Source organism: Muscardinus avellanarius (assembly GCF_963383645.1).
Source record: "Muscardinus avellanarius genome assembly, chromosome: 18".
In the NCBI taxonomy this organism is placed as follows: Eukaryota; Metazoa; Chordata; class Mammalia; order Rodentia; family Gliridae; genus Muscardinus; species Muscardinus avellanarius.
Window position 1 is genome coordinate 43,980,761 of NC_137804.1, and position 67,815 is coordinate 44,048,575.

General features: G+C 61.6%; 3 protein-coding genes across 8 annotated transcripts in view; all 3 read left to right on the top strand.

Annotated features, from left to right (window-relative positions):
• Positions 1 to 8,746: 8,746 nt before the first annotated feature.
• Positions 8,747 to 37,412, top strand: EVI5L (ecotropic viral integration site 5 like; the record flags this gene model as incomplete). Of its 4 annotated transcripts, XM_080715052.1 has the most annotated exons (20): positions 8,747 to 8,811; positions 20,611 to 20,790; positions 22,971 to 23,160; positions 23,409 to 23,633; positions 23,703 to 23,777; positions 24,281 to 24,406; positions 25,549 to 25,692; positions 25,785 to 25,874; positions 26,559 to 26,656; positions 26,745 to 26,805; positions 31,246 to 31,299; positions 32,776 to 32,808; positions 33,609 to 33,749; positions 33,947 to 34,075; positions 36,074 to 36,298; positions 36,370 to 36,525; positions 36,596 to 36,742; positions 36,810 to 36,905; positions 36,976 to 37,071; positions 37,140 to 37,412. In XM_080715052.1, the coding sequence occupies 20 exons, from the start codon at positions 8,747 to 8,749 to the stop codon at positions 37,410 to 37,412; spliced, it is 2,604 nt and encodes an 867-aa protein (XP_080571178.1). The 4 variants fall into 4 exon arrangements, with proteins under 4 accessions (XP_080571178.1, XP_080571179.1, XP_080571180.1 ...); XM_080715053.1 differs by lacking the exon at positions 8,747 to 8,811 and having other exon boundaries at positions 20,648 to 20,790; positions 33,609 to 33,755; positions 36,158 to 36,298; XM_080715054.1 differs by lacking the exon at positions 8,747 to 8,811 and having other exon boundaries at positions 20,648 to 20,790; positions 36,158 to 36,298.
• Positions 37,413 to 55,949: 18,537 nt separating this feature from the next.
• On the top strand, positions 55,950 to 59,405 carry LRRC8E (leucine rich repeat containing 8 VRAC subunit E; the record flags this gene model as incomplete). The annotated part of the gene is made up of 2 exons (XM_080715915.1): positions 55,950 to 56,087; positions 57,189 to 59,405. The coding sequence occupies 2 exons, from the start codon at positions 55,950 to 55,952 to the stop codon at positions 59,403 to 59,405; spliced, it is 2,355 nt and encodes a 784-aa protein (XP_080572041.1).
• Positions 59,406 to 61,468: 2,063 nt separating this feature from the next.
• Positions 61,469 to 67,815, top strand: part of MAP2K7 (mitogen-activated protein kinase kinase 7) — a gene marked incomplete at both ends in the record, with an annotated part of 6,876 nt that continues 529 nt past the window's right edge. Inside the window, 10 exons of one of the 3 annotated variants that reach the window (XM_080715966.1) lie at positions 61,469 to 61,592; positions 63,069 to 63,116; positions 65,844 to 65,985; positions 66,086 to 66,152; positions 66,226 to 66,339; positions 66,423 to 66,542; positions 66,909 to 67,016; positions 67,095 to 67,274; positions 67,354 to 67,434; positions 67,573 to 67,715. In XM_080715966.1, the coding sequence (XP_080572092.1) occupies positions 61,469 to 61,592; positions 63,069 to 63,116; positions 65,844 to 65,985; positions 66,086 to 66,152; positions 66,226 to 66,339; positions 66,423 to 66,542; positions 66,909 to 67,016; positions 67,095 to 67,274; positions 67,354 to 67,434; positions 67,573 to 67,715 (1,127 nt within the window). Of the gene's footprint in view, positions 61,593 to 63,068; positions 63,117 to 65,843; positions 65,986 to 66,085; positions 66,153 to 66,225; positions 66,340 to 66,422; positions 66,543 to 66,908; positions 67,017 to 67,094; positions 67,275 to 67,353; positions 67,480 to 67,572; positions 67,716 to 67,815 lie in introns of all 3 variants that reach the window. The other 2 variants (XM_080715967.1, XM_080715968.1) reach the window with 2 other exon arrangements.

Here is a 67,815-nt window from a genome sequence, read left to right on the forward strand (position 1 = left end):
CCCGTTTCAAAATTAAAAATAAAAAGAGCCGGGCGTGGGGCGCACGCTTGTAATCCCCGCGCTTGGGAGGCGGAGACAGGAGGATCGCACGGGTTCGAAGCCAGCCGCGCGCGCTGGCTTAGGAGACCCTGTTTCCAAATAAAAATATAAAAAATAGGTCTGGGAGTGTAGCCAGAGGTAGAAGGGTTTCCAGGAACCCCAGTACCACCAAAAAATAAAAATAAAAATAAGTAAAATAAAAAGGGCTTGGGGTAGAGCTCAGAGGGAGAATGTAACTCAGTTCAACTTCAGCACAGACTAGATGATAGATAGATAGATAGATAGAGATAGATAGATGATTAGATAGATAGAGATAGATGATAGATTGATAGATATAGATATAGATAGATATAGATGGATATAGATAGATGTAGATATAGATACAGATAGACAGATGACAGATAGATAGAGATAGAATGCCCCTGGGTTCTGTCCCCAATACCGCAAAAATAAATAAATAAATAAATAATAAACGGAGGAGACCCTAGCAACCTCACGGAGAGGAGCCGTCTGTGAGTCACCAAACCAAACCGGCCCCAAGGAGACCCCGACCTCGGGCTTCCCAGGCTATGGACTTGGGAGACAGAGCCTCTGCGTGGCAGCCGCCAGCCCCGCCGGGCTTTGCCATAGTGGCCCGAGACTGATGGCCGCGAGGGGCCGGTCCCAGAGCCAGGAGCCCGGAGCCTGGTCCTGTCTGGCTTGGGCTGGACAGGACATGTGTTCCGCTCAGACACACTCGCCAGCAGGAACGACTTGGGCTTCTCCTCTTTTATTTATTTATTAATATATTTATTTATTTCGCGGTATTGGGGATGAAACCCAGGGGCATTCTACCTTTGAGCTACACCCCCAGCCCTATTTTTTTTATTTTTAATTTTGAAACAGGGTCTCACTGAGTTGCAGAGGGCCTCACTAAGTAGTAGCCGAGGCTGTCTGTTAACCGCGAGCCTCCCGTCTCAGCCTCCTGAATGCTGGGATGACAAGCGTGCGCCACCACACCGCGTGGCTCTTCTGTGGGGGTCTCAGCTGCACCCTGCCCCTGGGAGGGCAGGGGAAGCTCCTGCAAAACCAAAGCCCGCTGCGGCGCCCGGACACGGGGCTCCTCGGAGCTCAGGACTGCATCGTGGACCGTGTAGAACACTGTCGCCGGTGAGTACAAGCAGGGGCCGACGGCCGGCTCGCTCCCAGCGCGCAGGACTCAGCCTGGAGGCCTGAGGCAGAGGACCCGCGCAGAGGGGCGCGGGCTGGCCATGAGGCGGGCAGCCTGGGCCCCTCCCAGGCGCGGCCATCCCTCTCCCCCGCTTTTCCGGGGGGAGCAGAGGTCCCCACCCTGTTCCCTGTTCCCTTCCTGAGAGGTCACACAGGCACAGGGCTCGGGGGAGGCGGAGAGCGGCAGAGAGGCAGAGATGGCGCAGCGGGAGCCGGGCCCCCTGGGCAGCCCAGGTGAGGCCGTGCCCAGGAGGGCAGGTGGGCTGCAGCTGGGCCGGGCGCGGTGGCCTCCCGGCTCAGCTGGTGGTGTCGCGCCCGTTCAGAGGAGAAGATGACAGCCGCGGGCCAGGCGTTCGTCGAGAGGGACCCTGAGGCGGCCACCTGGAGTTCAAGGAGCCTGCCAGGTGCTGGGCGCTGGCCCAGGGGCTGGGGTGCTCTCCGGCGCGGAGCTGCCCTGACGCGCCGTGTCTGCCCGTCCGCTGGTCCTGCAGGCTGTCCGACCCGGGCGCCCTGGCTTCTGCTGCTCCTGCTGACCTCTCTGGGCCTCTGCTTCCTGCTCTTGGTGACCACGCTGGTTCACGGTGAGTCGGGAGAGGCTGGGCGCGGGCGCTGGGGCCGGCATCCTGAATCCCCTTAGGGGTTCCTTCTGTTTCCTCCTCGGGGTGTGGAGGTCATGGCCACACGGTGGGCAGACAGTCCCGGAGCTACAGCCGGCCCGAGGGTGTCCCTCCGGTATGAAATCTGCCCTGTCCCGGAGCCGGGACATCGGAGCGGCACATCCCAGCCGTGCCGTGTGGTCGCGGGCAGCTCCCTGCCCCTCTGTGGCCCTGCGCCTTCTGTGAGGCGGGGCTCGTCCTCCACGTGGTGGTTGCTGGCGGCTTGGAGCCGGCCTCGCCGGGGTCAGATGCAGGGGCGTGCTCTTCCCCCCAGTTTCCAGGATCCAGCCGTCCCCGCGGGCGGAGGCCCAGGACCACCAGGACAACGCCAGCCTGGGTGAGCCCGGACTCCATGAAGGGCAGCAGGCGCGGGCGGGCGGGAGGCGCGGGCGGGCAGGACGCCCTGGGCTGGCCACGCTGGGCAAGCCGCTGGCAGAGCTCGGCGCGCTGGCCTGTCGGATGGGCTCCGGCGCCGTCCTGGAGCCGCAAGATGTGCCGGCCTCCGCACGGCCGCGGCTCAGTGCCCCGTAACTAAGTCCCCCTTCCAGCGGCCGCTCCTCAGGAGCAGCTGTGCCCGAGCCTGGAGCTGGTCCTTCAGCAGCTGGCCTGGATCAACGCCTCCCTGGGTGGTAAGGTCGCCTGCCGTTGGGAGGGCCGGTGGGTGAGGTGGGCACCCCCATGCACAGCTGCGATCTCTCTCTCTCTCGGGGTCCCGGGAGCTGAGATGGCTGGACCCCGGGACCCGGCCCTGGGGTGCCAGAGCCGAGGCTGGTGGGGCACCCAGGAGCAGAGCCAGCGTTCGAGCCGCCCTCTTGTCCCCAGCAAGCCTGTGCCGTCCTTGCCCCCTGAACTGGGAGCCCTTCCAGGGAAGCTGCTACCTCTTCTCCTGGGCCCTGGGCAGCTGGGAGACCTCCATGTCCTCCTGCCAGGCCCTGGGGGCCCAGCTGGTGGTCATCAACAGCGCTGCGGAGCAGGTGAGCTGGCGGCTTCCCGCCTGGGCCGCCACGCCGTGGTGTGGGCTGGGGAGATGCAGTCAGGGCCGGCTTCCTGGAGGAGGAATGGCCACAGGCCTGGGAGCTGCGCAGGGGAAGGCCACACGGGAGCCAGGAACATTAAGTGTGGACACAGGTGTGTACCTCGGACCCCGGGACAACCCCCCAGGACACACCTGTCCACGGGTGTGCGCGGCCCACAGCTGCCCGCACACGCCATGCCTGCAGCTGCACGAGGGGGCTCCAGGCTGGACCGCAGAGAGGACTCCCGCGGGGCGGCGCCCTCGGCAGGGGGCGCTGAGCGGTCCTCCTCCCCGTGCCCCCTCCTCCAGAGATTCCTGCGTTACTGGGATGTTAGGAAGAGCCAGCGCACCTGGATCGGCCTCAGTGACCACAGCAACGAAGGGTCGTGGCAGTGGGTGGACGGCAGCCCCCTCCAGCTCAGGTGACCCTCCAGAAGGCACGGGCCGGGAAGCCCGCACCCAAACTGACTCGGTGTCAGAAGGCAAACGGGGCACCCGGAGAATCGCGGGGTCTTGTGCCCTTGGGTGCTGCTGACCCGTGCGCCTCGGCCGCCCACAACTGGCGCGTCCTTCTGATGGAGCAATCCCAGGGAGGCGAGGGCGGAAGCCCCCTCCAGACCCGCCCTGGCCTTGTTCTCCCATCTGCAAGTGCTTGGGCCTGGGGCCCGCGAACCACCCCCTGCAGGGAGCGCCAGGGCGGGCGTGGGCCTGGGCTCAGGGCTGCGTCTCGTGCTGCCCACAGCTTCTGGAAAGAGGGGGAGCCCAACAACGCCGGGGACGAGGACTGTGCAGAGATGCTCGGTGATGGCTGGAATGACGGCAGGTGTACCACACAGAACTTCTGGGTCTGTGAGCAGCCCGCGGTGCCCTGCCCTGAGCTCTGAGGGCCTCTGCCCCCATCCTCAGAGATCGGGGCGCTCGGGGCGCTCTGCCCAGCCCCTCTGGAGCCCGTGGGTCCTACACCGAGGTCTGGAGAGCCCCGGAGCCCCCGTCCCCTGCAGCCCGACCCTGCCCTGGGACAGCTCGACCCTCCTCTCCCGGGGTGGGTTCAGCCCCTGCCCAGTCAGGACGGCCCCTGGATGAAGTCCCACGTGCAGCTGGCTGTGGTCAGTGGTGGTGCGTTCGCCTAGCCCGTGCAAAGCCTGCTGGCTTCCAGCTCCACCTCTGCAGAAATAAAATAACAAATCCCCCCGCGCCGTTATGCGTTCCGTTCCGTTGGTGTCTGATTCTCTGCCACGGTTCCAAAGACTAGGGCTTGGAGTCGGTGTCACAGCCGGGTGCGGTGGTGCACGCCTGCAGTCCCCGTAACTGGGAGGCAGAGACGGTGGCCCGCAGGCTTGAGGGCGGCTTTAACAGTAGTGAGAGGCTCTCATCAACCTAGTGAGACCCTCTTTCAAAATAAAAATTAAAAAAAAAAAAAGAATAGGGCTATGGGTGTGGCTTGAAGGTAGAATACCTCTGGGGTCAATTTATTTTTATCTTTATTTTGTTTTGTTTTACTTTTGGTACTGGGGATTAAACTCAGGGCCTACTACACCCCCCACACATTCGCTTTTTATTTTTCGTTTTGAAACAAGGTCTCACTACGTTGATGACAGCATCATTACATTGCTGAGGCTGGCCTCGAACCTGCAAGCCTCCTGTCACAGCCTCCCAAGTACTGGGATGACAGGTGGGCGCCACCATGCCTGGCTGTCTCTAGATATTTCTAGAGTTGTTATAGCCAGAATAATAAATTGCTCCAAGTTGACTGTTAAAACAGCAACTTAATGGCGTGCAGTTCTGGAGCCTGGGGCTCCCTGTACCCTCTCACGCCTCCCAAGGGGACCGCCGTGGGCTGTGGGCTGAGGACAGGGAGCGCAGAGGCTCCCGCCAGAGCGAGGCGGCCCTCAGCACCCTGGCCTCCAGGGGCCGAGGTCGCTACAGCCCAAAGGTGTCCGCTAGGTGTCGCCAAACGTCCTGGAGAGCGCGAGCTCCTCGCCTCCCGGCACCCTGCACACCTCCCGGCTGCCAGTCTCCCACCACGACCTTGAAAAGACAAGTGTCCGCAAACCCGGGTGGCCACCGCCTCCTTCTTCCAGAAAGCCTGTGTCCCAGGACTTCCCTGCTGGTCGGCCTCCGGCTCCTCCTCCCGCTTCTCCATCTGCTTCGTGGGCTCCTCCTCCTCTGCCTGCCCCTACGGCGCTCCGTGGGGAGCGTCTTGGCCGTCTAGGTTCCCCGGCTGCTGGGAGGGTGAGGAGGGCAGGCTGGGTGCCACAGGGGGTTGCGTTTCCCCAGCGCTGGGCCTGGGGACTGAGTACGAGACCAGCCGAGGCCCACTGGGCCACATGCAGAAGTCTGGACGGGGCGGCGCACGCTTGTCATCCCAGCATTCGGGAGGCTGAGATTGGAGGAAGGCGGTTCGAGGACGGCCTCAGCTAATAAGTGAGGCCCTTTACAAATCAGTGACACCCTGTTTCAAAATTTAAAAAATTAAAACAAAATAGGGCTGGGGATGTAGCTTGGAGGTAGAATGACCCTGGGTTCCATCTCTAGTACTGCAAAAATAAATAACAAATAAATAAATAAATAAATAAATAAATAAAAAGTCAAGCGTGGCGCACACTTGTAATCCCCAGTACATGGGCGGCTGAGACAGGAGGATCGCAGGTTCAAGGACAGTCTCAGAAACTAGTGAGATTTTCCTTTTTTTTCTTTTTTTTTTTTTTTTCTTTTTGGTGGTACTGGGGTTCCTGGAAGCCCTTCTACCTCCGGGCTACACTCCCAGACCTCTTTTTACATTTTTATTTGGAAACAGGGTCTCCTAAGCCAGTGCGCGCGGCTGGCTTCGAACCTGCGCGATCCTCCTGTCTCTGCCTCCCAAGCGCAGGGATGACAAGCGTGCGCCACCACGCCTGGCCGAAACTAGTGAGATTCTGATCGAAGAATAAAAAATAGGGCTGGGGGCATAGCTTGGAAGTAGAATTCTCCTGGGTTAAATCCCCTGTACCACAATAAATAAATAAATAAATAAATAAATAAATAAATAAATAATTTAATAGGACTGGAGGTTAGCTCAGAGATAGAATGCCCCTGGGTTCAATCCCCAATGCCATCAAATAATAATAGCAACAATTATATTTATTTATTTATTGGTACTAGGGATTGAACCCAGGGGCACTCTACCTCCAAGCTACACCCCTAGACCTATTTTTTTTTTTTGTAGTACTGTGGGTGGGACCCAGGGGCTTTTCTGCCTCCAGGCTATACTCCCAGACCTATTTTATACTTTATTTGGAAGCAGGGTCTCACTAAGTTGCTGAGAGCCTCACTAGGTAGCTGAGGCTGACGGAGAACTTGTGATCCTCCCGCTTCAGCTTCCCAAATACTGGATTACAAGCGTGCGCCATCACGCCCGGCTTCCGCTTTTTTGTTTTGAAACAGGGTCTCGCTACGTTGCCGAGAGTCTCGCTGTCCTCTGACGCTGTCTTCATACCTGCTCACCTCCTGCCTCGGCCTCCCAGGGACCGGGAGTCAGGCATGTGCCACTGCGCCGGGCATTTTGTGGGATTTTACTTTCCAGCTGCCAGCTGCCGCCTCTCTCTGTGAGAAGGCCCAAGAATGAAGTGACTCGGACCGCTTCCTGAAGGTCCTGCACCGCTTTCTGAAGCCTCTGCAGGCCCCTCTGTCTCCCACATCCTGGGTAGGGCCAGAGGCCGCAGTTCTTCTGTACCTGCAAGCTGTGGCCCCGCCAAGCTGTCCTCTCCGGAGAGCATCACTTCTGGGAAGGACTGGCGCCTACGGCGAGGCTCCAGACTCTGGCCTTGGCGATGGCTCCTCTGCGCCCCACACTCAGCCAGCACCCTCGCCCCTTGGCCCACCACGCCCTGGCCTCGCTCCCAGCCCCTGACCCCGTACTGAGTGTCAGCCATCCAGCCCAGCCCGCGGCCCCTCTCGGCCGCGAGGAATCGGCACGGTGCGGTGAGACTCCCCACAGTTGGAGCCCAGTGCGTAGCTGGCTGCAAGAGGAGAGAGGAGCAGATCTGTTCTTTTTTAAAAAATGGGGGAAGGGGAGAGATGAGGAATGCATTATACTTATTTTTACCACCACTCGGGTTTTCAGGAATGTTTTGGGGATTTTCTTAACGGCTCCAGAATTTTAATAGGTGCAGCATAGATAGGCAGAGAGAGGAAGGGCTCACGGAGGCAGCGAGGCGCCAGCGGCCGAGAGCATTCTCCCTACGCGGCTCTGCTCACAGAGCAGACTGACCCTGGCTGCACACAGGCCGAGCGCTCAGACCGCAGGAGGGTCTGACACATCGCTCCCGGAGGGAAACTTTGGTTCCCATTTCTGTCTCATTTTCAATTCCCATTCTTTTTTTTTTTTTTGTATTGGAGATTGAACCCAGGTCATTCTACCTCTGAGCTATACACCCTAGCCCTATTTTATTTTATTTTTTTTTAAATTTTGAAACAGGGTCTTGCTAAGTTGCTGAACCTGTGATCTTCCTGTCTTAGCCTCCCAAGTACTGGGATTACAGCCATGTGCCACCTTGCCTGGCTTCTGCTCCCATTCTTAATGCATGATGTCACCCCCCCCTTCTATGACACAGTCCTCTCCTGGCCCATCAGCTGCAGAACCTACCCTTGTATCTTTTGCTGAGTCTTGTGCTGTCGGTGACTGTCCCTATATGGTCCCTTGACTCCTATTTCTTCCCTGCTTATTCGATCATTAATCCAACATATTCAGGCAGTTTCCAGGTGCAGGGCAATGCTGGGGTCTAGACCTGCAGAGCTTCCTAGGCCCTGCGTCCCCCTCCAGGAGAGCTACCAGTCTGGGAGGGTAGGGGGTGGCAAGGCCGTGTTAACAGAGGTCACAGAGCGATTATAACTTTGATGCAGGAACATGCCGCACACCTTGAGCCTCAAAAAAGATACTGATTCCAGCCTGGAATCCGGCCTGACTCTACTGTGCAATCCTTCCCAAGCTGATCGCCCCACCCACGGTACCGAGCCCAGCGCAGAGGATGCGCTTTCTGGCAACGCCCCTTTTCACGTCCAACCCAGAAGCCGGTCCTTTATCTGATCCCGCCCTGTCACAGGCATAGGCCACGCCCTCAGGCAGCCACGCCCCAATTTCATTCAATCCAGGCCTCAAACCCCACCGCCTGGCCGCCAACCTCACACCAATCTCACAGCCCCATTGGTGAGACAGTGTCGCTTCCCCGCCCTCCTTCAGTGTCACTGGCTTCCTAGATGTCAATCTTCATAGCTCCCCAACAGTCGCCTAGGCCGTGGTTTGAGGGGAAGATAATAATGGACATCTCAGGACGGCTCGTTATTGGGCAGAAAGCCCGGATCTGGGCGGGGCTTAGTGTCAAACGCCTGGCCTCCTGCCTAGGGTTCTTTAGAGCTGACGCCTTCCTTCAGAGACACACCCGCTCCTACCTCACCATTGGCCCTTCTAGGTGTTAATCAACTGGATTCTTCATTTCTATAGGCGGAATTACCCATCCATCATCGCTCCCCTCATTTCAATTCGCTCCTCTCCTGAGAGGCGGCCACCTCTGACCGTAGCCAGGGCCCGCCTCACAGAGTGACCGCGGATTGGGTAGCCGCCCCGTCACTCGTGGCCTGTGGGCGGAGTCAGAGTGTCTGGGGGCGGTGAATTGGCTGGCCGGGCTCCGGGGGCGGGGCGTCGGTCCTGTCAGCGGGTGAAATGGCAGCGGCGGAGCCGGCGGCGGCCGCGGTCCCGGGGGGCGGCTGAGGGGGCCGGGCCGGGGCTGCTGGGCGCGCGGCGCGGCGGGGATCCGGCGGCGCCGCCCGGGACGGCGAGGCTGGGACGGCGATGGCGGCGCGCTCGGCGCAGGTAGGGCGGCGCGGGCCGGGCCTCCGGGGCGTCTGCTCGGGCCGGCGCTCCGTGCCGCGGCGGCGGGGGCCGGGCAGCATCGCGACGCAGGCCGTCGCGCTCCGGGACCCGCGCGCTGCGAGCCTCGGCGCCCCCAGCCCGGCCCTCGGTCCCCGGCCCCCGCCCACCCTGCCCCATCCCTCCCCGGGAGGGGCTCCCCTCCCCCACCGTGCCCTCCTCCCGCGCCCGGCAGGCCCCGGACCCCCGCCCACCCTTGAGGCTGAGCCTCCGGACCCCTCGCCGACGTTCCCTTCAAGACGCACCCATCCCCCATTCCGCAGACCCTCAAGAACCCCAAGCCCAAGACACCCTCCCCTCACCCAACCTCTGCCCGATCGCCAGGAACCCTCCCCATCTACACAGCCCTTGCCACGATGTCCCCCCATCTCTTGACTTGGCACCCTGTCTTATGCCCCTGGCCCGCCCCTCCCATCCCCAACGAGACCAGCCTCAAGGTCCTACCCCTTCCTTCTGACCCCACAGCACCCCTGCCTCACCTCTGAAACCAGCATCCCTACCCCTACCCGCAGGCCTCGGTCGGCTGTCCCAGCTCCCACCGCAGCCCCCATGCCCAAGGGCACCCTAACATCACTCCTCAGCACACTCGGCTAACTCCGCACACGCTGCCGATCCTGACCCCGCTGGATCTCAGCTTCCTCAAGAACCCTCCTCTTGATCAGGCCCTCGCTATATCCTGGGCCAGCCCCTCTCCTCCCTTGTAGACACGCCTTCCCCCACCCATCTTCCTGAGAACCCTAAACACACACCGTAGGTCACTTGGACCCCCGGCATACAAAGAGAAACTTGGGCGCTCCAACACAGACCCAAGTGTTTGGGGTCACACAGACCTAGGACTGCTATACACACCCTGAATCCCACCAGCCTGGCCCTCCCGGGACCCTCCGCAGCTCCCCCAGCCCAGGCAGAGGCTCAGGGGTCTGTGAGATGACTGACCGCCTGCCCCTCCACCCAGCCAGCACCCACACCAGGGCCCCAGAGGACATCGGAGCTCCAGAATCTCCCAGGGCCCCTGTGGGCGCCGGCCTCGGGCCTCTTCCCCTATCTTTCTCTCCCACATTTTCTCATTCCAGAGAGGAGACTCACTCTCCTAAACCAAAGTGTCCCAAAAGGAGGCACTGTGCACCCCCGGTGGGGAGGGAGGGGGTTCCGACCGCGCCCGGCCCTGGTCCCGAGTCTGACCGGACTGGTAGGACCAGCATCCTGACCCCGTTGCGCCTGCCGACCTCGGATGGCAGGGCCAGCGCGGCCATCTGGGCTGCTCATCAGGACAGGCCCTGACAGCCCTGCGAGCTCTCTCACCCACCGCCAGTGTGTGGGGCCAACACAGAACAGCTCCACGCTGTCCTGACACTTGAGATATGCTGGGGCTGGGTCGGGACCTGCCAGAAGTAGACGGCTCTTTGTTCAGGAGGAGAAAAAAGAGGCCGGAGGAGAACAGGAGGGAGCGCTGCGCTGCCACTGAGCGCCCCCGCCTCTTCCCAGACAGTGTAGGCTCTCCCCGCTCGGACTCTGGCACCCAGGTCCCACCTGTGGGTCACCCCCTCTGCGGTCGACTGCGGGCGGTTTGGAAGGAATCGCGGGTGGCTTGGCCCTGGCACAAAGGATAAGGCGAGACAGATCACAGGCAGAACTGGCCAGAATCTGTGGCTTAGGATGGCAGTTTCAAGGGGGCATCCACACCAATCCAGCCCCAGCACAGCACGGCCACCGAGTGCTCAGGCCCCTCCTAACGACCACCGCACGCCCAGAAGCCCAGGCCTCCGTGTGGATAGTCACAGATGCCTGGCACCCTTAGGGCAACTTGTCTTGGCTCGGGCCTCAACCTTTCCATCTGGAAAGTGGGGGGTTAAGCTTAGGATGGTGCTTTCGACCGCAGGGAAGCCGGTGCGATCGGGGTGTGGCCCTGAATGTTCTCCAGTGTCATGTGGAAGGGGACAGTCGGGTCTAGGAGGGCAGTCAGCTTCCCAAGGGAGGTAGCAGTCTCTGGCCACCCTGGTCCCTGGGCTGGCTAGATTGTTTCTTCAAGGCTGTATTGCAGGAAGCTTCTGGAATCCAGGCTGGGAGGATGAGGATGGCTGTGGGATTTGTGGCCAAGGAGGCTCCTCCTGGGAGGACTGAGGGGAGTGAGGAGGGCTGGGGCTGCCCGCCGGCCACCCAGATGCCCAGGTAGACGCCAGCCTCCGGTGGATGGAGGCCTGTGCTGCCCACCTGCTGAAGGCAGGGGTGGAGGAAAGGCCCAGGGGAGACAAACCCCGGAGCCTCTCCAGGCGGGTGTGCAGGGCTGCGAATGTGAACCTGGGGGAGCTGGGGAGGCTCCCGGAGAGGGCGTGCATGTCGAGTGGGCAGAGCTTGCCCTAGCCTCGGGTGGGGGCCGGCCTCTGTGGGGGCCAGAGGGCAAGGAAGAATGTTTCAAGTTGTTATTGGTGAGCCAGGCACGGTGGCACACACTTGCAATTCCAGTACTTGGGAGGCTGAGACAGGAGACAGGAGGTTTGCGGCATTTTAGTGAGGCCCTCTGCAACTTAGTGACACACTGTTTAAAAAAAAAAGCCAGGCGCACTGGCTCACGCCTGTAATCTCAGTGTTTGCGGCCAGCCTCAGCTCCTTAGTGAGACCGTGTTTCAAAATAAAGAATAAAAAATGGGGCCGGGGGTGTAGCTTGAAGGTCAAATGCCCCTGGGTTCCATCCCAGTACGGAAAAAAAAAAAGTGGGGCTGAGAGTGTATCTCAGGTAGAGTGCCCCTGGGTTCTGTCCTTCATCCTCAGGGACACAGACACACAGACACAAACAGTAACCTATGGAGCCCCGCCCCATCCAGGGGATGAATCAGGTGCTGGGGTGCAGGGGCGTGTGGAACCCATGTGGCCCTGCTGCACTGGAGCCCACCCTCTAGCCAGCACAGGAGAGCTGAACCCACAAGTGCTCGCTGACCAAGCCAGTGCCAGGTGCTTGGCCCTGGGCCGGGTTCTTTTACCTAGTACCCACTTAACCCTCGGAAGAACCAGGAGGAGCCGGGGCTCCAGCCCTCACACCGTGGGGAGCAGGAGACTGCGAACGGTGTGCCAGCGGAAGAGCCGGGAAGCAGGGCCTGGGCATCCCGGGATGTCTGCAGGGCATGGCAGGGGCGGCGTGTGGATGCAGCCACGCCAGATGTGCCAGGGAGGGGTCCTCGGCAGGGAGCCTTGGCAGAGGCCCGGGAGGCGCCCGCGCGACCCACGCACATGTGCGACTCCACCATGCTCCCGAAGGGCTCCGTCCAGCCGGCCTCGGTGTCCCACTGTGGGGCAGCCCTGGAGTGGGACCGCGAGTAGGACCTGGGGAGCAGCACGCGTGCCCTGGAAGCCACGGGGCAGCAGGGGGAGAGGTGATATACAAGGAGCTGGAGCCTGGGGTTGGCGGACGCCGTCCCCGGAGGGCGCTCGCATGCACTCCCGTTTAGTCGCGCGGCGGCCTCCCTGTGCGGGTGCCACCACTCTCACGCCAGCAGCAAGTCCCACGGGGCAGGGCGCCTCAAGCACCCAGCAGATGCTCCGGGAAGACTTGTTTAGTCTCAGGAGCTGACGGGCTTCCCTACTCAGCTGCCTCTGTATTTTCCTGCGTGTGTGTGTGTGTGTGTGTGTGTGTGTGTGTGTGTGTGTGTGTCTGCCTGCCTGCCTGCCTGCCTGCCTGTCTGTCCGCCCGCCTGCCTATCTGTCTGTCACTGGGGATTGAACCCAGGGCATTCTACCTCTGAGCTACACCCCAGTCCTATTTTATTTTTTCTTCTGAAACGATGTCTCCCTACGTTGCTGAGGCTGGCCTCCAACCTGCAATTCTCTTGTCTCAGCCTCCCAGGTGCTGGGATTAGAGCTGGCACCATGCCCGCTTGAGCTGCTTCTGAAAGAGCAGGTCAGGCCTCCTGCCTTGGAGGGCCTTGGAGGCAGGGCAGGCACCCTCCCCCTCCTCTGTCCAGCCCGCGAGCACCCGCAGCTGGCACGGGCGACAGCAGGATCCCGTCTTGGCCCTGAGAAGCTGAGAATCTTTGAGATGTCTCTTTTCTTACCCCTGTCCCTGGAAGACCCAGTGGGGGCTTTCATTTTCTTTATCATTCTTGAGGGACATTAAAATAGGTAAAAATAAGAGATTTGCCCAAAATGAACCTATTATGGGGCAGAAAGTCAGCTGATAAAAATATAGCATAGTAAACTTATTTATTTTTTAGGTCAAAAGGAATTCTACTAGGTGTGGTGTCCCATGCCTGTAATCCCAGTACTTGGGAAGCTGAGATAGGAGGATCACAGGTTTGAGGCCAGCCTCAGCAATTTACCAAAGCCTCTAGCAACTTAGTAAGACCATGTTTAAAAAAAAAAAATTAGATAGGGCTACAGTATAGCTTAGAGGTAGAATGCCCCTGGGTTCAATCCCCACTACCAAAAAGAAAAAAAAAAAGACAAAGAAAAAGGAATTCCACAGGTCAAAATGGCCTACCCCTCAGGTCTTGCCCTGAAGGTCTGTGCTGCTGCTGTTATTACCAATAATAATGATGATAGTTTTGCGGTGTTTAATCTTTAAACAGGACCCGTGGAGCAGGGAGATGCTGTGCTATTTCCACAAGCCTTGCCTGTGATACGGGTCTCTGGGGTCCCATTCTGACCTGCCCTCATGGAGCCCTCCATCCCCAGAGCAAAGAGCATGGGCCACACCCGCTCTAAACACAAGGCAGGTTTAGACTCGTTAATTCCACCAATAAAGCTTGTAAGGCAAGTAGCACCATTGGCCCTGTGAGTGGGTTAAACACCGGGGTGAAGCCGGGCGTGGGGCCCGTGCGGGGCGCACGCGGGTCATCCCAGCATTCGGGAGGCTGAGACCGGAGGATCGCGGTTCGCGGCCAGCCTCAGCTGCTTAGTGAGGCCCTCTGCAACTCAGTGAGACCCTGTTTCAAAAAAAGAATAAAAAATAGGGCTGGGGGTGTCGCTCAGAGGTAGAAGGCCCCTGGGTTCCATCCCAGACCCGCAAAAACAAAAAATACACGAGGTAAAGCTTGTGGTACCTGAGGTCACGCGGGCTAGACGAGGGGTCTGAAGCCGGGCAGCTGCAGCCCCAACACCTGCACCCAAGGGTCAGGAGGCAGGAACTCCCGGAGCAGGGCGATGCGGCAAGAATTGGGCATGCTCCGGGCCAGGCAGGGACCTCCGCACCCCAGCCGCCATCGCGGGCCGCTTGCCGGTCGGTTGTCCACCCCTCAGGGAGGAGGACGACCCAGAAGGCTGGCCAGGCCGTCTCCCCAGGACCCGGAGCCCCAGGGTGGTTGGGCGGGCAGAGCGGGTGGCGGGCACCATTCACGCCTCCAGATCCGGAATTGAGTCTGTGCCCCCGAGGGTCATCGGGAGAGAAGGAGCAGCCATGAGAGGGAGGAGGGAGGGCAGAGCAGAAGGCCCTCGAGCCTCCGCCACAGACACGGCGCTCGTGAGACGCGCCGAGGGGACGCTCGCTCTCCCCACTGGATACGATGGCCGGTTCACTAAGAGCACACCGCACGGTTCCCATAGAGAACGCCTAGGCAGGAGGATTGCAGAGGCTGGCGAGCGGTGGGTGCGGTCAGGGGAGAGGCCCTGGGGCAGGAAACCTGCATGCCAATCCTTCCCCGCAGCCTAGGACAGCCAGCAGTGGCCCTCTGTCACTAGGGCACCTCTCTGTCTGTTTTGCTTGGTGTTACTGGGGATGGAACCCAGGAGCGATCTACCTCCAACCTACACCCGAGCACTATTTTATTCTCATTTTGAAACAGGGTCTTGCTAAGTTGCGTAGAGCCTCCCTAAGTGGCTGAGGCTGGCCACAAACCTGTGGTCCTCCTGTCTCTGCCTCCCAGGTATTGGGATTACAAGCTTGCGCCGCCATGCTTGTTATAACCCTCACCTGCTTTCCTATCTACACTGGTACAAAATCTTTGTGTGTGCGTGTGTGTATGGTACTGGACCCAAGAGCATCCTACCACTGAGGTACACCTCCAGGACCCCCTTTTTGTGCTACTGGGGATTAAACTCAGGGGCACTCTACCTCTGAGCTACACCCCCAGCCCTTTTAATTTTTGTTTTGAAACAGGGTCTTGCTAGATTGCCAAGAGCCTTGCTACATTGCCAAGATGGGTCTCAACCCCGCGATCCTCCTGTCTCAGCCTCCCAAGTACTGGGATTACAAGTGTGTGCCACCATGACCATCTCCCAGCCCTTTATTATTATTAAAAAAAAATTTTTTTTTTTTTTGGTGGTACTGGGGGTGGAACCCAGAGGCTTTCTACCTTCGGGCTATACTCCCAGACCCATTTTTATATTTTATTTAGAAAGAGGGTCTCACTAAGTTGCTGAGAGCCTCACTAAGTAGCTGAGGCTGGCTTTGAACCTGTGCGATCCTCCTGCCTCAGCCTCCCAAGTGCGGGGATTACAAGCGTGCGCTACCACGCCCGGCTATTATTTTTTTAATTTTTAAAAAAAAAATTTTGGTGGTACTGGGGTTCCTGGAAACCCTTCTACCTCCGGGCTACACTCCCAGACCTATTTTATATTTTTTTATTTGGAAACAGGGTCTCTTAAGCCAGCGCATCTGGCTTAGAAAGTGTACAATCCTTCTGTCTCCACCTCCCAAGCGCGTGGATTACAAGCGTGCACCACCACGCACGGCCTTATTTTAAATTTTTATTTATTTATGTATTTATTTATTTATTTATTTATTTTGGTGGTACTGGGGGTGGAACCCAGAGGCTTTCTACCTCCGGGCTATACTCCCAGACCTTTTTTTTATATATATTTTATTTGGAAACAGGGTCTCACTAAGTTGCAGAGGGCCTCGCTAAGCAGCTGAGGCTGGCTTCGAACCCGTGCGATCCTCCTGTCTCAGCCTCCCAAGCGCGGGGATTACAAGCGTGCGCCATCACGCCCGGCTTATTTTAAATTTTTAAATAGGGTCTCGCTAAGTTGCCCAGGCCGACCTGGAACCTGCAATTCTCCTGCCTCGGCCTCCCAAATATTGGGGTTACAGATGTATGCCACTGTACCTGGCTATAAAATCGTTCTTAAATGTTTTAGGCCCAGGGATATGGCTCAGTGGCAGAGTGCCTGCTTAAAAAATGCCAAGTCTGGGTCAATCTTCTGCACTGCAAAAATGTGTGTGTTGATAGTTTATTTTGCAATGCAGCTTTAGGTTTCTAGAGAAATTGCAGCGATGGTAGCGTTCACACAGTCCCCATACTCAGTCTTCCCTGCTCCTGCTGTCTTGTCCACGCTACAGCAGATGCACCAGGGGTGATACCTTATTGTCCACCAAAGTTCAGGCTTTCCGGGTTTCCTCAGTTTCCCCCAACGCCCTTTCCCCGCCCGAGGCCCCACATGATCCTTGGTCATCGCCTCTCCTTGGGCTCCTCGGGGCTCAGCGGCTTCGCGCCTGTGTGTTTGGATGCCTTGACAGTGTGGAGGACGGCTGGTGTTCTGTGCGGTGTCCCTGGCCCGGGCCTCCCGGGGTAGGCGAACGCTTTTCCCGTGCTTGGAGTGGGGTGCTGGGTTTGGAGAGGGGAGGACCACAGAGGCGAAGGACCTTCCCGCACACATACACCCCAGCAAGGGCACGTGCTGCCCTCATGGCTTACAGCCACTGACGTTGACCTTGATCAGAGCCGAGCGGCACGGGTCTTCCCATCTCCAGCCAGTCACAGCTGTTTACTGGGCGCCTCCTGACTACCAAGCAGTGCTCTCGAAACTTGGAGCAGAAAACCAAGGCCTTTGCCCCCCACATGCTCATCATCGCCCAGAGGGCAGGCGGGCGGCTGGCGAAGTCCTTGCCACAGACATGCTGGGCATGCGGGGTAGATGTCTCTGGGAGAGGAAGGAGAGAAGCCAGGCACGCTGGCACACACCTGGAATCCCAGTCAGCACCCAGGAAGCCAACACTGAAGGCTCCAGGTGCAAGACCAGCCGCAGCAATCAGCTGGGGTTATGGCTCGGAGAAGGCCCGGGTTGTGTCTCCAGTACCACAGAAAAGGAAGAAAGGAGAGAGGAGCCAGCGGGACAGCTCAGGAGCAGGCTGACAGGAAGGAGACCCCGGTACACAGGCCGTCCCCGCCTGGGGAAGAGCCCGGGCAGGGTAATCCCAAGTACTGGGATTACAGCCAGGCACCAGCACCATACCTGGCTCCGGAGGCCCCTTGGATAGAGCCATAGCAGGGACAGAGTGCCCAGACGGAGGGGTCTCCTAGGCCCGGCAGGAGGCAGGCCACAGGCCTGGGCTGGAGAGAAGAGGCCTGCGGGGTGCGAGACTGGTGGTGGGCTGCATGAGGAGGAGGGCGGCTAGGCTGTGGTGGGAGGTGGCTTGACCCTGCCCAGGCAGACACTCGCCCGCAGGAGGGAAAGGACCAGCCTTACTTTCTGCAGGAGTATGGAGTTCTATCTAGCTGAAAAGATCAACCCAAGTCACGTGTGGTGGCGCGCGCTTGTAATCCCAGTATTCCGGAGGCTGAGACAGAAGGATGGCGGACAGCCTCAGCTACTTAGTGAGGTCTTTTGCAACTCAGGGCTGCGGGTGTCGCTCAGTGGTAGAATAACCCTGGGTTCCATCCCCAGTACTACCAAAACAAAAGCAAAAACAAAAAAACTGATCTTCCTGCCTGAGCCTCCAAATTACTGGGATTTTAGGCATGGCCAGCACACCCAGCCTCTACATATCTTTTATTATAAGCATTTATCTCAGTCTGTGATAGAAAGTCGGAGTGACTTTCTTTTCTCCCTGGACACTCCCTAAGGGCAGGGATGACTCCTGCCCCTGTGGGTAAGTCAGGGGAATTGGGCAGCGGAGCTGTTAGGGAGCCAGTTGGCAATCCTGGCTAGTCCTTAGTAGAAAGAGAACCCGGAAATGGGGTTTTCACAATTGCCAGCATACATGTGGTCATTTAAACTCCAAAAGAAAGCCGGGAGTGGTGGCGCACGCTTGTAATCCCCGCGCTTGGGAGGCTGAGACAGGAGGCTCGCAGGTGTGAAGCCAGCCCAAGCAATTTACCAAGGCTCGCGGCAACTTAGCAAGACCCTATTTCCATAACATAAATAATAATAATAAATTTAATAATAATTAAATTAATTAAATAATTTAATAAACATAAATTTAAAAATAGAACTGGTGGTCAAGCTTAAAAGTGAAATGCCCCTTGGTTTAATCCCCAGCACCCCCTAAAAAGAGCCCGGCATGGTGGCGCACACCTGTAAGCCCAGCACTTGGCAGGCCGAGGGGGAGGAGCACTGCGGAGGCCCAAGGACAGCCTCAGTGACTTACAAGAGCTCAGCCTTAGCGGAGCCCTGTCTCGAAATAAAAATAAGATGGGGCGGGGTACAGCTCGGAGGGAGAGCGCCCCTGAGTTCAATCCCCAGTTTCAAAAAAGGAAAAATCACCCGGGCGTGGGGGCGCAGGCTTGTCATCCCAGCATCCGGGAGGCTGAGACAGAAAATCGGGGCTCGCGGGCAGCCTCAGCTACTTAGTGAGGCCCGCTGCAACTCAGTGAGACCCTGTTTCAAAATAAAGAATAAAAAATAGGCCATGGGGTGTAGTTCAGAGGTCGAATGTCCCTGGGTTTTATCTCCAGACCTACAAAAAAAAAAAAAAAAAGCCAAAATAGGGCAAGGGTGTAGCTCAGAGGTAGAATGCCCCTGGGTTCAATCTCCAGTACTTAAAAAAAGTAAAAAGAAACCCAAAGTGACATCCCCAGGGCGCGAAAAGTGAGGCCAACGCAGGACAGTGCCACCGGGAGAAGCCTGGCCATAGGCAGGCCACGCAGCGAGGGCTTCGGGAAGGACGGCCGGAGAGGGGAGGCGCGGGCCCGGCCAGCTCGTGCATGAAGCACCGCGTGTTGTGTGTGTGTTTGTGAGGGCACTGTGTGTGAGTGCACGTGAGGCAGTGTGCGTGAGTTAGTGTGTGGGTGTGGGTGTGAATGAGTGCTGGTGGGTGTGAGAGAGGGAGTGTGTGTGTGTGCACGCCCGTGTCCCGCCGCATGTGCCTAAACACACAGGCTTTAGGATGATGATTTCCGGGCTGTGTTTAGAGTCTGGGGATGAGTCAAAGTTCCAGAGAGATCAGAAGGTTCCTGCCTCTCGGACTGTAAATTTCATCCCTGTGTATTTAATACATTTTATTCCTTTTTGAAATACACATTAATATGTGGTAAATAGCTGAGCAGACTCTGCTGTTAGCTGGTGCCTGGGATTTAGGGTTGTATTATCAGAAACCCGGAGCTGAACCATGCTCTCGGGGTCCAAGTCAGCCCCCTCTGCTCATCGGGAGAGGGTGGCGCCAGGCCACCGGCCACACGTGCTTGTCCTCTGAGCTGTCACCGTCCCCAGACCCGCTCCTCCGCCCTGCCGCCTCCTGTCCTCCCAGTTCTGGGGCCGCCATGCCAGGGTCTGTGCTGGACAGAGCCTTTGACCCGTCCACAGCCCGGCGGCCTGCGCCCTGGCCGGCAACAGACCGACTGCAGCTGGCCCAGATCAGCCCCCACTGGCCCTCTCAGGAACCATGGGCTCCTGGTTCAGCCTACGGCAGCTTGTTCTCAGAACCGGTGGTTCCTGCCAGCCAGGCAACAGAATGGTTTCTACCCTTCACCAAAATCCAGAGCCCTCAGCACCCAGCCGACGAGGCGCTCCCAGGGACAGGAGACAGAGCCAGCCACCGAGCCAAAGGAGGGGCTGGACCGAGGGCATGGTCAGGGTGGAGTCCCTGAGGCCTGGGCTGCCAGAAGGTGCCCGGGGACCCCGCAGAGCAGACGCCTGGTGCAGGGCGCACGGCTGGGGCCTCTGCTGCCCTGGGCTCCCCTCTCCTGAGGCCACTGGCACTTCCTGGGCTCACTAGCAAGAAGCGCGGCTGGCAGGAGGCACACTGTCCCTGGCCCCCCTGCCCAGAGCCCCGCCTCTGACCTTGGGAGCCCTGTGGGGACCAGCAGCCCCTGCCCAGGCTCTGGGAGCCCAAGAGCCCTCCTGGCCCATGTCAGGGGTCAAGAGCAGGCAGGTATCGGGCGCCGTTCACCCACATGCTGTGCCATAGGCTGCTTGGTTCTCACAGCCCCCCGAGGTGGGTCCTGTAGGGTCTCAGTCTTTGCAGACCAGAGAAGCCAGTGCCCGACCCAAGGCCACCTGCTGGTTCAGGGAGCCAGGCCTCAGTTCAGACAGGCCCATCTGAGCCCCGAGCCCCTATTTTTTGGACAGTGCTGAGTTGCTCCCACCAGGCCAGGATGGAGGACTAGAGTCCCTGAAGCCCCAGGGGGTCAGGGAGACCACACGCCCCACATGGTGGCCCGGCTCAGGACGCAGTGCTGGCTGGGCTGTGCGGCCACGGGGCAGATTCCCAGCACTGACGCGTCTGGCCTCCCAGCCAGGGGAGCCGACTCTTCCAGCCTCGCCAGACAATTAACAGCAGAGAATAATTGCCTCTGGCTGTGCCAGCAGCCCACTTTGCTTGATGAGATGGGGCAGGTCAGGCCCGAGGCGGGGCTCCCAGGACAGGCGACAGCCACGCCACGCCACGCAGGGCTTGCGCACCCGAGGCCCTGCAGGCGCCTTGGGCCTCGAGTGGCAGAACGCCTCTGGCCCGGCCTTGTGTAGACCCCGGGTGTGGAGCTGAACCTAGCCAGCTTGCCTGGGGACAGCGGGACGCTCGGGCCTGGCAGTGATCCCCACACCCAGGGTCTGAGGCAAAGCGGCCAGGATAGCTCTCGTCGGGAATGGGCGTGCTGGCGGCCACCCCATGTCCGCCCCATGTGTCTCTGGCCCCCAGACAGAGCTGTGACCTGGCTCAACCCCCAGCGGAGCAGCCTGCCCACCATGGCGAGCCCCACACTGAGCCCCGACTCCTCGTCCCAGGAGGCCCTGTCAGCCCCCACCTGTTCCCCAACCTCTGACTCTGAGAACCTCAGCCCCGATGAGCTGGAGCTGCTGGCCAAGCTGGAGGAGCAGAACCGGTGAGTGCGGAGGCCAGCCGGGGTGGGCCTGGGCGCAGCCCGGGCCCTGAGAAGTTCCCAGGCCTTGGCCCTGGAGCTGGGCAGCGCTGCCCGGCAGACATCCCCATGACAGGGACCTCGCGACACCTGGCGGGGGACATCCTTCATCCTCCCAGCCCGGGCTGACGTCAGTCCCCCATTCAGACGAAGAGACCGAGTTTTCAAAGGTGAAATGAATCTGGCTGTCCTTTATGAAGCCATGTTTGGAGGGAAGAGCTTAGAGCACCACTTCCCGGCCAGGCATGGTGGTACAGGCCCAGACACCCAGTACTCGAGAGGCTGAAACGGAAGGGTCGCAGGCTAGAGGCCAGCCTCAGCTAAACTAGGGAGACCTTGTTTCAAAATCAAAGACAAAGCCCGGCACAGCGACACATGCCTAATCCCAGTACTTGAGAGGCTAAAACAGGCAGATCATAGATTCAAGACCAGCCTCAGCAAGTTAGTGAGACTCCGTCTCAAAATAAAAACTAAAAACTAAAAAAAGGGCTGGCAGTATAGCTCGGAGGTAGAACGCCATCAGGTTAAATTCCAGTATCAAACAAACAAATAAACAAACAAACAAACACTATTCTGGAGCTAGGCCCAGTGGCGCGTGGCTGCAATCCTAGTCTTGGGAGGCTGAAACAGGAGGATTGCAGGTTCAAGGCCAGCCTCAGCAAGAGACTGAGAAGCTTACTGAGACTCTGTTTCAAAATAAAAAGGGCTGGGGTGTACCTGAGAGGTAGAATGCCCCTGGGTTCAATCTTCAATACAAAAAGCAAAAAATTTTAAAAAGGGCCGGGGATGGAGCTTGAAGGTGGATAGCCCCCGAGTTCTGTCTCCAATCCCAAGAAATAAAAATAAATAAAGGAAAGCGCTGCCCCTCTTCCCCGCTGGCCTTTCCCATCTCAGAATGTGCATGTGTGTGAGAGGGATGGGGAGGGAGGAGCCCACCGCTTCACACATGCTAGGCCGCTGCTACACCCCTGTCCCAGAATGTAGGTTTTGTGTGTGTGTGTGTGTGTGTGTGTGTGTGGTACTGGGGGTGGAACCCGGGGCAAGCTGCCTCTGAGCTACCCCCCCCCAGCCCTATTTTTTATTCTTTATTTTGAAACAGGGTCTCACTGAGTTGCAAAGGGCCTAAGTAGCTGAGGCTGTCCGTGAACTGCAATCCTCCGGTCTCAGCCTCCTGAATGCCGGGGTTACAAGTGTGCCCCACCACGCCCGGCTCAGAATGTAGGTTTAATGTTACCCAGGTACCGATCAGGTAAAGGTGATGGGCAAGGAGCCGAGGCGGCACGCAGGGCCACACCAGGGAGCCCCGGCTGGCAGGAGGCAGGGAGGCCCTGAGCCCGCATGCTCTTGTCCACGGGAAGGAGCAGGCAGGCGGGCTGTGGTCCGCTGGTTTGACTTGTTCCTGCGGGCTAGGGGCTGCGGCTGGCCCTGGTGCCTGGCTGGGAGGCGAGGTGGGCAGGTGTGGGCTCTGGGTTGGCGGGTTTGCGTAGGCACCAGGGGCATTCTCTAACTCCAGGAACTGGCTGGCCTTGAGAGGAGCATTCCACTGTCCCCCCAGGGTCTGCAAGCCCTGGTGTCAGAGCGTCAGAAGTTTGTAGTTACCGGGGGGTGGGGTGGCGCACACCTGTCATCCCAGTTCTTGGGAGACTGAGACGGGAGTACCATAGGACAGTCTCAGCAACCAGTGAGACGCATCAACCTAGTGAGGCCCTGTTTCAAAATAAAAATAAAATAGGGCTGGGGTATAGCTTGGAAGTAGAATGCTCCTGGGTTCAGCCCCTAATAACATAAAATGGAAAAAGAAAGAAATCCATGTTACTACAGCTCCTGCCAGCCGGGCGTCTCAGCTTGCTCTCTCTGCCCTCCTATACGGCGTCGCTCACTCCCAAACCTGCCTGCAGGGCTGCTCTGAGATGAGGAACCCGTGGTGCTCGGCCGGTGCCTGCTCCGAGGGGGAGCAATGGAGCTCCTGGGGCCGATGGATGAGGGCCGTGGCTCAGAGAGCTCAGGTCACTGGGCAAGGCTGCCCAGCAAGGGCGATGTGCACCTGGTCCCTGGTGTCCTCTGACCCCCAGGAGCAGGCGCTGGGCTCCCCGAGGCCCCGCTCCCGTGAGTCACTGGCGCCCCCTCCCACCGGCCCTCCCCAGGCTCCTGGAAGCCGACTCCAAGTCCATGCGCTCCATGAACGGCTCGCGGAGGAACAGCGGCTCCTCGCTGGTGTCCAGCTCCTCGGCCTCCTCCAACCTGAGCCACCTGGAGGAGGACACGTGGGTCCTGTGGGGCCGCATCGCCAACGAGTGGGAGGAGTGGCGGCGCCGGAAGGAGAAGCTGCTTAAGGTGGCGGCGGCCAGGCAGGCCAGCAGGGAGGGTGCAGGCGCAGGCGGCCACTCGGCCACCAGGCATGCCAGGGCCCAGCCCAGGCCGCGGGGCAGACGCGGAGGTGTGCAGCCAGGGCAGGGGACGGGACGTGGGGCGGGCTGCCCTCCGTGCCCACTAAGCTTGGGCAGCAGCGGCCCTGCGGGCGGAGTGGGCACAGCCGCACCCACCTCGAGCCGGCCCCAGCCTCCCGTCCGCCCGCCCGGCAGGAGCTGATCCGAAAGGGCATCCCGCACCACTTCCGGGCCATCGTGTGGCAGCTCCTGTGCAGTGCCACGGACATGCCGGTCAAGAACCAGTACTCGGAGCTGCTCAAGATGTCCTCGCCCTGCGAGAAGCTCATCCGCAGGGACATTGCCCGCACCTACCCGGAGCACGAGTTCTTCAAGGGCCAGGACAGCCTGGGCCAGGAGGTCCTGTTCAACGTCATGAAGGTGAGGCCCGCGGCCCGGGCGGGCCCCGCCACGGGGCGGGGCTCACGCTGTGCTCCTCCCTCCCTCCAGGCGTACTCGCTGGTGGACCGCGAGGTGGGCTACTGCCAGGGCAGCGCTTTCATCGTGGGCCTGCTGCTCATGCAGGTAGGCACCGCCCCGTCTGCTGCCCCTGGGCCCAGAGCCCTCCCTGGCCCCCTGTGAGCGCTGAGGGCTCCAGGCCGCACCCTTGCCCTGGCCGACACAGAGCCGGGCTTCTGGGCAGCTCCCAGGGCTGGAAGGGACAAGCCAAGGGGCCTCAGGCACCCAGCGTGCTGCTTATGGGACCTGAGGGTGTTCTCCGGAGAAACCAAAGGGCTTCCGGGGAGGAGGGGACACTGGGGTGGCGGAGGCCTCTGCCAGGCGGGCGGGACTCGGGCCCTGGCAGGAGTCAGGCCTGGTCAGGCTCCGCCGTGTCCTGCAAGGTGGCCAAGCAGATGACTTGGGTCTCAGGCTCTCCATCATAAAACAGCAGCTCCTGTCAGGAGGTCCAGGTAGCCGGTAGGATCAGTGCCGAGAAATACAGTGGGAGCAGAGAGGCCCGTGTGCAGCGGGCCGGCAGGAGCCGCCAGTGCTTCCCGCCGCACTCAGAGCCCCTGCCCGAACCCCAGATGCCCGAGGAGGAGGCCTTCTGCGTGTTCGTGCGGCTGATGCAGGAGTACCGGCTGCGCGAGCTGTTCAAGCCCAGCATGGCCGAGCTGGGGCTCTGCATCTACCAGTTTGAGTACATGCTGCAGGTGAGCGGGGCAGGCAGCAGCCCAGGCCTCCCTGTGCCATCTCCTGTGCCCCTGCTTTGAAGTGTGCTCCGAGGACAGGACACGCCCCTCGCTCACACCAGGGCTCCCGGGGAGGGAGGGCCCGCTCTAGCAGAGGAAGCCTTGGTCCCTTCTCTCATGCTCGGGACGGTGGAGGGAGGGGTAGTGTTGCCTGCCTGCCACTGCTGATTGCCCAGAGCCCCAGACGTCTCTGTTGATAAATAGCATCCCCAAAGGGCCTGCCCCGTGTTCTCTTCCATGCAGGTACCCACGTGCACACACGCACCTCATTCACGCACAGCAGCCTGCTCTGAAGGCTCATGGCGGTGGCGTGCGGTCAGTGACCACCGCCCCCAGGCCTGGAGGACGAGCAGTGGCCAGCCCTCCCGAGGCCAAGCAGACACGTGAACGCGAGATGCAGAGGGCCCTGGCTCCGCCAGGAAGCCCAGTGCTTTTCCAGCCTCAGTTTCCCTCACGGTCACTCTCCAGAGCCCACGGGCATTCCCAGTGGTGCGTCGTGGAGGCTGAGACAGGAGGATCACAGGTTCAGCAATTTAATGAGGCTCTCAGCATTTTAGTGAGAACCTGTTCCAAAATAAAAATAAAATAGGGCTGGAGGTATAGCTAAGAGGCAAATGGCCCTGAGTCCGATCTCCAGTACCACAAAAAATAAACTAAAATAGGGCTGGGGTTGTAGGTTAGAGGTAGGATGGCCCTGGGCCCAACCCGCAGCACGGCGCACATGCGCACACACACACGCAGAGAGTCAGGCGTCTGCTGTGTGCTTCTGTGTGCAGAGTTTCACCCAGGGCCAGGAACATGGCAAGTGACCCATGGCACAGTGAGCCCTGTGCTAGCTCTGAGCAGGGCTGAGGCCTCTTCCCACCCGGCCCCAGCCCCAGAAGCTCCCCTGGGGTGCCGAGGCCCCACCAGCTGCTGCGAGCCCAGCAGGCGGCCCGAGCAGGCCGAGCTCCTGTGGCCTGGCCACCCCTGCCTGCCCCCGCCTCGAGTCCCTCAAATACAGGGAGCACCAAGAAGGGGCCCGCAGGCTCCGGAGGCCGGCAGGGGCCGCGGTGGCGTGGACAGCGCGACCCTCACGCCGCTCCGCTCGCCCCACCACACAGGAGCAGCTCCCGGACTTGAACACGCACTTCCGCTCGCAGAGCTTCCACACGTCCATGTACGCCTCGTCCTGGTTCCTCACGCTCTTCCTCACCACCTTCCCCCTGCCCGTCGCCACCCGCGTCTTCGACATCTTCATGTACGAGGTGAGGGCGCCCACGGGCAGAAGACGCCGGCCAGGGTGGGCCCGGGCAGGCATGGGAGGCTCACGGCGGCCGCCTGCCCGCCCGCCTTGCAGGGGCTGGAGATCGTGTTCCGGGTGGGCCTCGCCCTGCTTCAGGTGAACCAGACGGAGCTGATGCAGCTGGACATGGAGGGCATGTCCCAGGTAAGCCAGGAGGGCCCAGCCCGACGACCGTCCCGGGCCAGCGGCCTGCTGCGGGGGCGAGGAGGCCCCACCCTTAGCTGCCTGCAGTCCTCGCCACTCCAGGTCCCAAACCCTGCTGGCAAGTAGCCCTGGCTGGACCACTTGGCTTCTCTGGTGGCCCCAGCCCCAGTCCCCTGGCCAGGGTGAGGCACAGAGCTGCCCGGTGGCCCTGCCTGCGGGAGAAGGCCAACCTGCCTGCCACGGCCACGTCTCCATCATGCGGGCCCTGCCCCCAGCACCCGCCAGCTGGTGCTTTGGGGAAGAATACATAAAGACCATGGTTGTGTCCCAGAACACGGACTCCATTGTCGGCAACTGCCGGAGGGGGCGGCTGGGCTGGGGAGCAGGCCTGGGTCCACCCAGCTTACCTTAACCCTTCACAGAGGCTCTGGGCCGGGAGCGCCTACCCCTCCTCCATGAGGGCCCCCCCCCCCCCCCGCACCCACACTCCACCCAGCCCTTAGCCTTGGGGCTTTCGAGCCTGGATTTCTCCAGAAAATGAAGCCTTCCCCCCTCCCCGCTCTGGCTTCAAACTCAGTCACCCCTTTGCTATATACACGAGCAGGGCTGTGCAGGGACCCAGACACCTCGGCAAGACGCGGCTTGGGCCCGCGTGGCCGTGACCGCCTGCCCGTGTCCCCGCAGTACTTCCAGAGGGTCATCCCCCACCAGTTTGACAGCTGTCCAGACAAGCTGGTCCTCAAGGCCTACCAGGTCAAGTACAACCCCAAGAAGATGAAGAGGTCAGTGCAGACAGACGGCGGGGGCCAGAGCGGAGGGGCTGGTCCCCGCGGGTCGGACAGTGATCACAGGGACCCTCGCCCCCCGCAGGCTGGAGAAGGAGTATGCCGCCATGAAAAGCAAGGAGATGGAGGAGCAGATAGAGATCAAAGTGAGTCCGGCAGGCGGAAGGGGGGGTTCCTTAGGGAGGGCGCCCTCGACTCCCGGCCACTAGAGGGCGGCCCAGGCCAGCGGGGCCTGGCTCTGATGGTCTGGCCTCTGTCGCCTCCTTCGCCTGCCAGGCCAGCGTGGGAACCCCTGCCCCGGCCGGCATATTGTCATCGCTGGCAACACCACAGTGAATCAGACTGCCAGGGTCCACGCCCTTGGGCCCAACGTTGTGGGGAGACCATCAATAAACCACTAAAATAGCACGGACTCCACAGTGCTCTGAGGCAGGCCCGCGGCAGGCAGGGCAGGCATGCAGGCAGCGGAGGAGGGAGGCCCTGAGGACCTAGCTCTGCCCTGCAGACGGGACCGGAGTCGCTGAGCCGGGCAGGGCCAGGCGTGCAGGCCAGCGTGGGCGCCCACAGGGACCTGCGCCCTGCAGCCTCCGGGGCTCCTTGAGCCCGGGCCGTCACCTTAGCCTCGCCCTTCACACATGATTGTAGTTATTCACTCGGGCAGCTACTGAGCCCTGCTCTGTGCTGGTTTCCAGCTGAGAACCAGGCCCTCTAGCCTGGCGCTGAGGACAGATCCCCACAGACTGGCTGAGCCTGAAGTCCAACAGGTCTGGGGTCAAAGCCCTGCCCCACAGGGATCCGCTGTGCAGCCTGGCAGGGGAATCTGCACCTCTGAGCCTCGGCCCATCTGCAAAGTGGGGATGCCTGCTGTGCTGCTCCAGCTGTGACCACCACAGCACCTGCCTCCTGCAGAAAGGCAGGGCAGAGCCAGGCCCGGCACCTCTGCCAGCACCTGGCCCTGGCCTGCTCGCTGGCCTCCTTGTGCCCGAGCAGGCCCCTTGTGCAGTCCCAATGCATACATCGGTCTCGCTCACAGAGGGGCTGCCCCAGCTGCAGGCAAGGATGCCCCGACCCAGGCCACGTGCCGCCCTGGAAGTCTCTCGAGAGGAGCCTGAGAGCCCGGAGGCGCGAGGGCCAGACGGGTGCCTTCTCGCATAGCCCTGCCTGGTGCTCTCAACTTTATCCTGCTTCAAACCCTCCCCGGGTGGTGGGCGTCTTAATAACTTAAGGCCTGATGACAGACGCAGGCGCCTGCCTTTGACAGAAGAGTTTATTAGAGGAGGAAGGCCCGGCAGACGGGCGCGCTCAGCAGCCCAGGGCCGGTGGGAAGCGAGTGCGGAGACCACGCTCTGGCGTGCTTCTGCGGGAAGGAAGGAGAGGGGCAGGCGGGGCGGGCGAGCTGAGGCTGCAGGCCGGCAGTTGGGTTTCCGCGCTCTGGCCTGCAGGGGGAGCCCAGCCCTGGGCAACACTGGCTTCACGCCTGAGCTTTAGGGAAAGGAAGCCGTTTGGGATTGCGGTGCTGGACTAGGTGGTTGGTATATGAAAGGTTCACCCTACTATCTAGGAAGAGCTAGTCCTAGGAGAGGGGAGAATTCCCAGAGTTAGCAACACCCAGTGTATCGAAGCATCATAAAATACCAAAAACAACTAAAGGTGTGATCCATGACTGGTGAGCGGCCACCGTCCCCAGAGGGCAGGCGGCGGCTGTGTGCTGGTCAGGCGTGTCCAGTGCCCAGTCGCTTTGCTTGACGCAGGCAGGTTGAGCCGGAGAGAGCAGGGCCGTCCAGGCGGGGGCGTCGGGGTCCTCACCCTGCGCCAAGCCAGCTGTGACCCGGCCCTGCCGGCGGCGTCCCTCCCGCGACACAGGCCGGTGACCACCGCGTCCACATCAGGGCCGCATTCGCTTCCGGGGATGTTCTGGGTGTTTCCATTGCTGTGTCTTCCTGAAGCACCCAGGACACGCGCTCTGGCGCTTGCTCACGTGTGGTCCAAAGCCTTTCTTCATGACCAGGATGCGGGGGAGCCATACACAGCGTGTGTCGATGTCCCGCTTCCCAGAGGGTTGCAAGAGAACCTGGAACTCCCGGCATCTGCCTCAAAGCCGAGAGCTCAGGATGCAAGGTGAAAGCAGGGGCGCGCCCGGGCCTGGGCTGAAGGAGCCTGCGTCAGCCCGCGGCCACAGGCTTTTTTTTTTTTAAAACCAGAGGCATTCTACCTCCGAGCTGCACCCCCAGCCATATTTTTTATTCTTTATTTTGAAACAGAGTCTCACTGAGTTGCAGAGGACTTCACTAAGTAGCTGAGGCTGGCTGCAAACTGCAGTCCCCCGTTTCAGCCTCCCTACCGAATGCTGGGATTTCAAGTGTGCGCCACCATGCCCCGGTATCCGAATCTTTTTTCTTTTTTTCTTCTTTCCTTCTTCTATTTTTTTTTTTTTTTTTTTTTTTTTTTTGGTGGTACTGGGGGTAGAACCCAGGGGCTTTTTTCTTCCTCTGGGTTATATTCCCAGACCTATTTTTTATATTTTATTTGGAAACAGGGTCTCACTAAGTTGCTGAGAGCCTCACTAAGTAGCTGAGGCTGGCCTAGAACCTGTGTGATCCTCCTGTCTCAGCCTCCCAAGTACTGGGATCACAGGTGTGTGCCACCACACCTGGCTGAGGCCCTCAATCTAACATGGGCTTGTCCAGACATTTTTTTTTTTTTTTAGTACTAGGGGGCACTCTACCACTGAGTTCCACCCCGGTTCTCTTAATTTTTTGCTTTGAGACAGGACCTTGCTAAATCGTTCAAGCTGGCCTTGAACCAGCCATCTTCCTGTCTCGGCCTCCTAAGTCGCTGGGATTGTAGGCATGTGCCACCGTGTCTGCCTGTCCTCAAGAACTTATCCCAGGGGCTGGGGGCAAAGCAGAGGGCGGTGAAATTGGCTGATGGCAGCTTCCCCAAAATAAACAGGGCTTTGTCCATGACAGACCCAAGCATGGCAGGAACCAGACTTTTGGGAGGGTTCTGGGTGCTGAGTGCCCCACGTGTGCCGTGCGTGGCCTGGGGATGGCACCAGGGAGGTGCCGCTACCTCTTTGTATTTAATTTTTATTATTTATTTATTAATTTTCAATTTTGTGGTACTGAGATTGAACCTCTGCGCTGCCCCCAGCCCTATTTTTTATTTTACTTGGAAACAGGATCTTGCTACATTGATGAGAGTTGCTGAGACTGGTCTTGAGCCGGTGATCCTCTTGTCTCAGCCAGATTTATTTATTAACTATTTATTATTTGTTTATTTATTTATTATCTATTTATTTTGTTGTACTGAGGACTGAAACCAGGGGCAGTCTACTATGAGCTCTACTCCCAGCCCTATTTCTTTTTTTTTTTATTCAAGTTTTTAATAATAAATTGCCCCAGTAGAAGCTTTTCAAAGGCAATGATATATATCAATAAATAATACTTAAATTGAGTTCCTGAGAAAGAGCCTACCGCACGGAAGTATGTTAGAACTCCCAGCCTGATTTCTTTATTTTTATTTTGAAACAGGGTCTCACTATGTTGCGGAGACTGGCCTTGAACCTGTGACCCTCCTGTCTCAGCCTGTTGAGTACTAGGAGTCTAGGCATGTGGCACCATGCCCAGCTTAAATGTTTTTTGTTAATTCTCTCATTCCTGGGGGTCAAACCCCAGGGCCTCTTGCTTAGTAGCCAAGTATTCTACTACTGAGCTACATCCCCAACCCCTTAAAAAAAATTGTTTGGTACTGGGTATTAAACCCCAGGGCAGCCGGGCGTGGTGGCGCACACTTGTCATTCCAGCATTTGGGAAGCTGAGACTGGAGGATCGCGGTTCGCGGACAGCCTCAGTTACTTAGCGAGGCCCTCTGCAACTCAGTGAGACCCGGTTTCAAAATAAAGAATAAAAAATTGGGCAGGGGGTGTAGCTCGGAGGTCAAATGCCCCTGGGTTCCATCCCCGGACCCGCAAAAAACAAACAAACAAACAAACAAACAAACAAAAACAAAAAACCAGGGCAGTCTGCCTCTGAACTATATTCCCAGTCCCTTTTTATATTTTATTTTGAAACAGGCTCTCACTAAGTTTCTGAAGATCTTGCTAAATTGCTGACATTGGCCTCCAACCAACCATCTTCCTTTCCCAGCCTCCCAAGTACTAGCTTTACAAGTGCAGGCCACCACACTTCTACACTTTGGTTTTTTTTTTTTTTTTTTGGTGGTACTGGGGTTCCTGGAAGCCCTTCTACCTCCGGGCTCCACTCCCAGACCTATTTTATATATTTGAAACAGGGTCTCTTACGCCAGCGCGGCTGGCTTCGAACCTGCGCGATCCTCCTGTCTCCGCCTCCCAAGCGCGGGGATGACAAGCGTGCGCCACCATGCCCGGCTCAACACTTTGTTTTTTTTAATGCCACGCTGAACAGGAATGGGCTCTGCTTTTGAAATCGCTGACCCAAAGCATAAAGGCTTTGAGTCCACCCTGCTTGGAGGTGGCCTGCCCCAAGGAAACTCACCTTGACCTGGCAGTGGGCACAGGTGTGGGCACAGGCTGGCACTGATCTGCTCTCCCTCCTCCTCTGCAGAGGCTCCGGACAGAGAACCGGCTTCTGAAACAGCGGATTGAGACCCTGGAGAAGGTGAGCAGTGTGGACACCGGCGAGGAGCGCCCGTCCTCCAGGTCCGGCTCCCAGAAGCGTGGCTGAGCCCCGACACGCTGAGATGTGGGCTGCGCGCTAACTGGGGCCCTGGGAGATCCACCTGGATCCTGACTCATATGATTAACCCTAAGGTCGGAGCTGTGTTTCAACCCAGCGGACGCTCGGAGAGCCTGGGGCTCTGGTGGGGAGGGGAGCAGAAAGGCAGGGAGCCTGCCATGGGCCACAGGGCACCCGCCCTACACTCGGAAGTCTCGCCTTTGAAAGAAAGGAAGGAAAGGAGAAGAAATGCAGAAGGGGAACATGCCTGCGATGGGAAGCCATGGCTTTGGCCCTGGGCCTCGACAGGTTAAGATGGGTCCTAGCCAGGTGCAGGGCACACACCTGTAATCCTTGTAAATGGGAGGCTGAGGCAGGGGATCGCAGGTTCCAGACCAGCCTCAGCTACTTAGTGAGGCCCTCAGCAACTTAGTGGGACCCTATTTGAAAACTAAAAAATACAGCCGGGCGTGGTGGTGCACGCCTGTAATCCTAGCATTTGGGAGACTGAGACAGGAGGATTGCAGGTTCGAGGACAGCCTCAGCTACTTAGTGAGGCCTCTGCAACTTAGTGAGAACTATTTCGAAATAAAGAATAAAAAATAGGGCTGGGGGCCGGGCGTGGTGGCGCATGCTTGTAATCCCCGCGCTTGGGAGGCAGAGACAGGAGGATCACAGTTCACAGACAGCCTCAGCTACTTAGTGAGACCCTCCACAATTTAGTGAGACCCTGTTTCAAAATAAATAATAAAAAATAGGACAGGAATGTACCTCGGAGGTCTAATGCCCCTGGGTTCCATCCCCAGTTCCGAAAAAAAAAAAAAATAGGGCTGGGGGTGCAGCTCAAATGTAGAATGCCCCTGGGTTCAATCCCCAGTACTGGGAAAAAAAAAAACACCCTAAAAATAAAAAGGCTGGGAGTGTAGCTCAGAGGTATCATGTCCCTGGATCCAATCCCCAGTGCCTAACAGAAACAGCTGGGGTGGGGCTGGCAGCCGAGGCCAGCCGTAGGCTCTGCTCTTCCCGTCCTCTGTGACCTGGGACCAGGTGGCCCGGGCAGGACGTTCATGCTCCTGCTCCCAAGTCTCCATGCTTGCTGTTCCTCGAAATGAAAGCCAACTTCCAGTCCCAGCCCCCTCCGTTGGGCTCCCCCAACCCACAGGGCCCAGCATTCCTGGCACTGGTTCCGGTGGGCCGAGCCGCGCCCGGCTGCCTGGCCACCGCTCCGGAGCTCCGCTCTGGCCCTCCTCGCCCCCTGCTGGTTCTCTGGCCTTCACTCCTGTCTCCCTGCTTCTAGAGGTAGTCCACTGCCTTAGTGACGAGTGGTTCTTGTCTGTCTCTCCGTCTTCTGTCCCTGTGCCTTCCGCTCTGCCTCCTCCCCCTGTGGTTGGGACCCCCCCGCCCGCCCGCCCGCCGTAGGAGAGCGCTGCTCTGGCTGATAGGTTAATCCAGGTACTGTAGCTCTTCACCCCGCTCCTCTGCCCCTCCCGTCCCCGTCCCGCACATGACGGCCATAACCATCTCTTCCTGGCTGCTGGCATTCCGGGAGCAGGGGCAGGCCTGGCGGTGCATGGGGGACGCGGGGGTCCAATTCCAGGAGACAGGCTCTCCTGGGAAGGGGCACGCACAGTGGAGAGAGCGGTGAGTGTGTGGAGGCCATGCCTGCGAGTTTGGGCGTGAACTCACACACACGAGGCCCCGAGTCCTCCTACCCCAGGAGACATGGCGGGCCCTGAGGACAGAGCAGCTGCGGCCTGGGCATGCGGCCTGGGCTCACACCCCTCCCTGGCCCGCCTTCCTCTGCACCCGCCTGCCAAGCCTGCCGCGCTCTCACCCACCTGCTTCCGCTGCTCACCTCCAATGGCTTGATCTGGAAGCTTCTGCACGCCCCTGGTGGCTCCGAGCCTGGAATGGGGGCCCAGATGGGGTGGGGGTAGTATGAGGTGTGTGGGCGGGGTCTTAGCCCACCTCAGCCCAGAGGAAGTGGCCTGCTCAGGGGAGCTGAGTCCCGAGCCGCCGGGCTGACGTCCCCAGGCGGCCTCAGCGCAGACCCCAGCGCGGTGCGGGCAGAGGTGGCCCGACAAGGACTTGCCTCCCTCAGCTGGGGTGAAGGGCCATAGCCGGAATCGGCGGGGCGGGAGGAGCCCAGCGGGCTGCTCCAGGCTCCTGCAGGCCCAGGCGCTCTGCCCCCTCTGCCCCCCGGGGGCCTCCTGGGCTGAGGCAGGTGACCGACCCATCCTCACTGTGCTCAGGGGCAGGTGACGCGGGCACAGGAGGCTGAGGAGAACTACGTCATCAAGCGGGAGCTGGCGGTGGTGCGGCAGCAGTGCAGCTCGGCCGCCGAGGACCTGCAGAAGGCGCAGAGCACCATCCGGCGACTGCAGGAGCAGCAGGTGCGCGTGGCCACGACCCCTCCCCGCCTGGGCCCCCTCAGGACATCTGGCTGCCACTTGCCAGCGTGGCTGCAGGCGGGGGCGCCGCGGTGCGGGCACGGGGGTCCAGGCCAGGATGCCCCACCCAGCCCGTCTCCCCGCGCACATGCTCGGTGCCCCCGGCCTCAGCTGGGGCGCGACACAGCCTCTGCCCCCAGGAGAACCCGCGCCTCACCGAGGACTTCGTGTCCCACCTGGAGACGGAGCTGGAGCAGTCGCGGCTGCGGGAGACGGAGACGCTGGGGGCGCTGCGGGAGATGCAAGACAAGGTTCTGGACATGGAGAAGGTGTGGTCCGGCAGGGTGGTGCTGGGGGCCCTGGGGAAGGGTCCAAGGAAGCTCTGGAGGTTCAGACGGGCAGCCAGGCGATTCCCCCACCGCACCCCGTTGGGTCCTTAGGGAGGTGGCCTCTGCCTGGCGCTTCTGCACCCCGGGCCTCCTGGCCCACTGGGCACCTGCCCTCTGCCTTGATCCCCACGGGAGGGTCTAAGTGTGAGCCTCCAATCCTGGGAGTGCACACACAGGACACACCCTACTGCGTGCACGACTGCAGGGCTGCCTCCACGCAGGGCAGGCCCAGCGGCCTCTGGAGTGTCACAGTGTGGCAGCTTCCCAGAGCAGCCTGGATAGCAGGCGCCAAGTGTGTCTCCTCCAGGCTTTGGGTTCTGGGATGGAGGAGGCGCAGGGAGGAAGGCCAGGCCTGGCGAGCTGCCCATGCCCCACTTCCACGGACAACAGACTGCCCTGCATGCATCCCGGGGGGACACCAGGCCTCGGGGTCCCCTCTTCTGTTTCCCAGAGGCTGCCAGAGGAAGGGGAGCCCCAGGGCCACTCGCACACCGCAGGAGGTGCGCCCACCCTGGCCTGCACTGGCGGGCCCAGCTCTGCCCCATCACTGTCTTGGCCAGAGCTGGGCTTCCCTCCCAACCCGGAGACCCCGCAAGCACCAGATCCAGGACTCCACCCGGAGGCTGCAGCGCAGACCCCTTCCTGTGGAGCCCTGAGCCCTGGGTGCTACGGCGGAATCTAGGCTGGTGCTTCCCGGGAGAGGGCCTGCCCTCTGGAGAGCGGGGCGTTGCCACCCAGCCTTCTGGGCTCTGCTGCGGTGGACCTCAGGCTCCAGAGTGAGCAGGCACCTGCCCTCGTCCCTAGCTCCTCCTGGTGTTCCCTGCAGTAATATATATATATATATATATATATATATATATATATATATATACACACACACACACACACACACACACACATATACACACACACACACTATATATATATATATATATATATAGTGTGTGTGTGTGTGTGTGTGTGTGTTACTGGAGTTCCTGAAAACCCTTCTACCTCTGGGCTACACTACCAGACCTATTTTATACTTTTTTATTTGGAAACAGGGTCTCTTAAGCCAGCAAAGCTGGCTTTGAACCTGCAAGATCCTCCTGTCTCCGCCTCCCAAGCGCGGCTATTACAAGCGTGCGCCACCACGCCCGGCCCCTGCAGTAATATTTAAGGAGGCCTCACAGTTATGGGGGCCGCCCCAGGATGGCCACATAAGAAAGCAGGTGTTGTTCTACCCCCACCTTAGGGATTAAGATCCCTGGCCACGGCTACTGAACAGGGCTGCTCCCCTGCCCGCTTCCTGGGCGCCCTCTGGTCCAGGGTGCTGCCCCCCTTCCCCAGAGCTCCCTGGCAGTGCAGGCCTGGAATCCCAGTGTTTGGGGGTGTGAGGCAGGAGGATCACAGTTTTGAGGCCAGCCTCAGCAACTTATGCTGTGTTTCAAAATCTAAAAAGGGCTGAGAGCAGGCGTGAGTACACACTTGTAACCCCATGCTTGGGAGGCTGAGACAGGAGGACCCCAGGTCAGGGGACGGCCTCAGCTACTTACTGAGGCCTGCAGCAACTCAGTGAGCCCCTCTTTGAAAATACAGAATAAAAAATAGGACTGAGGGTGTGGCTTGGAGGCAGATGTCCCTGGGCTCAATCCCCAGAGCCACAAGAAAATTAAAAAGGCGTCCCGGGAAGCCGGGTGTGGTGACACACGCTTGTAAGCCCTGTCCTTGGGAGGCTGGGACAGGAGGATCCCAGGCTGGCAGCCAGGCTCAGCTACTTAATGGGCCCTCCACAACTTAGTGAGGCCTTGTTTCAAAATAAAGAATAAAAAGAAGGGCTGGGGATGTGGCTCGGAGGTAGAATGCCCCTGGGTTCAGAACCAGGACTTATGAAAAAAAGAAAGAAAGAAAGAAAAAACCAGGAGGTAGAATAGCACCCTTGGACCCAGTGAGAGCCAGCGAGCGCGGCTGCGAGGCGGCGCTGCGGCCGGGCCTCACGGCCTGGGGCCTCACGGCCGGGGGCCTCACGCTCTCGCCCTCCAGAGGAACAGCTCGTTGCCGGATGAGAACAACGTGGCCCGGCTGCAGGAGGAGCTGAAGGCGCTCAAGGTGCGCGAGGGCGAGGCGGTGGCCTCGGCGCGGGAGCTGAAGCTGCAGCTGCAGGAGCTCTCGGACACCTGGCAGGTGAGCCCGGGCGGCCGGGCGCGCTCGGGGCGGCGCGCCGGCGCAGATCGCGGACCCCCTCCCGCCCCCAGGCCCATCTGTCCCGCGGCGGCCGCTGGAAGGAGTCCCCGCGGAAGCTGATCCTGGGCGAGCTGCAGGACGAGCTGATGAGCGTGCGCCTGCGCGAGGCCCAGGCGCTGGCGGAGGGCCGCGAGCTGCGGCAGCGCGTGGTGGAGCTGGAGACCCAGGTGCGCGGCGGGGAGGCGGGCGGGGCCGGGCGGGCGGCGGCGGGCGGTGACCGCGGGCTCCCTCCCGCAGGACCACATCCACCGCAACCTGCTGAACCGCGTGGAGGCGGAGCGCGCCGCGCTGCAGGAGAAGCTGCAGTACCTGGGGGCGCAGAACAAGGGGCTGCAGACGCAGCTCAGCGAGAGCCGCCGCAAGCAGGCCGAGGCCGAGTGCAAGGTGCGCCCCGCCCCGCGCCCCGCGCCCCGCGCCCCGCGCGCCCTCACCGCCCTCTCCCCCGCCGCAGAGCAAGGAGGAGGTGATGGCCGTGCGCCTGCGGGAGGCGGACAGCATGGCGGCGGTGGCCGAGCTGCGGCAGCGCATCGCCGAGCTGGAGATCCAGGTGAGCGGCGGCGGGCTGGGGCCGGGCGGCGGGCCGGCCCGCGCTGAGCGCCTGCCCGCCCGGCCCGCAGAGGGAAGAGGGCCGCATCCAGGGCCAGCTGAACCACTCGGACTCGTCGCAGTACGTCCGCGAGCTCAAGGACCAGATCGAGGAGCTGAAGGCCGAGGTGAGCGCGCGGGCGGGCGGGGCGGGCGGGGCGGCGCGGCCTGGCCTGCAGCGCGCCGGTCCCTCCAGGTGCGGCTGCTGAAGGGCCCGCCGCCCTTCGAGGACCCGCTGGCCTTCGACGGGCTGAGCCTGGCGCGCAACCTGGACGAGGACTCGCTGCCGTCGTCGGACGAGGAGCTGCTGGGCGTGGGCGCCGCGCTGCAGGACGCGCTGTACCCGCTGTCCCCGCGCGACGCGCGCTTCTTCCGCCGGCTGGAGCCGCCGGCCAAGGACAGCGAGGGCAGCTCCGACAGCGACGCCGACGAGCTGGCCGCCACCTACGGCCAGGGCCTGGACAACTGAGGCCCGGCCGGGCGCGGGGCCAGTCGCGGCCCGAAGGAGCTCGGCGGCGGTGGCCGCGCCCACGCTGAGGACCAGGCCACCAGGCGGCCGCAGGGGCAGGCTGTGCGGCCCCAGCAGTGTTTACCCATCTTGGGCGTACCCCTCGCCGGTTTCTGGGGTGCCTGGGCCAGGATCTGGAAGATCTGCCCCCAAGTGGCCGGAGGACACACAGGTGCAGCACTGGGCTCTGGGCAGCCCGGGGGTGCGGGATGGCCGCTGGGGACGGGTGGCCAGGTGGGGCCCTCCTGCCCGGTGCAGGCCCTGCGGCCCTGCAGCAGAAGCCAAAGTCCCACCCGGGGCCTCCAGGAGCCAGCTGTGGCCTGGGCAGCGTGCCCTGCCCCTGGCCGCAGAGTCCTGTCTCCCCAGCACCCGCTCTCCTGGGAGATGCGCAGGAGGGCACCCTCTCCTTGGGCTCCTCAGCCTCCATCTTCCCTTTCTTGTGAGCCCCCAGCCCACCTCAGGCCGGGCCAGGCCCGGGGTGGGGTCCCCGGCGGAGTGCCCTCCTTGCCGCCTTCTGGCGGTCCGTGGGCTCTGCTATGTCGGAGCTGAGAACGGTGCCAAGGTCAGCAAGCAATGGAGCCCCCATACCTCCCCGGCCCCCAGGGCCCTGACCCTGGGGCTCACCCCTCCGGCCCCTGCAGTCTCCAGCAGGGCAGCGTGGCAAGCAGTCTCCCCTGCGCTTCCTGGGGCAGGGAGCCTGCCCAGTCCCTGGTCACCCACTCGTCAGTGTTAAGGCCTGGGGGCCAGGGCAGGCACCTGTGGGTCCTCCCACCGGCCCCCCCCCCACTGCCCACCACCGATTTGCACACTGCCTGTCCACACTCCACGGGTTGCCCAGGTGGGGAAAAAAGGAAAATAAAGTGTATTTACACAGTCTCACACTAGGGGTGCGGAGAACCACCAGCCACATGTGCTCTGCACTGGCCCAGCTGCCGCTGTGCCCTCTGGAGAGGAGGTGCGTGCGGGGGCAGGGGGGGGGGGCAGCGTGATTTCTCACACGGGCCAAGAGACAGGCAGAAGGCGGCTCCAGGGAGGCAGCAGTGGGGGCCTGGGCTGCCCGCCATGGCCTTCCTCTGAACGGTCCCTGGGGTAGGAGAGGAGAGTGAGCACCCACCAGTGTGCCAAGTGCTGCATGGAGAGCCCCACAGGGAAGTCAAGGATGGTCTCCTGGAAGAAGAGGAGGTGAAGCCTTCAAGGACAAAAGGATAAAGGCCAGTCTGACAGGTCCTTATAGCTAGGTGTGGTGGTGCACACCTGCAGTCCCAGAACTTGGGAGGCTGAGACAGGAGAGTCACAGGTTGGGGGCCAGCCTCAGCAACTTAGCGAGACCCGCGGCAATTTTGAAAGACCCACCTTCCTTCATTCTTTCTTTTCTTTTCCTTCTTTCTTTCTGGGCACTGAGGATTGAGCCTAGAGGCATTTTACCTTCGAGCCCCAGCCCCAGCCCTATTTTTTATCCTTTAGTCTTGAAACAGGGCCTAAGTTGCTGCTGCTGGTCGAGAACTTGCAGTCTTCCTGTCCCAGCCTTCCAAGTACCTGGGATTACAAGCAGGCATGCACCACCATGCCCGGCTCTCAGAGGTAGAATGATCTGGGTTGTTTGTAGTATGAGAGAGAGAGAGAAAGAAGAAGAGGAGGAGGAGGAGGAGGAAGAAGAATGGAGGGAGAGAGGAGAGAAACCCTCAGCTCCGTTTGGGCTCGGGCTTGTCTCAAAGTCTGGGAACAAGGACACCTGGGTGCCAGCTAGAGAGAACGTCTCTGGTTTACCAAGTGGAGGACTTGCTGCCCCCCCACGTGGCATCCGCTCCCCAGGAGGTGACAGTACCCTCTGGGGCAGGGCCCACTTCTCTTTGGACCCAGGCCCGGCTGGCCATGTTTGGGACCGACAAGACCTGGTCTGTGTCTGACAAGAACCTGGCCAAATCTGGAGTGAGGGGACCAGCTCCACGGGCAGGGCCAAGGACCTAGGCCCAGGCGCCACTCACGCCCTCCCCACCGGAGCACCTCTGCTGTTCTAGGTGCCAAGGAGCAGATCCCTGGGGAGGAAAGGCCTGGGGGCGCTCCTGAAGGGGCCCCAGCAAAGGCGACCTGGACTGGGATAGAAGGCCCCAGCCTCAGGATGTGTGCACTGCAGACTCCCTAGGGAGCAGAGTAGCCCCTGCAGTCCGGAGAGCCGGCCGGGCCAGAGGAGAGCCCCTCCTCAGCCTCCACGCAGAGTGCCCGCTCCAGGCCCGCCCTGCCCTAAGGACCGTGAAGTGAGGGGTGGCACTGCCGGGCGAGCCAAACCCCTCCCGCTTGCTCCCCAGGAGGGCCGGGTCCCCGCCTCGGGTGGGAAGGACTTAAGTCGCTCCTCTTCTTTGCTGCGCACTGGCTCACCCTCTCCGGCCCCTCCAAAGTCCACCCTTTGCACCAGAGGCCGGCCCGGTGAAGCACCAGTCCATGAACCTGGACGGGCGAGTGCGGCTCTGGCGGCTTCGGCACAGCGGCCGGCCGGCCAGGGGCCTCGCGCGGGCCCGCCCGGCCCGGCCCGGCGACAGTGAAGGCACGCAGGCTCCCGTGTCCCAGCTTTATTGCAAACTCGGATACGGAGCGGACGGTCACGGGTCCAGGGCGGAGGTCGAGGGGCGCGGGGTGCGCGTCGGGGGCGAAGGGCGGAGCTCGAGGGGAGGCCTAGGCCGCGGGCGTGGGTGAGTCCAGGCCTAAGGAGTAACGCCTGGACCCCAAATGTGGGCTCTAGGGCCGAACACCAACCCGACAACGGGGAGCGGGTCCAGGGCGGCGGGGCGGGGCCTAGGACAGGGGCGGGGCCGGCTCAGTGGAAAGTCTCCACTTCCACCACAGTCCAGTCGCCCTGTGGGGAGGCCACGTCGTCCGGAGAGAAGCTGGTGACCGAGGTGATGCTGGCCCGGGACTCGTCCAGGGGAGACAGCAGCTCGGCCCAGCGACCCAGCTCGGCATCGCTGAGCGGGGCTCGGGAGCCGCCGCCGCCCGCGTCCCCCGGGCCGCCGCCGCCCGCCGCCCCCTCGGCCGCCGCCAGCAGCAGCGTCCGGCTCAGCAGGTGCTGCACGACGCTCGCCTGCAGCGCGCCCAGCCGCAGCTCGCCCAGGCGCGCCTGCTTCGGGCTCCCGGGGCCCGCGCCCGCGCCCAGCCCCGCCGCCGCCTTCCCGCCGCCCACCCCCGGCCCGGGCGCCGGGTCCAGAGCGCCTGGAGTCGGGGTCGCCGGCTCCGGCCCCTCCGCCTCGTAGATGGTGCACAGGCCGTCAGCGGGGCCGGAGCCCGCGGCCGGAGGCCACGGCAGGGGAGCGCCTGCGGGAGAAACGCCAGCTGGACGGAGGAGCGCGAAGCCCCGCCCCGCCCCGCAGGCCCCGCCCCGCAGGCCCCGCCCCGCAGGCCCCGCCCCGCAGGCCCCGCCCCGCAGGCCCCGCCCCGCAGGCCCCGCCCCGCAGGCCCCGCCCCGCAGGCCCCGCCCCGCAGGCCCCGCCCCGCAGGCCCCGCCCCGCAGGCCCCGCCCCGCAGGCCCCGCCCCGCAGGCCCCGCCCCGCAGGCCCCGCCCCGCCCGAGCGCCGCTTACCCGGGCCGCCGCGGGCCGCCGCGGGGCCTCGGCTCCAGGCGGCCGGGTGGCAGGCGGCCAGCTCGGCGTCGGCGTCGGCGTCGGCGGGCGGGGAGGCCGCGGCGCCGCCGTCGGGCCCGCTGTCGTAGCCGCGCAGCTCCTCGGGCGTGCTCGTGGCGCTGCTGCTGTGGCCGGCCAGGTCCGGGCCGCTCAGCGTGCTGGACGGGCTGCGCGAGGGCGGCGGCGGCGGCGCCGGGGCCAGCGCCAGGGTCAGCCGAGGTCCCGAGATGGGGGCGTCTGGCCCCGGGGTCGGGGGGCGACGTGGGGCTTGCAGAAGGGGTGAGGCTGGAGGAGAGGGCGGGGTCTGTAGAACGGGTGAGCCCAGGGAAGGCGAGGCCTGCGGAGGGGGCGTGGCCAAGGGAGGAGGGGCCTGCAGAATGGGCAAGACCAGAGGCCCTGGGGCCTGCGGAGGGGGCGTGGCCGTGGTAGGAGGGGCCTGTATATGGGGCGTGACCACAGGAGGAGGGGCCTGCAGAATGGGCGAGGCCACGGGAGGAGGGACCTGCAGAATGGGCAAGACCAGAGGCCCTGGGGCCTGCGGAGGGGGCGTGGCCACGGGAGGAGGGGCCTGTATATGGGGCGTGGCCACAGGAGGAGGGGCCTGCAGAATGGGCGAGGCCAGAGGTCCTGGGGCCTGTGGAGGGGGCATGGCCACGGGAGGAGGGGCCTGTATATGGGGCGTGGCCACGGGAGGAGGGGCCTGCAGAATGGGCGAGACCAGAGGCCCTGGGGCCTGCGGAGGGGGCGTGGCCACGGGAGGAGGGGCCTGTATATGGGGCGTGGCCACAGGAGGAGGGGCCTGCAGAATGGGCGAGACCAGAGGCCCGGGGGCCTGTGGAGGGGGCGTGGCCACGGGAGGAGGGGCCTGCAGAATGGGCGAGACCAGAGGCCCGGGGGCCTGTGGAGGGGGCGTGGCCACGGGAGGAGGGGCCTGTATATGGGGCGTGGCCACAGGAGGAGGGGCCTGCAGAATGGGCGAGGCCAGAGAACTAGAGGTTTGTGGAGGGGGCGTGGCCAGAGGAGAGGGAGGGGTCTGCAGAGGGGGCAAGGCCACAGAAGATAGGACCTGCGGAGGGGGCGTGGTCGGGGGAGAGCCTTGTAGAATAAACATCGTTGGAGAAGGCGGGGCCTGATGAGTGGGCACGGCGGCAGGAGGGGCCTGCAAAGGGGGTAAGGCCGGAGAAGATAGGGCGTGTGGAGGGGGGTGCGGAATGGGCGAGGCCAGGGAAGGCGGGGCCTGTGGAGGAGGCGTGGTCAGGAGAGAGGGAGAGGTCTGCAGAGGTGGCTCGACCACAGGTCCGACCTGTGGAGGGGGCGTGGTCAAGAGAGGAGGGGCTGAGCCCAGCGAAGGTGGGGTCTGTGGCGGGGGCGCGGCCAAAGGAGATGGAGGGGAAGCAGAGCGAGACGGAAGGGCCCGCCGCGGGGGTGATGCAGGGGGAGAAGGAAAGGGTAAAGGGTCTGTGACAGAGGGCGAGGGAGGAGCCTGCGGAATGGACGAAGCCAGGGAATGCGGGGCCTGCGGAGGGAGCTGGGGCAGGGGAGATGGAGGGGGCGAGGTGAGAGAAGGCTGGGATCGCACAGGGGCAGTGGGCGGGAACGAAGGGAAGGCCTGCAGAGGAGGTGAGGTCGCAGAAGGCCTGTTCAGGAGCGGGGGAGGTGCCTGGGAGGGGGGCGTGGTCGGGGAAGGTGGGGTCGGCAGAGGTGTGACCGGGTTGGAGGGGGGCCTCCGCCGAGCCGGTGAGGCCGAGGGAGAGGGCGAAAGCAGAGAAGCATCCTGCAGAGGCGATGCAGCCGGAAGAGCGGGGTCTTGCGAGGGGGACGTGGACAGAACGGAGGTCTTGCCTTGAAGAGGAGGCGGAGACAAGGCAGAATGGACGCGCGGAGGGGGCGCGGCCAGAGCGGGAAGGGCGGGTATGGGGGACGTGGCCCTGGGGGAGGGCGCGTCCCGCGGGGATCCCGGCTGAGGACCAGGCGCCCCAGGAGGAGCGGAGGCTAGAGGTGCAGGTGCGGGCAGAGGCGCCGCCGAGGGAGTCTGAAGAGGGGGCAGGGCCGGAGGGGCCTGCGGGGCCTGCGGAGTAGGAGCTGTCGGGGAGAAGGCAGCCACGTGCGGGGAAGAGGCGGAGGCCTCGTCTGGGCCGAGCAGCGCTAGTGGCGTTTGCAGAGGAGGAGTGGCCGGCGGGGAGGGGAGGGCCTGCAAAGGGAGCGGGGCGGGGGGCGGGGCCGGAGGGAGGGGCGGGGCCTGTGGGGAGGGCGGGGCCGGAGGGAGCGAGGCAGGTGGAGGGGGCGTGGCCGGCGGAGAGGGCGGGAGGGAGGCCAGCAGCGGAGGCCCGGAGACTCGGGGTGCTGGTGGCGGCGGGCCAGTGGGACCTGGCCGGGAGGACGTGGCCAGGGGACCAGGAGAGGCTGAGGTCGCCTCCTTCCGGGGGGGTGTGCCCTGGAGGGGGCGCGACGTCTGCAGCCCTCTCGACCTGGGCTGCGAGGTCGGAGCTGCAGCCCGGGCTGTTCCGCGGGGCGGAGCCCCCGAGCGGGCCGGGGAGGGCGGCGGGGCCGCGCTGGCGCCCAGGCCGCGCGAGGCCGGCTTCTGGAGGCCCGAGCCCGCAGCGGGCCGCCTCCTGGCGGCGGGGCTCGGAACCGCGGCGCTCTGCTCCGCGGCGCCGCTGGCGGGGGTCCGCGGCCGGACGCTCGGGGCTGGCCGGGGGAGGCCCACGTCGGTCCCCGCAGCCCTGGACCGCCGGGCGATGGCTGGGGAGGGGGCTCCTGAGGTGGGCCCTGAGGAGTCTGTAGACATGGCAGAAGGCCAGAAGTGTCGTGGACACCTCCCCACCTGTCCCCTGCTCCGTGGGAAGCCCCTCGCCCCGGCCACAGTACCTCTGTGTGCGGTGGAATTCAGAGCAGTCTTCTTGGGCGTCTCGGTGGCTTTTCCTCTGGCCACAGGTTCCTCAGCTGGAGGCCGGGGTCCCTTCTGGACAATGGGGGCTGCCCTGGGGACAGGAGGGACCAGTACCTTGTACCCAAGGCTACACTTTCCCAACCGTGTAAGCCGGTGTGTATTCTCTCTGCAGACCCACGGGGCCTTTCACACAGCTCGTGCCTAGGGATCTGCTCATTCTACGCGAATAGTAACCGTCCCACCAGGCCAGGGCAGTGGCGCACACCTGCCATCCCAGTGAAAAGGGAGGCTGAGGCAGGGGGATGGCAAATTTGACGGCAGCCTCAGCAATTCAGCAAAGACTGTTTAAAAAAAAGGGGGGGGCTAGCTGGGCGTGGGGGCGCACGCTTGTCATCCCCGCGCTTGGGAGGCTGAGACAAGAGGATCGCACAGGTTCAAAGCCAGCCGCAGCTACTTAGTGAGGCTCTCAGCAACTTAGTGAGACCTTGTTTCCAAATAAAGTATAAAATAGGTCTGGGAGTATAGCCCGGAGGTAGAAAAGCCCCTGGGTTCCACCCCTAGTACCACAAAATAAAGGGTTAGCTGGGCATGGTGGCACATGCTTGTAATCCCAGAATTTGGGAGGAGGATGGCAGTTTGAGGACAGCCTCAGCTACTGCTAAGCAAGGCCCTTTGCAACTCAGTGAGACCCTGTTTCAAAATAAAGAATAATAAAATAAAAAAAGGCTGGGGGTGTAGCTCGGAGATGCAATGCCCCTGGGTTCCATCCCCAGTACTGCCAAAAAAGAAAAAAAAAAGCCTGTCTCAAAATCGGCCTGTTTGGGACGCAGCTCAGCGGCGAGCGCTCGCCCTACCTGGGGGGCCCGTCCCTCCCCAGGGCTGCGAAAAGAAAGCGGCCCGCCTTTACCTGGTGGTCGCGCGGGCTCGCCCTGGGCTGGAGGCAGCGCCCGGGCCTGGGCTCTTGGCGGGGGTCCGCTCCCCTCTCCCGGCCGCGGGGCTTACAGGAGTCGGGGGCTCCGGCGTCGCACGCGGCGGGGGCGGCCGCCGGGCGGGGAGGGCGGCACCTGGGCTCCGGGGCCCCGCGGCGCTCCGGCCCGGCGCTGCCCGCGCGGCGGCCTCCGGCGGGGGGGCTCCGCCGACGCCCCCCGCCCGCTCGGCCGGCGGCCTCCGCCCCGCGGCCCCCAGGAGGCGCAGGGCGGCGGCGGTCACGGGGGGCGCGGGCCGGGGGGGCCCCGGGGGCCGCGGGCCGGGCGTCCGCGCCCTGGTTTTGTCTCTCGTGTCCATCTTGCACCTGATGGGAGGAGAAGACGGTCAGCCCCCAGCCGGCCCCGCGCCCGCCCCCTCGCTCCCCGCGCCCCCGGCCCGGTCCCCACGGCCAGGCCCCGGCGGGCGGCCGCCATGCCCCCCCCCAGGGATGCCACGGCACCTGCCCGCGAGGGGCTCGGAGACAAAGGGCCGCGCGGCGCAGCCCCCGCCCGGCCGCCCACCGCCGCGCCCGCTCGCCGGGCTCGGGCTCCCGCCGCTCCCGGGGGGTCGCCGGGGTCGCCGGGCGCGGGGAGGGGTCGCAGGCCGCCCCGCCCCTCGAGGGGCCGCGGGGGGCCGGCGCGCGTGCGCGGGCGGGGAGGGGGCTGGGGCGGGGTGGGGAGGGGGCGGCGGGGCGGCGGGGCGGGCGCGGCTTGCGGCCGCGGCTCGCGAAGACCCCGAAGACCCACCCGGGGGGCTCGGCGGGGAGACCCTCGGCGGCGCCCGGGCACGGCGCGCGCTCCGCACCTGCTCCGGCCCCGCCCCTCCGGCGCCGCGGCCCCCAGGACGCCGATTGGCTGGGCCCTAGCAACCGGGGGGCGGGCCCGCGCGCTCGGGTCCGGCGACCAATCCCGGCGCGCCGCGGCCCCGCGCGCTCCCGGTCCGGGCTGCGGGGAGCCCAGGCCGCCCGGAGCCCGCGGGGGCTGCCCCGAGGCCGACCCCAGACCCAGAAAGACCCGTCCTCGGGCGGCGGGGACGCCGGGAGGCGCCGCCCTGGGAAACTGGCGCGTGCGAGGCCGACCCCAGGCCCTGGGGAGAGGGCAGGGGCCCAGCTCGGCCGGACGGCACCTCCCTCCCCGAGCCCCCTGGTCGTCCGCAGAGGCTTCTGCAGAGCCGAGCTCTGCGCACGACTGTGGGGTCGGGGCGGCGTCAACAAGGGCTCTTAGGGTCTGAGACCACTTGACCCAGAGTCTCAGGCCAGCCCCGGGGAACAGAACGAGGGGCCCAGGGCCACCTGCGGCGTCAGGGACTAGGGGGTGCGGCTGGGAGGGCGTTAAACCGCAACTTCGTGTATTTTTGTGGTTTGGTTTGGTACTGAGCACTGAAGGTGGGGGCAGGCCTATCGCCAAGCTACCCCACCAACCCCTTTTTTTAAAATTTTTTAATTTTTATTTATTTATTTATTTATTTTGGTGGTACTGGGGTTCCTGGAAACCCTTCTACTTCCCGGGTACACTCCCAGACCTATTTTATATTTTTATTTGGAAACAGGGTCTCTTAAGCCAGCGCGGCTGGCTTGGAACCTGCGCGGTCCTCCTTGTCTCCGCCTCCCAAGCGCGGGAAAGACAAGCGTGCCCACCACGCCCGGCCCTTTTTATTTTTTATTGTGGAACATGGCCCACGTTGTGAGGTTCTCATTAAGTTGGTGAAACTGGCCTCGAAGCTTCCACCCTCTTGTCTCAGCCTCCCAACTACTGGGATTACAGGCGTGCACCTAGCTTGTTTTGGGGTTTTTTTGGGGGGGAGGTTGGGTACTGGGGATGGAACCCAGGGGCAGTCTACCTCCGAGCTATACCCCCAGCCCTATTTTTCATTCTTTATTTTGAAACAGGGTCTCACTGAGTTGCAGAGGGCCTCACTAAGTAGCTGAGGCTGTCTGTGAACCGCGATCCTCCTGTCTCAGCCTCCCAAATGCTGGGATGACAAGTGTGCGCCACCAGGCCGGGTGAGAGAGAATTCTCTATGGAGCCCAGGTCGTCCACAGTGCCAGCCTGCCTCATCACCCTCATTCACAGCAAACCCGCTTCTTAGCCAGGCGTGGTGGCACATGCCTGCAATCCCAGGGCTTGGGAGGTGAGACTTGGGAGGACTGTAGGTTCAAGGCTAGCCTTAGTAATTTAGCGAGACCCGTAGCAACTTAGTGGTTCCCTGATTCAAACTAAAAAATAAAAAGGGCCGGGCGTGGTGGCACACGCTTGTAATCCCCTTGCTTGGGAGGCAGAGACAGGAGGATCGCGCAGGTTTGAAGCCCCTCACTTGTTTAAGAGACCCTGTTTCCAAATAAAAATATAAAAAATAGGTCTGGGAGTGTAGCCCGGAGAAGGGTTTCCAGGAACCCCAGTACCACCAAAATAAATAAATAAATAAATAAATAAATAAATAAATAGGGCTGCCGGGTGTGGTGGCGCACACTTGTTATCCCAGTACTTGGGAGGCTGAGACAGGAGGATCACAGATTCGCCGCAAGCTTCAGCTACTTAGTGAGGCCCTCTGCAACTTAGTGAGACCCTATTTCAAAATTAAAAAGTAGGCCGGGCGTGGTGGCGCACGCTTGTAATCCCCGCACTTGGGAGGCAGAGACAGGAGGATCGCGCAGGTTCGAAGCCAGCTATGTGCGCTGGCTTAGGAGACCCTGTTTCCAAATAAAAATAGGTCTGGGAGTGTAGCCCGGAGGTAGAAGGGCTTCCAGGAACCCCAGTATCACCAAAAAAACCCCAAAAAACAAAATAAAAAAATAGCTCAGAGTTAGAATGCCTCTGGGTTTAATTCCCAGTATCACGAAAATAAAAAGTAAGAAAAAATTAAAATAGCTGGGCATGGTGGCGCAGGCTTGTAATCCCAACATCTGGGAGGCTGAGATAGTATTGCAGTTCACAGACAGCTTAAGCTACTTAGTGAGGTCCCTCACAACTCAGTGAGACCCTGTTTCAACAATAAAAAGACTAAAAAATAGGGCTGAGGGTGTAGCTCAGAGGTACACTGCCCCTGGGTTCCATCCTCAGTACTGCAAAAATAAATAAATAAATAAATAAATAAAATAAAAATGGCTGGGGGTATAGGTCAGAGGTAGAGTTCAAGCCCCCATACCACCAAAATAAAAAATATATAGATTAGGCCGGGTGTGGTGGCGCACGCCTGTAATCCCAGCATTTGGGAGGCTGAGACCGGAGGATTGCGATTCGCGGACAGCCTCAGCTACTTTTGAGGCCCTCTGCAACTCAGTGAGACCCTGTTTCAAAAAAATAAAGAATAAAAAATTGGACAGGGGGAGTAGCTCAGAGGTCAAATGCCTCTGGGTTCCATCCCCAAAAACCGCAAAATAAAATATAGATAGATAGATAGATAAATTTGTTAACTGGCTTTTTTTTTTTTTTTTGCAGGTGTGGGGATGGAACCCAGGGGCTTTCGACCTCTGAGCTACACCCCCTGCCCTGTTTTTTATTCTTTGAAACAAGGTCTCGCTAAGTTGTGGAGGGCCTCACTAAATAGCCGAGGCTGTCAGTGAACCACGATCCTCTGGTCTCAGCCTCCCGAATGCTGGGATGACAAATGTGCCCACCGCGCCCGCTGTTCACTGGCTTTTTTCTCTTCCTGTCTCCTTCCTCATTTCCCCTACTCAGCATCCAGTTCCTCACCTCAGGGTTTGAGTTTGGAGGTGCTCACACGAAGAAAACACCCCACTAACCAGCTGTCTCCCGATGCCGGCCTGGTGCTGGGCCCGCGGAGGGCCTGGCAGAGGGCAGGAGGGACCGTGGCCAGGGCGAGGGGCTGTATTCTAGGGACCCCTCGGGATGCCGGACGGCTACCAAAGCCTTGTGTAGCAAGATGCTTAACTGGAGACAGTTGCCAGCAAAACTCCAGGGCACCGGGCCTCTCAGAAGGGAGGAGGGAGGGGAAGCTTCCTCAACCCTTCCCACATTTACAGCAGTCTCCTTCCGTGGCTGCCACTTCACCCTGATTCGTTACATCTCCCGCACACGTCCCAGACATTATCTGCCGTGTGCGTGTGCGTGTGTTAGAGGCTGCAGAGTGGACCCAGGCTACTGAGCTACATCCTCAGTCCTTTTTCTTTGATTTTGAGACAGGGTCTCGCTAAGTCCCCCAGGCTTGCCCTGCGGTCCTCCTGCCTCTGCCTTCTGCGCACTGCACCCCACACCCCACTGTGTGTGCTTCCCAGAAAAGACACTCCAGGCAGGTCTACGGGCAAGCTCGGCAACCTCAGGAGACTGCCTCAAAATTTTAGAAGTAGGCAGGGCGTGGTGGCCATGCTGGTAATCTCAGCACTCGGGAGGCTGAGCCGGGTGGATCTAGGTTCCCAGCCAGTCTCAGCTACTTAGTGAGGCCCTCTGCAACTCAGTGAGACCCGGTTTCAAAAGAAAAAAGAAAAAATAGGGCTGGGAGTGCAGCTTGAAGGTACAATATCCTGGGTTCCATCCCTAATAACACACACACACACACATACACACACACACAGTAAATAAATAAGCCGTAAGCCAGGTATGGTGCACGACTCTGCTTCAAAATTTAAAAATAAGCCGGGCGTGGTGGCGCACACTACTACTCCCAGCACTTGGGAGGCTGAGACAGGAGGATCTGGGTTCGCAGCCACCCTCAGCTACTTAGGGAGGCTCTCCACAACTTACTGAGACCCTGTTTCAAAATAAAAAATAGGACTGGGGAGCAGCTCAGAGGTGGAATGCCCCTGGGTTCAATCCCCAGCAACACACACACGCGCGCGCGCACACACACACACACACACACACACACACACACACAAAATAAAATAAGGCAGGGAATATAGCTCGGAGGTAGAATACCTCTGGCTCAATCCCCAGAACCAATCCCAAAAGAAAAAGAAAAAAAAGAAGGGAAGTCTGGGGGTGTAGCCCAGGGGTAGAGTGCTTGCCTTAGCCTGAAAGACACCTGGCTTCCATCCCCAGCACTAAACTGGAACAATCTGCCCGACACACAAGGACGCTTCCCGCCTGTGGTGGTGCCGGAGGCCTTCCCATGTCAGGTGTATTGCCCAAGGGCCTCCTACTGTCTCAGCTGGGACACTTTCTTTCCCATGGGGAGAGGCCCTCTCCAGCCTCACCCCAGCCCAGCCTCCCTTAGGGGACCACGAGGCCAGGATGGTTGTGGGAAGACAGTCTTGCTTTTCATTTATTTTTATTTAATTACCTTTTTACTTTGTGAGCCTAGGGATTGAACTCAGGGGCATCCTACCACTGACCTAAACCCCCGGCCCATTTTATTTTATATTTTATCTTAATATTTATTTATTTATTTATTTATTTATTTATTTATTTTTGTGGTACTGGGAATGGAAGCCAGGGGCATTCGACCTCTGAACTACAACCCAGGCCTATATTTTTTTTTAAGATTTTAAGAAGTTTATTAAAAAGATAGAAATACAGAAAATAGAAATACAGAAAGTAGTTACAGCCCCATGCCATTCTGGCATGGGGGGAGGGTGGTCCGGGCCAACTCACCACCCCCTCCCAGGCCTATTTTTTATTCTTTGTTTTGAAACAGGGTCTCACTGAGTTGCAAAGGGCCTCACTAAGTAGCTGAGGCTGTCTGTGGACCATGATTTTTCTGTCTCAGCCTCCCAAATGCTGGGATTACAAACATTTGCCACCGCGCCTGGCTTATTTTATTTTTTTGTACTGGGGTTAGAACCCAGGGGGATGCCGGGCGTGGTGGCACACTCCTGTAATCCCAGCATTCGAGAGGCTGAGACATGAGGATCGCAGTTTGTGGACAGACTCCGCTACTTAGTGAGGCCCTCCGCACAACTCAGTGAGACCCGGCTTCAAAATAAAGAATAAAAAATAGGGCGGGGAGGGGGTAGCTCAGAGGTCGAATGCCCTGGGTTCCATCCCTAGACCTGAAAAAAAAAAAAAAAAAAGGAAACCAGGGGCATTCTACCTCTGAGCTACACTACACTTTTTTTTTTTTTTTTTTTTTTTTTTGGCAGTACTAGGGATGGAACCCAGGGGTCCTCTACCTCTGGGTTACACTCCCAGACCTATTTTATATTTTACTTGGAAACAGGGTCTCTTAAGCCAGCTGAGGCTGGCTTCGAACCTGCGCAGTCCTCCTGTCTCAGCCTCCCAACGGTTTTGGTTTTTGTTTATTTTTTGAATCAAGGTCTCCCTAGGCAGCGGAGAGTCTCCCTTGATTGCTGAAGCTGGTCTTGAATCTGCAAATCCTCCTGCCTCAGCCTTCCAAGTATTACTTTTCATTTTGAGACAGGGTCTCACTAAGTTGCTGAGGCTGGCTTTGAGCCAGTGATCTTCCTGCCTCATCCTCCCAGGTCCCGGAGTTACAGGCATGTGTCACTGCACCCAGCTTAAGTCTTCATGTTTACAAGTGGGGCTCCCAAGCGGGGCGTGGTGACGCAGGCTTGTCATCCCAGTACTTGGAGGGCTGAGACCCGAGAACCACAGTTCACAGACAGCCTCAGCTACTTAGTGAGGCCCTCTGCAACTCAGTAAGACCCTGTTTCAAAATAAAGAATAAAAAATAGGGCTGGGGTGTAGCTCAGAGATAAAATGTAAAATGCCCCGGGGTTCCATCGCCAGTACCCAAAACATAAAAGAAAAGAAAAGGACTCCATTCCAGCTACCAGAGCACTCTGGCCCCAGAGAGGCTAGCTAGCGGCCCAGGACTGGGCTCCCCTGGCTAGGCCCAGCAGCACCTACCCCGGGGCCTACAGCCGAGAGGGAAGCCCTCCCTCCCAGCTCCCAGGGAGGAGCTGCCCTCCTCCCACCTGAAGGCTTCAGTCACCTGAGCCTCCTGGGCCATTCAAAGCCCTGCATTCCTGACACCTGCCCAGAAAGAAGCCGTAGGGCAGCTTGAGAGCACAGCTGCCTCAGTTTCCCTTCCTGGAGCAGGACTGTGGATGGCCAGAGCCCCGCCTCCTGGGCTGCCTGGCACCCACGTGGGGCAGAGGGGCTGGGGATCCAGGAGTGGGCCGGGAGCAGGCAGGAGGCGCCGTCCAGGGGCGGGGCGGGGCGGCTCCTGCTCCTGGCCCGCCCGCCCTGACTCACCCTGGCTGGCCAGCCTGGGAACCCTGCGAGAGGCCCGGCGCCCCACTCCCCGGGACCCAGGAGTCGGTCAGCGTCCCTCGGGAGCTGTGAGTAGAGGTCGCGGCCACTGCCCGCGGGGATGGGTGGCCAGGTGCGCGTGGCCGTCGGTGGGGTGCCCTGGGGAGCTGGAGGTGGGCACAGAGGTGCAGGACAGGCGCGGCCCATCAGGCTCCTGGCCCAGGACCCAGACGGCCTGCCGAACCCGAGTCCTAGGAGGCGACCATCTGGGGTCCTGGCCTCCAAGGCCTGATGGGGCCAGAAGCTGGGGGGCAGGGACGGCGTGTCCAGGTGAGGTCCTCAAAGTCCCAGAACCTGTTTGCTTGGGGTTCTCTACCCCTGAGAGATTTTTTTTGGGAGGAGTACTTGGGATTGAACCCAGAGGCTTACTACGTTTAAGCTACACCTTTTTTTTTTTTTTTTTTTTTGGTGGTACTGAGGGTGGAACCCAGGGACTACACTCCCAGACCTATTTTATACTTTATTTGGAAACAGGGTCTCCTGCCTCCAGGCTACACTCCCAGACCTATTTTATACTTTATTTGGAAACAGGGTCTTCTGCCTCCGGGCTACACTCCCAGACCTATTTTATACTTTATTTGGAAACAGGGTCTCACTAAGCAGCGGAGGCTGGCTTGGAACCTGTGCGAACCTCCTGTCTCAGCCTCCCCAGCGCTGGGATCACAAGGGTGTGTCACCATACCTGCCTACACCCTTTTAATTCCGAGACAGGGGCTCGCTGAGCTGTTGAGGCTGGCCTGAGACCCGTGGTCCTTCTGGCTCAGCCTCCCAGGAGCTGAGAGGACAGCTGTGTGCCACCATGTCGGCCTGGCTTCCTCGGAGCTTCTTGGACTTCAAGGGCTCCTGGCAGGGGAACCTGGCCAAGTGCTGGCCGCCCTGCCTGACCCCGACCCCGACCCCAGTTTCCGCTTCGGGGAGGCAGGGGTTGGACTCTGCTCTTCAGGGGGAATGGTACCTTCTCCTCCCCGCCCCTGAGACCTGTGGGCTGAGGGTGGAGGGCCAGGCAGGGAGCACTGCCCTTCCCCCAGCCCTAAAGACCCCTTCCCGGGCCCTCCCGCCAGCTCTGCCCAGACTTGGAGGCAGGGACATAATGGCAGGATGGAGGCGATCTAGTGTGAGTCGTGGGGGCGGTGAAGTGGATAATGATAATCCCCTGCGAGGACCCGCACGGCGCCCCGGGCGCCCTGTCCTGAGGGAGCCGGAGCCTTTCCTAGCCCTTCCTAGCCTCACGCCAGGGTGACCCCAGGTGCCCCTTGGGGGCTGCCGCGGGCGCCCATTGCCTTGGGGTCTGTCCGGCTGCCCTGGGCTCACCTCTCAGGTTAGACTCGGGTGTTGGAAGCTGGAAATCTTTTTTTGTTCCTTTGGTTTTTGTGTTTATTTTGCAATGCTGGGGATTGAACCCAGGGGTATTCTACCTCCAAGCCACACCCCGGCCCTAGTTTTTAAATTTTATTTTTATTTATTTATTTTTTTGCTGGTTCTGGGGTTCCTGGAAGCCCTTCTACCTCCGGGCTATACTCCCAGACCTATTTTTACATTTTTATTTGGAAACAGGGTCTCCTAAGCCAGCGCGCGTGGCTTGCTTCGAACCTGCGCGATCCTCCTGTCTCAGCCTCCCAAGCGCTGGGACTGCAAGCGTGCGCCGCCACGCCCGGCTGTTCCTTTGTGGGGTTTGTTTTGTGTGTGTGTGTGTGTGTGTGTGTGTGTGTGTGTGTGTGTGTCGTACTGGGGCTTGAACCCGGGGGCATTTTACCTCTGAGCTACATCCCAGCCCTATTTTATTTTTATTTTGAAAGGGTCTCACTAGGTTGATGAGAGTCTCACTGCTTGCTGAGACTATCCTATCTCAGCCTTTCAAGGACTGGGATTACAGGCATGAGCCACGGCACCCAGCTTTTTAAAAATGTTAATTTCTTTGAGGTACTAGGTTTGAAATCCAGGAGTATTCTACCTCCAAGCCATACCCCAGCCCTATTTTTAATTATTTTGAAACAGGGCCTCGCCAGGCGTGGTGGCGCACGCTTATCATCCCCGCGCTTGGGAGGCGGAGACAGGAGGATCGCGCAGGTTCGAAGCCAGACGTGCTGGTTTAAGAGACCCTGTTTCCAAATAAAAAATATAAAATGGGTCTGGGAGTGTAGCCCGGAGGTAGAAGGGCTTCCAGGAACCCCAGTACCACCAAAAAAAAAAAAAAAAAAAATGAAACAGGGCCTCACTAAGTTGCTGAAAGCTTCGCCCAGTGGCTGAGGTTTGGCAGCAAATCTGTGGTCCTCCCGTCTCAGTCTCCCAATGCTGGGATTACAGGCCCGTGCCACCACGCCCGGCTTTTTGTTTTGTTTTGAAACAGGTCTTGCTAGATTGCTGAGTCTCCCCTAAATTGACAAGGCTGGCCTTGAACCTGCATACCAGTCTCAACTTCCCAAGTACCACGATTATATAGGCGTGTACCTAGGTTTCGGCCCCAGTCTTTAACTAAAACTTTTTGTTTTGAAACAGGTCTCACTAGATTGCCCAGTCTCACTAAATTGCTGAGGCCGAGCCGGGCGTGGTGGCGCACGCTTGTCATCCCAGCATTCGGGAGGCTGAGACAGGAGGATGGCAGTTCGTGGACAGCCTCAACTACTTAGGCCCTCTGCAACTCAGTGAGGCCTGGTTTCAAAATAAAGAATAACAAATAGGGTGGGGGTGTAGCCTGGAGGTCAAATGTCCCTGGGTTCCATCCCCAGACCCGCAAAAAAAAAAAAAAAAAAAGTTGCCGAGGCAGGCCTCAAACCTGCAAAACCTCCTGTCTCAGCCTCCCAAGTATGGGGACCATAGGCATGGACCACCGCGCCTTGCTGGAAGCGGGCAGCATCTTTACTGGACTTTTTGGGTAGAGAGTGCCAGTGATGGTGGGGGTGGGGCCGTGCACCTCCTGCACTGCCTGGTTCTGGCTGAGGCCTCAGAGACTGAGGGGTATAGTTGTCATAGACTGCCTGGCTCTGAGCCTGGCCGGCATTCCATACCACGGTCCCCACCCTACCTGGTCCTCAGTGGGGAGTCACCCTAAAACCTCGGGGGGTCCGAGGGACAGAAAAGGGAGATACAGAAAAGGGAGATACAGCTGAGGATGTCCCAGGGTACGCTGAAACTGGGTGCTGGCAGGGAGGGCCCGGACGCCCACTCTCCTTCCGCTTCCAGGCGGGCGATGTCCCGTGAGCCTGGGCCGGCCAGTCTGTATCTGCAGTAATGATAGCTTGGTCAAGGAGGAAGCCGGGTTCAGACAGGAGTGGGCCAGCGCCCCAGCCTGGCGGCCAGCCCCCTAGCCTGGCGGCCAGCCCGTCGGTGCCAGGCCCGTCGGTGCCAGGCCCAGGTGTCTCCCTGGGAGCCTCCAGCTGCGGGGCCTCCGCCCTTCAGCCATTCCAACACTGGCCTCCTGCTCCCTTCCAGCTCTCCCCTATCTCAGATTCCGGCTCTGGCGCCTGTAGACTCAGGCGTGCCGGTCACACAGGCCCCGAGGGCTGGCTGGCCGGGGCGCCCTCCCCAACCTCACCCCGGGGCCCAGTAACCCGAGCAGCCCAGCCCCAGCCAGCTTTTCCGGTTGGAGGGTGGAGGGAGGTGCCAGGGGGAGCCCCTGGAGGGGTGGGGGCAGGCCAGGCCTGGAGGGGTGGGGGCAGGCCAGGCCTGGAGGGGTGGGGGCAGGCCAGGCCTGGCGTGGTCAGGGCTGGGCCTGGGCGGGGGTCTGGGGAGCCGCGCGGGGAGGCTGGGGCGGCGGGGTCAGGGGCTCGGGACACCCAGGTGGGTGGGAGCCCCGGCCTGCCGGGTCTGGCCCCCTTCCTCCCCGGGATCGCTCAAGGCCCGCGTCCCCCACTTCGACAGGCATGATGATCCCCGTGGCCGAGTTCAAGCAGTTCACGGAGCAGCAGCCCGCCTTCAAGGTGCTCAAGCCCTGGTGGGACGTGCTGGCCGAGTACCTCACGGTGGCCATGCTGATGATCGGGGTCTTCGGCTGCACGCTGCAGGTGAGGGGCGGGGCCTCGGCTGCGGGGGCGGGGCCTAGGGCTGCGCCTCCCAGAGCCTGCGGGTCAGCGCCCTGGAACACTGGCCGACCAACTCAGACCCCAGCACTGACAGGCATGGGCTATTCGGCCTTGACAGTTCCTGCGACATTCCCTACTTTATTAACACTCCCTATCCCTGGAAGGTAGAAAGGGCTGTGGCCACTGTCTGCTCTTAGAAGTTGCACCTGGCAGCTCCAGAGGCCTGTGGAAGCCACCGCAGGTGAGTCCGTCACCCCAGTACTCGGGAGGACCAGAAAGGAGGATCACAGGTTTAAGGACCACCTTGGCAAGTAGTGAGACTCTTGCCAACCTAGCTGAGGGGTGTAGCTTGGAGGTTAAATGCCCCTGCGTTCAATCCGCAGAGCCACAAAAAATAAATAAATAAATAAAAAATAAGTAAATAAAAATAAGCCGGGCGTCATGGCACACGCTTGTAATCCCGGTACTTGGGAGGCTGAGACAGGAGGATCACAGGTTCAAGGCCAGCCTCAGCTACTTAGATCTCTGCAACTTAGTGATACCCTGTTTCAAAATAAGAATAAAAAATAGGCAGGGTGTGTAGCTCGGGGGTAAAGTGCTCCTGGGTTCTATCCCAGTACTGCAAAACAAAAAAACAAAACAAAACAAAACAACACCACTACTACTAAGTTAATAAAAAATAAAAAGGGCTAGGTGTGTAGCTCAGTAGTACAATCTCCAGTACCACTAACAAAGACAAAACTGCATTAGGCATGGTGGTGGCATGCCTGTCATCCCAGTATTGGGAGGCTCGGACAGGAGGATCTGAGGCCAGACCCAGCAATTTAGTGAGACCCTCAGTAGACTAGGGAGACCTGTTTCAAAATCAAACAGGTGTAGCTGGGAGGTCGAATGCCCCTGTGTGTTCAATCCCAGTACAATAATGATCACAAATAACCAGGGCTAGGCGTGCGGCGAGGAGGCGGACCGCCCCTGGGCTCGAGCCCCAGTACCGCACGCACTGGCACGGAAGCCGGCCGGGGACGGCAGCCCAGGATGGGGGTGCCACCTTCCACCCGCCTCCCTCCCTCCCCTGCCCCCCAGGTGACGCAGGACAAGATCATCTGCCTGCCCAGTCACGAGCCCAAGGAGAACTCATCCGAGGGCCCGTGCCAGCAGCTGCTGCCGCGGGGCGTCCCCGAGCAGATGGGGGGCCTCCGGCAGCTGAGCGGCCTCCGGAACAACCTGGACCTGCAGCAGTACAGCTTCATTAACCAGCTGTGCTACGAGACGGCCCTGCACTGGTACGCCAAGTACTTCCCCTACCTGGTGGTCATCCACACCCTGGTCTTCATCGTCTGCACCAGCTTCTGGTTCAAGTTTCCCGGCACCAGCTCCAAGATGGAGCATTTCATCTCCATCCTGGGCAAGTGCTTCGACTCGCCCTGGACCACGCGGGCCTTGTCCGAGGTCTCCGGCGAGAACCACAGGGGCCGGGCCGCGGCGATCGTGGCGCCCGCGGCGGGGCCCGGGCTGGCCAAGGCGGGCGAGGGCGAGAAGGAGAAGGTGGTGACCGAGCCCCCGGCCGTCACCCTGCTGGACCGCAAGGAGGGCGAGCAGGCGAAGGCCCTCTTCGAGAAGGTCAAGAAGTTCCGCGTGCACGTGGAGGAGGGCGACATTCTCTACAGCATGTACATCCGGCAGACGGTGCTCAAGGCCTGCAAGTTCCTGGCCATCCTGGTCTACAGCCTGGTGTACGTGGGCAAGATCAGCTTCCTGGTGGCCTGCAGGGTGGAGACGTCGGGCGTCACGGGCTACGCCAGCTTCTGCTGCAACCACACCAAGGCGCACCTCTTCTCCAAGCTGGCGCTGTGCTACATCTCCTTTGTGTGCGCCTACGGGCTCACGTGCCTCTACACGCTCTACTGGCTCTTCCACCGGCCGCTCAAGGAGTACTCCTTTGGCTCGGTGCGCCAGGAGACGGGCATGAACGACATCCCGGACGTGCGCAACGACTTCGCCTTCATGCTGCACCTCGCCGACCAGTACGACTCCCTCTACTCGCGGCGCTTCGCCGTCTTCCTCTCCGAGGTGAGCGAGAGCCGGCTCAAGCAGCTCAACCTCAACCACGAGTGGACGCCCGAGAAGCTGCGGCAGAAGCTCCAGCGCAACGCGGCCGGCCGGCTGGAGCTGGCCCTCTGCATGCTCCCGGGGCTGCCGGACACTGTGTTCGAGCTCGGCGAGCTGGAGGCGCTGCGGCTGGAGGCCGTGGGCGACGTGGCCTTCCCCCCGGCGCTATCCCAGCTGGTACACCTGCAGGAGCTCAGCCTGCTGCACGCGCCGGCCCGGCTGCCCTTCTCCGCCCAGGTCTTCCTGCGGGACCGCCTCAAGGTGATCCGCATCCAGTGCGAGGAGCTGCGCGAGGTGCCCCTCTGGGCGTTCGCGCTGCGCGGCCTGGAGGAGATGCACCTGGAGGGGCTCTTCCCCCCGGAGCTGGCCCGCGCGGCCGTCCTCGAGAGCCTGCGGGAGCTAAAGCAGCTCAAGGTGCTGTCCCTGCGCAGCAACGCGGGGAAGGTGCCGGCCAGCGTGGCCGACGTGGCCGGCCACCTGCAGCGGCTCAGCCTGCACAACGACGGGGCCCGCCTGCTGGCCCTCAACAGCCTCAAGAAGCTGGCGGCGCTGCGGGAGCTGGAGCTGGTGGCCTGCGGGCTGGAGCGCATCCCCCACGCCGTCTTCAGCCTGGGCGCGCTGCAGGAGCTGGACCTCAGGGACAACCACCTGCGCTCCATCGAGGAGATACTCAGCTTCCAGCACTGCCGCAAGCTGGTCACGCTCAGGCTGTGGCACAACCAGATAGCCTACATCCCCGAGCACGTGCGCAAACTCAGGGGCCTGGAGCAGCTCTACCTCAGCCACAACAAGCTGGAGAGCCTGCCCAGCCAGCTCGGCATGTGCTCCTGCCTCCGCCTGCTGGACGTGTCCCACAACGGGCTGCGCTCCCTGCCGCCCGAGGTGGGCCTCCTCCAGAGCCTGCAGCACCTGGCGCTTTCCCACAACGCCCTGGAGGCCCTGCCCGAGGAGCTGTTCTTCTGCCGCAAGCTGCGGACGCTGCTCCTGGGCTACAACCACCTGCGCCGCCTCTCGCCCCAGGTGGCACACCTGAGGGCCCTGAGCCGCCTGGAGCTCCAGGGGAACCGGCTGGAGGCGCTGCCCGAGGAGCTGGGCAGCTGCGCGGGGCTCCGGAGGGCGGGGCTGCTGGTGGAGGACTCTCTCTACGAGGGGCTGCCCACGGACGTGCGGGCACGCATGGAGGGCGAGTGAGACGGGCAGCCGGTCCGGGCCTGCGGATGCCCCTTCCCAGGGTGGGCAGACAGCTCACCTGGGTGAGGCCCACGAGATTCTGGGGCGGGGAGAGGCAGGAAGTGGTGGATTTGGGCTGGAACCCCAGAGGGAAGGATTAGCTCAGTCATACAGTTCTCAGAGAAAAGCCACACCTGCGTCTCTGGGTGGCTGGCCTGCCCTCTCTCTGGACATTCCAGCTCAGTTAGTGTCACACGTGGGGCTGGGGCCACATCCCAGGGGGATGTACAGCTCTCCCCTCCAGTGTACCAGCTTACATCGGGGGTCCCCTCCCAAGGAGGGGCCGCAGACACAGGGGACCCGCTCCCGTCTCAACTTGTATGTGAGTTCCTTATTTATAAGTTGTTTGTTAAACACATGCTGACTCTGAAAGTGCTTTTCCTATTTGGCCACATGTCAGTCACCCAGGAGAGAGGTCATAAGCAGACATCTCTGGCCCTGCCCCTGAGCAGCTCACCCGGTACCGAGGAGGCCGTCCTCACAGACAGAAACCTTGACCTGGTGCACGCCTGGAGTCCCAAGACTTGGGAGGCTGACGTGGGGCCGGGGGGATGGACTTCCTAAGGTTGGCAGACTCCAGGTTAAGAGCACCTGCCAGCCGGGCGTGGGGCGCACGCTTGCCATCCCCGCACTTGGGAGGCTGAGACAGGAGGATCGCGCAGGTTCGAAGACAGCCTCAGCTACTTGGTGAGGCTCTCAGCAACTTGGTGAGACCGTTTCCAAATAAAGTATAAAAAATAGGTCTGTACCACCAAAAAAGTAAAACAGCACCTGTCGTGGAAGCCCCATTTTTCTGAGGACACGCATGGACATCGTCTTTTTGGATGCCCCGTGTGTGAGGGAACATACCAGTGGGTGCCCAATAAATAACAATTATGGGACCTAGAATTCTGATCTCTTGTGCGTTCTCTTGTCTAAACCTTTTTTTATTTCCCCTAGAGAAGCCCTTCTCCTTTGTACACTCAACCCCACCCATCAGCCCCAGGCCCAGGAGTCTCCACGTCTCCCATGCCGGTCCCAAGGTGTTCCCATGTTAGACCCAGTGTGGGCGGGGCACCTGGCCTTGGCACCCTGGGCTAGGCCGCCGCCAAGGGCAGGCCCCTCCTGGCACCGAGGGCAGAGGCCACCCGCTCTTGACCCTAACCCAGGGTTGCAGGTGGGGTCTTTCCCGGCCTCTGCGGGCCCCTGAGGAGGGGCTGTTCAGGTGGGGGCACCAGGCAGAGGTGCCTCACCCCGGGCCGTCTTCAGACGCGAACTCTGCAGGCCCAGGAACCGAGCTCGCTTTCCAGGGCTGGGGCGGACGGGCGGGCAGGCCTTCGCATCACCCTGCGGCCGACGTCGAGGGCACGCCGCTGGGTCCCCAGAGGCCTTCCCTGCCGCTAGGCCGTGGCTAATCTGAGCTTGCCCGGACTGGCTGAAATGGAAAGGGCTTCCCACGGGTGTCTAATTATGGTGGAGGCGGCACCGCGCTGTCGGCGGGAGTCCAGACGGTAATTAAGCATTAACAGGGATCCTAATGATCCGCCCGAGGAAGGGCAGGTCCGTGAGGGCGCGGCTGCCAGGGAGGACCGGAGCCAGGAAATGCAAGCACCGCCGTGGAGTCCACAGGTGACCGCTGCAGAAGAACCGGACGCCACGGCCGCACATGCGCAGCAGAAGGCGCGCGTGACCGCGTCTCCACCTCCGCACGCACGCGCGCCGCTGGCCACGCCCACCGCCTCTCTCCGGCGCGCTCCGGGTCTGCGCATGCGCGCCAGGGCGGCCGTGGCGGGCGGGCGCTGTTCGTTGCCAGCGGTGAGCTCTAGGTGGCGTCATCCCCCGGGCTGGGATGAAGTGCGCACGCGCGAGGCCCGCAAGCGGGCGGGGCGGGTGCGCCTCGCGGGCATGCGCCGTGCGGGCCGAGACGGCGGCTCGGCGGGGTCATCCGGGCGCAGGCGCAGTGCGGTGTTTGTGTGCCGGACTGACGGGCGGCCCGGCGGTGCGCGGCGGCGGCGGCTGCGGCGGCGGCGGCGGCGGCGGGGAAGATGGCGGCGTCCTCCCTGGAGCAAAAGCTGTCCCGCCTGGAGGCAAAGCTGAAACAGGAGAACCGCGAGGCCCGGCGGAGGATCGACCTCAACCTGGATATCAGCCCCCAGCGGCCCAGGCCCAGTAAGCGCGGCGGCGTGGGGGAGGGGCGGGCGGGGCGGGGCGCGCCGAGGCCCCGCCCCGCCGAGGCCCCGCCCGCTTCCGGGCGCTCGCCGCCGCCCCGCCCCTCCCGCAGGCGGCCGGGAGGCGAGGGTCGCGGGGGCGCCGGCGCGGCCCCCGCCAGGCCTGGGCTCCCCTGCCGCGGCGGAGGCACCGCCCGAGGGCCCCTGCCCCCTGCAGGAGCGCCCGGCCCCGCGCGGCCCGGCCCGCCCAGCTCTCCGCCCGCGAGCTCCAGTCGCGGCCCTGTTGACCCGGGGACTCCATTCCCGCCATCTCGGGGACTGTCCAGAGCCCCCCTGGGCCCGGCTTCAGCGGTCCGCTCGCACGCAGGTGCACCGCCCTGGCCTGGGGACACCCGAGGTCACTTAGCCCACAAGGGACCCCCTCACCAAGTGCAGTCTTCCCGGCCCTTGTCTGGCCCCGTGGCCCCTTCCGGTGGTCCTTTCTGCCCATCCTGGCGTGACCTTGCCCAGGTCTCCTCTTCCCCCGTGATGGCTTCAGCAGCACCATGTTGGTGCATGTGGCCGGCCCTCTGAAGTGCACACCCACCTCCCAGTTGGTGACTCTCCTGGGCTCGGAGGACTGTTCACACGTGAGCAGTGTGGCCTGCCCTCCACGAACCTCGTTTCTGCTCCTGCCTTACTGTCCCGGATCAACAGCTGTGCTCCCGTCTCTCCACACACACCTGGCCGGGTCACCATGACCTCACTGCGTCCCTCAGACCCCTCCCCAAGGCTTCTCGGCCGGAGGGAATTGGTATTTCCTCCTTCCCCAGACCCTGGAGCAGCCATCTTTCCCCTTGGCCCTTTCTGTCCCTTTCTGTCCCTCTCTCGGCCCAGCAAAAGTGCTCTCTCCCACCCCCTGATCCAGCCTTGCAGTTTATGTTCCTGGGAACCATCCTGGCAGGAAGGGGAAGGCACTCCATACCTGGGTACTCCTCACCCCCTCACCTGCTTGGAGCTCATGGTCTGACTCCCTGCCCAGTCCACTCAGGGTCCACTCCCATCCCTTCCTGAGACCTGGGCCAGTGGGGTTCCTCCTGGGGGGTCTGTTGGGGCCTGGAGGAAACCCAGAGGGAAGATGCTGTCACTGAATGCTGCTTGGGACTGGAAGCCCAGCCAAGATACAGAGGTCCTGCTGGCCCTGCGGGCTGCCTCCCCTGCCCTGGGGTGGCGGGCACGGGGCTGGGATGGGATGGCTGAAGAGGGGCCGTCCCGTGCAGAGCAAGGCCGGCGGCAGGCCCCAAGGAGCCCTCCAGGCATCTGTGTGTCGCCTCCATCCCGCCCACCCCCCATCTCTGTCGGCCTCTGCCGTCTCTGCCGTTCGGTGCCTCGTGCCTCCTTCCTCCTCATTATGATTTGATTTCTTTTCTTTTGGACAAGTCGGTCATTTCTGTTGTGATTTATCGTGGTGTTGTTTTTTTCTTCCTCTCCCATCCAGTTATTGTGATCACTCTAAGCCCTGCTCCTGCCCCGTGCCAGCGAGCAGGTACCGGCCTTTTTATCATTGCTGCTTGGACGCCCGCACCACTGACCTAACGCTGCCCAGCCGCAGAGTGCCGCCCCGCTGTGTGTGCGCCTCCCTCTCACTGGCAGGCCGCGTCCTGCCCTCCCCAGCTCAGGGCTGCTCCCCAGGGAGGAGATGGGAGCCCCCCGGGGCGGGGACTGTCAGTCCTCTTGAGCCGCCGGGTGCTGCTCTTGGGGAGCTGGCCCCGTCCTGCGTGTGCCGATGCCCCACTGTGGGCGCGGCTCGTGTCCCCTGGAGAGGGCATGCTAGTAGAACAAGGGCTCGGGTGCCTTGGAGGAGGCGGGGCTGGAGCCAAGCCTCCTGGTGGGTGGGCAGGCGGGGACCCCAGGGTGCTGTGCCCCTGTAGGCAGTGCTGTGCTGGCAGAGGTGGGCATTTTGCCCTGGGCGGCTGTGCGTGTGGTCGGTGCACCTCTCGTATGCTTTCAGCTGTGCGTGTGCACCCGGGGACTGGCTCTGTCCATGTCAAGAGTGTGTGTGTGCGTGTGTGTGTGTGTGTGTGTGTTTGCAGGGGGGTTTGTGCTGTGTGCGCATGCTTGTGTACCTGGGGACTGGCTCTGTCCCTGTCTGTGTGTGTGGGATTCCATGCTATGTGTGCATATGTGCATGTGTGTGTGTGCACCTGGGGTCTGGCTCTGTCCCTGTCTGTGATTTCATGCTGTGTGTGTACGTGTGCATGTGTGTGTGCACTGGGGGACTGGTTCTGTCCCTGTCTCTGTGTGTGTGGGTTCCATGCTGCGTGTGCGCGTCTGCACGAGTGTGTACCTGGGGACTGGCTCTGTCCCTGTGTGTGTGGGATTCCGTGGTGTGTGTGTGTGTGTGTGTGCACCTGGGGACTGGCTCTGTCCCTGTGTGTGTGGGATTCCGTGCTGTGTGTGTGTGTGTGTGTGTGTGCGCGCGCGCACCTGGGGGCTGGTTCTGACCCTGTCTGTGTGGGATTTCGTGCTGTGTGTGTACATGTGCATGTGTGTGTGTGCACCTGGGGACTGGTTCTGACCTGTGTGTGTGTGTGATTTCATGCTTTGTGTGTACATGTGCACGTGTGTGTGCACCTGGGGACTGGTTCTGACCCTGTGTGTGTGTGATTTCATGCTGTGTGTGTACATGTGCACGTGTGTGTGCACACAGGGTCTGGCTCTGTCCCTGTGTGTGTGGGATTCTGTGATGTGTGTGTACATGTGCACGTGAGTGTGCACCTGGGGTCTGGGTCTGGCTCTGTCCCAGTGTGTGTGTGGGATTCCGTGCTTGTGTGTGTGCATGTGCAGGTGTGTGCACCGGCTCTGTCCCTGTGTGTGTGGGGAGGTTCCATGCTGCGTGCGTGTGGGCTGGCGGCTTGCACATCCAGGGCTCTCAGTGAGCACGGCCGTGTGCTCTGAGGCTCCCTCGTCTGTCCATTCGCACCTCTGTCCTCCTCTGCCGTGTGGCCGGCACCCCTGTCTGTGTGCTCAGGGCTTCGTGGACCTCCTGCCCCATGCCAGCCCCTCACATCTCCCCCTTCTCCAGCTCCTGGGGCCGCAGCCCAGGAGGACCTGCAGGAAAGGGGCCCGTAGGGTACCGTGAGGTGCGGAGAGGCTGGGGAGCTGCTGGTGTGGGCAGTGAAGAGCCCAGGTACGGGGACCTCGGGGGCAAGCGAGGGAGCAGGCCTGCGCAGGGCCCCGCAGGAGAGGCCTGAGCTGAGGCTGGGGGGAGCGCCCGCTCGCCCCCGGGGACCTTCCTGGGCTCTGGCTCGGCCCTGGCACAGCGCGTCCCATGGGACAGCAGTCAGGGCTCTGTGTGCCTTTGTTGGGCTGGGGCTGCTAGGCCAGGAAGGAGTGGGGAAGAGCACCTGCCATCTTTGTGTCTGCCCCTTGCTCCCTGGGCCGCGTTTCCAGGAGTTGGCACACCTGCAGGAAGTCAGGGTGGAGAGGGAGGGTCTGCCAAGATGGGTAGCAGTACCCGGGAGGCTGTCCTTGGAGAGTCTTAGCCAGCGTGCCGAGGAGCAGACCCATGCCTTCCCAGGGTGCCGGGCAGGAGGCCCCAGAAGACAGGCCCGTCGGGAGCCAGAGGCCCCGGCCGCCCGTGCCCACCCACCCCAGCTCTCAGGGTCTAGTCTTCTGTCTGTGTGTCTGTCTCCTGCCTCCTAACGCCGCCTGCCCATCCCGGGGTGCCTGCTGCCTGCCCGCCTGCCTGGAGCATGCCGAGCTGTCCGCATGCAGACACCGGACGGTGCCCCCCACCCGGCCCCAGCCTCTAGAGGAGCTGCGCACCCTGTCCCCAAGCCCACGGGTGCGGGCCTGCTGGAAGGCACCCGGCTGGCTAAGGGTGGCCCTCCTTGTCCAGCCGCCGTGTTGGGTGCTGGCGGCAGGGCCGGGACCTGGCCGACCCTGGTGGGTAATCATCCTCGCAGGGTCCAGCGTGGGCGCTGTGGCTCCCAGCCTGCCGCACGCCAGGGAGGCCGCCTGGCCGGGCTCCCCTCGCCTCTCTGTCCGCGTAGCTGTGGGGGCAGACTCAGCCTGGGCCCTTCCTTCCTTTCCACCCTGTGCCGTCTCCTTCCAGGTCAGGAGGGTCGCAGAGAGCACTCAGGCCAGCAGAGGGCAGGGGGCTGAGGTGCCGGGGAAGATGAGGGCCCATCCTGCCCCGGAGTGCCAGGCTTGGAGCGGAGGCCGGCTGGCTTCCCGGTGCTAACCCTCCCACCCCGGTTCTCACCCCCAGCCCTGCAGCTCCCGCTGGCCAACGATGGGGGCAGCCGCTCGCCGTCCTCGGAGAGCTCCCCACAGCACCCCACGCCCCCCGCCCGGCCCCGCCACATGCTCGGGCTCCCTTCGGCCCTGTTCACTCCCCGCAGCATGGAGAGGTGAGTTGGGGAGTGGGGCTGGCTGGGGGCCGTGCGGCCTGGGGGAGGGAGGCGGCCCGCGCCGGTCGGGACGCTCCACTGGCCCCGCTTCCGCCCGCAGCGTGGAGATGGAGCAGAAGCTGCAGGAGATCATGAAGCAGACGGGCTACCTGACCATCGGGGGCCAGGTACCAGGCTGGCGGCACCCGGGCGGGCGGGCGGGGCGGCCGGGCCGGGACTTCGGCCTCGCTCTCTCCCCAGCGCTTCCCGGCGGAGATCAACGACCTGGAGAACCTGGGCGAGATGGGCAGCGGCACCTGCGGCCAGGTGTGGAAGATGCGCTTCCGGAAGACGGGCCACGTCCTCGCCGTCAAGGTGCGTGCCGCCCCGGGGGTGGGGGGGGCGGGCGGGCACGGGGCGGGTGCTGAGGCCCTCCTGGCGTCCCTCCCTCCTCACAGCAAATGCGGCGCTCGGGGAACAAGGAGGAGAACAAGCGCATCCTCATGGACCTGGACGTGGTGCTCAAGAGCCACGACTGCCCCTACATCGTGCAGTGCTTCGGCACCTTCATCACCAACGTGAGCCCGCTGGGCGCGGCGCGGCGCAGCGTGCGTGCGTGTGTGGTGGCTCTGAGCCTGTATGTGTGCGTGTGTGTGCGTTGGTTCTGAGCCTGTGTGTGTGTGCATGTGTGTGTGTGGCGGCTCTGAGCCTGTGTGCGTGCGTGTGTGTGTGCGTGTGTGGTGGCTCTGAGCCTTTGTGTGCGTGTGTGCGTGTGTGTGTGGTGGCTCTGAGCCTGTGTGTGTGTGTGTGTGCGCATGTGGCGGCTCTGAGCCTGTGTGTGCGTGTGTGCGTGTGCGTGCGTTGGCTCTGAGCCTGTGTGCGTGCGTGTGTGCGTGCGTGCACACGCACGGCGGCGCCAAGCCCACCTGCTCCTCCCCCTGCAGACAGACGTGTTCATTGCCATGGAGCTCATGGGCACCTGCGCGGAGAAGCTGAAGAAGCGGGTGCAGGGCCCCATCCCCGAGCGCATCCTGGGCAAGATGACCGTGGCGGTGAGGGTCGGCCGGCGGCTCTGGGCAGGGGCGGGTGCGGCCCGGCCGGCCCCTCTCACGGGGCCTGTCCGCCCGCAGATCGTGAAGGCGCTGTACTACCTGAAGGAGAAGCACGGCGTGATCCACCGCGACGTCAAGCCCTCCAACATCCTGCTGGACGAGCGGGGCCAGGTCAAGCTGTGCGACTTCGGCATCAGCGGCCGCCTGGTGGACTCCAAGGCCAAGACGCGGAGCGCCGGCTGCGCCGCCTACATGGCGGTGAGTGGGCCCCGGGCGGCGGGCGGGTGGGCAGCGCTGGGGCCCTCGCACATGCGCCCTGTCCCCCTCCCTCCGGCAGCCCGAGCGCATCGACCCGCCAGACCCCACGAAGCCCGACTATGACATCCGCGCCGACGTGTGGAGCTTGGGCATCTCGCTGGTGAGCGGGCCTCCACCCTCCCCTGGGCGGAGGCCGGGGAGCATAGTGAGCGGGCCTCCTCCTTCCCGCTGGGCGGAGGCCGGGGAGCGCGCAGGGAGGGCGGGCCTGCCCTGCCAGCCCAGCTTGCCCATCTCCTAGGTGGAGCTGGCGACCGGACAGTTTCCCTACAAGAACTGCAAGACGGACTTTGAGGTCCTCACCAAAGTCTTACAGGAAGAGCCCCCGCTCCTGCCCGGGCATATGGGCTTCTCGGGGGACTTCCAGTCCTTTGTCAAAGACTGGTAAGCCCTCTCCCTGCCTGCCTTCCTGCTTGGGAGGCCAGGCGTAGCCCACTCCCAGGGCTGCCGGGCAGGCTGGGAAGGGCCCCTGTGGCCGCCTCGG